We start from the raw sequence: 72,089 nt of genomic DNA on the forward strand, positions 1-72,089 counted from the left end.
TTGTAGGCTGTCCTATACACCCATAGTGCATCTCCTAACCGGAGGCTCCAATCCTTCCTTTGTGGATTGACCACTTTCTCCAAGATTCTCTTAATCTTGCGGTTGGACACTTCTGCTTGCCCGTTGGTCTGTGGGTGATAAGCAGTGGCAACTTTATGCAATACCCCATAGCGCTTGAGTAGTGCATCTACTTTCCTGTTACAAAAATGGGATCTTTGGTCGCTCACGATTGCTCGTGGCGACCCATAACGGCATACAATGTGGTTTCTAATAAAAGAAATGACAGTATTGGCGTCGTCAAGGCAGGTAGGTATTGCTTCTACCCACTTTGACACGTAGTCAACCGCTAACAGAATATATAGATACCCACTTGAGTTGGAAAATGGTCCCATAAAGTCAATGCCCCATACATCAAATATATCACAGAACAACATAGGTTGCTGAGGCATCTCATCCCTTTGGGACGTGTTTCCCAACTTCTGACACTGATGGCAAGACACACAGAACCAGTTAGCATCCTTGAATAAGGTTGGCCACTAGAATCCACAATCCAACATCTTTTTAGCTGTCCTTTGTTGGCCAAAGTGGCCACCATATTCAGACGAATGACAAGCTTCAAGAATGGGTTGAATTTCAGATTCTGGGACATATCTTCGAATTACTTGGTCCACGCTCCTCTTCCACAAGTGAGGGTCATCCCAAATGTAGTATTTGGAGTCACTCCTCAATTTGTCCCTTTGGTTTTTAGAAAAGTTGGGAGGGAAGATTGTCGCAACCAAGTAGTTCACCATTGGGGAAAACCAAGGAAAGCTATCCGACACAGCATGCAAACTATCCAATGGGAATGAGTCATTGATCAGAAATGGGTCAAATTTTAAATTCTCAAGGCGGCTTAAATGATCCACAACCAAGTTTTGAGACCCATTCCGGTCTCTAATCTCAATGTCAAATTCTTGCAAAAGCAAGATCCAACGTATGAGTCTAGGTTTTGTCTCATTCTTTGTCAATAAGTACTTTAAAGCTGCATGATCCGTGTATACCACTATCTTGGACCTTAGCAAATAAGATCTGAATTTATCTAAAGCATGAACAATAGCTAGGAGTTCCTTTTCTGTAGTGGTATAGTTGGATTGTGCTGCATCCAATGTTTTAAAAAAGTAAGCAATGACATAAGGGAGTTTACCATCGCGCTGTGCAAGCGTGGCACCTACAGCATGGTTTGACGTATCGCACATTATCTCGAATGGCAACGTCTAGTTGGGGCCTTGCACAATCAGTGCTGTGGTGAGAACTCTCCTTAACTCTTCAAATGCACTCACACATGCACTGTCAAACTCAAAGTCCACATCCTTTTGGAGTAGGCGCGACAATGGCAAAGCAATTTTGCTGAAATCTTTGATAAAGCGCCTGTAAAATCCTGCATGTCCTAAAAACGAGCGGATCTCCCTCACGGATGAAGGGTGAGGTAAAGTGGTGATAACATCGACATTGGCCGGGTCTACAGAAATCCCTTCATGAGATACTACATGCCCTAACACTATACCTTGCTTTACCATAAAGTGACATTTTTCAAAGTTTAAGGCAAGGTTAGTGTCAACACATCTAGCTAGGACCTTGGCCAAGTTCTCTAAGCAACAATCAAATGAAGTTCCATAAATACTGAAGTTATCCATAAAGACTTCCAGACAATTCTCCATTAGATCGGAAAAGACACTGGTTATACACCACTGAAAAGTAGCAAGTGCATTACATAGTCCAAATGGCATCCTTTTGTAGGCAAAGGTGCCAAAAGGGCAAGTGAATGTGGTCTTTTCCTGATCTTCAGGAGCAATGTGAATCTGGAAGTAACCGGTGAATCCATCAAGAAAGCAATAATGGAATTTACCCGCCAAACGGTCCAACATCTGATCGATAAAGGGCAAATGGTAGTGGTCCTTTTTTGTAGCGGCATTCAATCTTCTATAATCGATGCACACTCGCCATGCATTTTGTACTCTCTTGGTGACCACTTCACCATCATCCTTTTTAACCGCAGTGATGCCCGATTTCTTGGGAACAACTTGGACCGGGCTCACCCACTCACTATTAGAAATTGGGTATATGATACCCGCATCAAGTAGCCTAGTGACCTCCTTCTTTACCATATCAAGGATGGTCGGGTTGAGCCTCCTTTGCAGTTGCCTAACCGGCCTAGCTCCCTCTTGGAGAAATATACGATGCATGCACTTGTGAGGGTCAATCCCCACAATATCGGCTAGGCTCCAACCAATTGCCTTCTTGTACCTTCTTAGAACATCTAGGAGCTTTTCTTCTTCTTCACTAGAAAGCTCACTAGCAATAATGACCGAAAACTTTTGGTTGTCCTCTAAGAAAGCATACTTCAAATGAGATGGAAGAGGCTTCAGTTCACTATTTGCCTCAAGCTGAGGTTCCTTTTCATCAAGCTCACGGAGTTCATTCTCAACAACTTTCTCATGTTCACCTTCTTGGTCATCCTTCTCTTCAACAACATGGTAGCACAACTTGTTATGGTCTTCTTCTCGCACTTTCGCTACCCCTTCATCAATTACATCACATCGGAGAACGGAATTTTCTTTGGGAGGATGCTTCATGGCTTCTTCCAAGTTGAACTTGATAGTCTTGTCTCCAACCTCAAAGGAATATGTGTCGGTAAAGGCATCTAACTTGAATTTAGAGGTCTTAAGGAAGGGTCTACCAAGTAGAACGGAGGATGAGCTTCTATTTTCTGTTGGAGGTATTTCAAGGATGTAAAAGTCAACCGGAAAGACCAAGTCCTTGATTGCCACAAGTACATCTTCTGCTATTCCCATCACAGTGATCACACTCTTATTGACTAAGGCAAACTTCGCCGCCGACTTTTTAATGGAGCTAAATTCAATCGCACAAAGATAGAGAGTGGCATGATGCTTACGCAAGCTCCTAGATCACACATACAGTCATGAAAAGTGTTCCCACCAATACAACAAGACACCAAACAAGGTCCCGGGTCACCATATTTCTTTGGAATAGGTTCCATCAAGGAAGAAATTGAACTACCCAAGGATAATGTCTCCAACTCTCCTATCCTATCCTTGTATGTACACAAGTCTTTCAGAAATTTTGCATACTTCGAAATTTGTTGGATAGCATCAAGAAGTGGTATGGTTACCTCAAATTTCTTGAACACTTGAAGCATGTTCAAATCAAATTCCGGGGTCTTCTTTGCTTTCTTCACCAAGGAAGGGAATGGGATTGGAATGGACTCATCCACTATAGCTTTCCTCTTGGGTTCCTTAAGGCTTAATCCTTCTTCATCATGCTTTTTGTCTACCTCCTCCTCTTCATGTGGAGCTTCAACGACCACCTCTTCTTTATGAATATCTTTCATGACCCTAGGAGGTATCTTCTCCAATGTAGTCCCCGACCGTAGAGTGATGGCATTGAGACCGCCCTTGGGGTTTGGTTGGGGTTGGGAAGGAAAGCTAGAAGAGCTTGAGGGTTGGTTGGTGTTGTTGGAGGAGGACATGGACATCTTCGAAATCATGTCGGTAAGATTGGCCAATTGAGTGCCCATGGTATCGAATTGAGCCTTGTAGCTCTCGTTTCGTTTCTCCATAGCGGCTCTAAGCTCATCAAATTGATTGGTGGAAGATGAAGAGGATTGGTTGAATTATTGTCTATGGTGTAGTGCTTGGTATTTGGTGTAGTTATTTTGGTTTTGGTTGTGGTGATTTTGGTTGGCTTGGTGGTTGTTGTTGTTGTGGTGGTATTGAGATGAAGATTGGTTGTTGTTGTAATGAGAAGAAGAATTGTTCCATCTTTGGTTTTGATTGCTCCCTTGTGCATTATCCTTCCACCCTTGATTTTGATTACTACCATGAGAGTAGTTGTTTTGGCCTTGAGAAGGATAGGGCGGATGGTTGTTATAATTCACATTGGCCACGACAAGGGCATGCTCCTCTTGAATTTGATGGCATTGATCGGTGTAATGTGTGGTGCTAGAGCACAAACCACAAATTCTAGGAGGACCTTCAAGTTGAGCAACTTGAGGTGGGGCTTGGATGGCTTGGATGGAGTAGTATTCCTTTTGATCTTTTTGTATTTACGTGAGGATGGTGGTCATTTATCAATTTCCAAGCTTCTCCTTCCGTTTTGTTCTTTGAAAGGGAACTGCCACTAGAAGCAGTGAGCAATCTTCTATCTTCCGCACAAAGACCTCCGGTGAAGTAACTAATGAGCAAGTGAGTGTTCAATCCATGGTGTGGACAAGATTCCAATAGCCTCTTGAACCGAGTCCAATACTCATACAAACTCTCTTGGTCCTTTTATATTATACCCGAAATCTCCTTCCGGATGTAGTCGATCTTCTCCGGTGGGAAGAATTTATCTAGAAACTCTCTTCTCAAGAAATTCCAATTACTCACAATCTCATCCGGTTGTGAATAAAACCACATTTTTGCTTGCCCTTCAAGAGAGAAAGGGAAGGCAAAAACCATAATAGCCAACTCATCGGCTCGATGCCTTCGAGCCGTAGAACAAGCAACTTGAAAATCTCTTAGATGTCGGATGGGGTCTTGACCCGGTAACCCATGATACTTAGGAAGTAGATTTATCAAGCTACTCTTCAACTCAAAGTTTGGATCAAGGTTGGGATACCTTGCTTGTAAAGGTTGAAGTATGATATCCGGAGCTCCTTGCTCATGCAAAGTGATCTGTCGTGGCTCCGCCATGTATGGCTCACCTGTAGGATGCAAAGATGTATTAGTAGTGCCAATAGAAGAATAGGAAGTAGCGGACTCCAAGTCACTCTCGATACCGTCAAGTGATTCGGTATGTTCCTCAAGAGAGGCTGAAGTACTAGCCGTATAATCCAAGCGCCGTCTAGCTTGCCGAGTGTGTAACAAAGTTCTTTCAATCTCAGGGTCAAACTCGGCTAAGCTAGAATTCGGTTCAGACCGAGTCATCAAACTTGGGAGTCATAGCACACATACAAAGAAATCTAAACTATAGCTAAGTATTAAAAGAAAGTAAACTATCTGCAATATTCACATATTCACATAACCAATATCAAAGCATATGTTGCAACCATTCCCTAGCAACGGCGCCAAAAATTTGATAATGCCACGGATACCGTCGATAAGGAATTTCACAAGATTTTTCGCGTTGCAAGTATAGTCCTCAATCGACAAATAGTCCGCGAATCAAATTTAGAAGGAATTGGTTGTCACAAGTTCAACCCCAATAAAAGTAACCGAAGTATTCAAACATCGGGTCGTCTCACAAGGAATGGGCAAACATGTGCTTCAACATTGGTTAGAAATCCGAGGTTGCAAGTCATGAGCAAGAAATTAAACTAGGAATCCTAACAAGCAAGTAATCTTGAGATGCAAGAAACTAATTCAATTGACTAAAGCAAGATGTAATTAATTCCAAACTAATAAAATAACATCCAATGTAATTCTATTCTAAACTAAACAAGTAACTACAACTAAGACAAAGCAATCAAGATTTTTGGGTTTTCAAATAAGAATGATAAAAGCAACTCTTGGCTAGACATGGGAATTGGGGTCACTATCCTTGTCTAATAACCATATCTTGACAATTATGAGGAACCAAACTCATTAAGTCTACTTCTATACTTGAAGTATGTTAAATGGTTTGGTCAACATCAACCCATAAGGTCCAACCTAACTACTAATTAACTTAGTAATAGGCTAGTGTCAATGGCTATCAAATTGACCACTAAGGGTTCCCAAATTATTAAATCCATTAAACCCAATGACTCAAGTTTACCCAATTTCCTTAGCCTAGGCCAAGAGTAAAGAGAACTACTCCATAATCAAAGGAAACATTTCATCAAACACATGGTAAGCATTAATGAAAGACCTATTCAAATTGCAATTAAATTGGAACTAACAAGTACCCTCTAACAATTATCAACATATAATCACTCAAACAACACAATTAATCATGGAAATCATTAATACAACAATAACAAATCAAGATCCACAAGATTCATGAAATGGGTATAAAATGATAAACAACAAGGAACCATAAAACTAACACAAGATCCAAACAAAATTATACTAGAGAATTGAAATTAAATAATTAAAACTAGTAATTAACAAAATCTAATTCAGAATTTAACAAGAAAATATCAAATTAAAGCTAGATCTAGAGAGGAACAAGGGTTTTTCTCTCTAGAAGAACAAGAACCAAAAACTAGCTAAAAATTGTGTCTAAGTGTAAAATGATTGATCTCCCCCTTTCCGCCTAGCATCCTTGGGTCTTTTCCATGCAAAACCAGCTTGAATTTGAGCCTGATGAGCCTCAAAAATCGCCAGGCACGATTTTCTTTAATGAGGTCACGTGCAGCTTGCCGCGCGTGCGCGCCATGCGTGCGTGCGCGCCGATTGCTTTTGTGATCCAGGCGTGTGCGCCATGTGCGCGTGCGCGTCGGTGGAATTTCTCTGATCTGCGCAGATGCGTCCATCCTTGCGCGCCGCTTCCAGCTGTCTTCATCCACGCGTGCGCGTGCGCGCCCATGCTGAAGTTCCCAAAATCCAAATCTTCATGTTCCTTCCTCTTGTGCATGCTTTGTTTCTCTCTTCTAGGCCATTCTTGTCCTATAAATCCTGAAATCACTCAACAAATATATCACGGCATCGAATGGCAATAAAAGAGGATCAAAATATAGCAATTCTAAGGCAAAATAAGCATGTTTTTCATCATGAAGCAAAATTAGGAAGAGAACACAAAACTATGCAATTCTAGTGAATAAGTGTGAGAAATATTGACAAAACCCCCCAAATTCTACACAATATAAATCACAAAATTGGGGTTTATCAGCAACCCTCTTGGCAAGAACCTCCTCCATATTCTTATAGCTGCTATCCACCACTTGATGCATACCAATACCAATCAAACCCTCAACACTATGATCAACTTTACTCACAAGCCACATCACACTATTACCAAACACCTCTGCATGAACCTAACCTTTACCCATCATACCATCAACCTTATGTGCCTCATGAACAACCTTATGAACCACACTTAGAGCCACCACACACTACAAGATTAATATTTATTTGAGGAAGTATTTTGGTAAAGGTTTTTAAAAACCTCCACAATACATTTTATTTATGATAATTTAAAAAATTTCCACTAATAATTAATTAAAATTAAGTTTTGAAACAAAACCTAATTTTCCCAATTTTTCAAAATGGGACTGAGTTAGCTACTTAGCTGAGATTGAGTTAAGTGAGAGAAAACCCTTCTACCGCCATTTTCTCCATCAATTCTGCTGCCATTTCCGCCGGCGGCACCGTCACGACTGCCGTGTCCGTTGCAGTAGAGAGCTTCTCGATTGAGCCACCTCTTCTATCAACGCGTTTTCAGATCCGTTCTTCTATACGGTTGTTGCTGCCACAGTGGAGTTTCCACCGCCGTTGTTGCTGCCGCCATTTCTGTCACTGCTGCCATTGTTGTTGCTGTCGTCATTGCCGTGGTAGAACGCTTCTGGATCGAGTCACCTCCTCTGTCAACGCATTTTCAGATCTGTTCGGTCCAAGCTTCTTCTTCGACACAACCTTCTCTCCCTCCATATTTCTCCTTCGAGCTGCCGCAAGTACTTCTTCTTCGCTATTAATTTATTGATATCTCTTCTCTATTAACAAGCTCTAAATAAGAGTCTCTTATAGTTTTCTTTTCTTGTTCAAGATAGATTGTTCTATATCTCTTCAAAGCTAAAGCCTGTGAGTTATTTAGTCGCTTATAGAAAGCATGGAAGTACCTTTGTTTCTGATTCTCTTGTCTCAGTTTTGAATCTTTGCTGTGAATAGGGCCTATTGAGATGAACTTTAGTGTGTAAGCTTCCTCATTCAACTTGAATAGATGAGAAGGAACCTTGTAAATGCAACATTCATCAAACACCAATAGTTCAAAATGTTCTGGAATGTTAATTAATATTTCCTAAATCTTAGGTTTTGTTTCTCCTTCTAAAACATTATTGTTGTTAATGTTTGGAGAAGCCATTGCAACCTAACAGAATATTCAATAAATCACTTAGCTTCAAATATATATTAACATATATAATCTTGAAAGGGTAAAAAATTAAACTGAATCTGTTTTAATTTATACAAAACAGAGATATAAGAGAAATTCCCTAAATATATTTTACCAAATAGTAATGATTTTTTTTCTGTAAGAACTTGCAAATACCAATTAAAGTGCAAGAGCTAAATGATTAGTTGCTTTTCAGTTTCCATTATTCATATATTTTCCTTTATAAGGTTTGAAGCTGCCTTTTGATGTGTTTTTTGCTTTCATGTCTTGTAGTAATTAGTTTTGCTAAAGAGTTCAATGATACTGATTTATTATGCTTCATTTCAATTGAGTTAAAGTTGAAAATTACTTCAACAAAAACAGCTTTTTATTTCAAGCTCTTTTGTTTTTTATTTTTGGTTTATATGTCATGTCCCAACTGGATTATGTTTTCCACTCAATATGGACATCATCATTTGATTGATGCTGAATAGCATAGAAATTCTTAATTAAGTTTTTAAAAAATTATATTTTCATATCATCTACTTTAATTGGATTCTGTCACTTGTTCTATCTGCCTTAAAACTGAAAAGACTACTCTGTTATTCGCAGAATTCTTCTCAACCTCAAGAACAGGATCATAGACTTTATGTAAGTTACTATCTTATTAATTGCTTGTCAATTAATGCAATAAAATGAATTGTTTAACATATTAAGTTCAAAACTTTAAAGTTTTTAACATATTTACTTGTCACCTTTAATCTATATAGATATCTCTATCTAATTATATAACTATCTTTTGATCTCTACTTGTCGTATGGAATTTGTTTTTTCAAGTCCATGAACATATTTTTTATAGTACTAAAAAAGATATATTATCAAAGGAAAAAATAGTTAAATCACACTGAAAACCATTATCTCCATGTTAATTCCTTCCCCTTGTCTCATATATAGCATTTTTTGTTTGAAATACTTATTACTACATTTAGTTATTTTAATTAATTTCCAAATTTGTAGAGTATCTTTCAGTTCACTAATATATCATAATTACTTTGAGATCAAGCAAGGCCTATACACATAGTATTATTATATATTAAGATGCCTTAAGCATTTCTAGACCTTATCAATTGGGCAGCCCCTTTAAGCTAACTTGCAGTTGTTAGTTGTTATTACCAACCCCAGATTCCAATGTTGCTGCAGTTTACCCTTTTTTTTGTGTATCATCTTATTTTCTGCTTTAATTAAGCGTTTTTTATTCTTGGGTTATAGTTCACTATTCTTCAGAGTTCAGGCTGCTTATTGCTTCTGTACCACCTCTTGTCATTATTAGCTCAAACTGATTTATAGTGTTGCACCTTCCGAATTCATTATATTTCCTAAATAATCACAGGGAATGTATTGTGTATCAGGAGGGGAGAGCCCAACATCCAAAAGCAGTACTCATACTCATACTTGGATTCAATTTTCTAATAAGTGATACTTGCACCGTCCATAATACTACATTTTTTAGTGAGTTAAACAAATCTTTAGCAACCACAATTTTCATGGCTTGATAAGATACTGCATTTTTCAGTGAGAAACAAATCTCCCAAAGTTTAAAAAAAAATTGATTACTAAAAATATTAAATTGTTTTATTTATTTGTCCATTACTACAGCTCATAATGCTGGATTGCTGACCCCTGAAATTGTCCAAATTTTGGTTTAAGACCACACCATCACATATAGAATGGCAACGTGCAATTAGAGATTAGAGAGTGATAGCACTTTCCATTTAATAATAATAATAATAGTAATAATAATAATATAATAATAATGATAGCACTTTCCATTTAGCTGGATGCATGTCACCGTCACTTTTATTGTTTTTTGGCTCCTTTCTTTAATGAAATGTTAGTTATTTACTATTTACTAATTACTATTTAGTATTTACTAATCAAGTATATGGATCCTTTCTTTAATAAAATGTTACCTTTAGTGAAAGCTTCTTGCATAGTCTTACTGTCAAACAAAGAAAAGGAGAATCAATTTTTTATTAAATAAATAAAATATATATTTTTACTGAAATTACTAATAACATCTTATGTTTATATATAGACCAATGATGTTGAAAACGAGCCTACTATCCCCTTTGATGCTAGGAGATTAATTGGTGATAGCAACAGACATTCAAGGACAAATATTTAAGATTTTTATGTAATTAGATGATATTAAAATATTGAATATTTTTACTTTTAAAAAAAACAGTAATAGTTATGTAAAACAATACCATATGCAATTATGTTTGGAACTATTGATTTTGAGAATTTTTTTTATATATAGAGTTATATCTTATATTGAGGAATTGTGTTATAAAAAATTTAATTTTTAAATTTTGATATTAAAAAATAAATTTCTAATTTGAGAGTATATAAATGAGATGAGTTTAATGAATGATTTGAAATTAAAAATAAATAATTAATTATAGGATTTGTGGGGATTTGAAAATCTCACAAAATAGTTAATTCTTGCTAAATTGAAAAATTAATTTGTGGGATTTTAAACTGCCACAAAAGTAATTTAAAATCGCCACGAAAGTCCAATATAAAACCCCCCACTAAACACACACAAAACCCCACTGAATAGATTGTGGAGGTTTTTAAAAACCTGCACAAAAGACCTTGTGGAACCTCAAATTTTGGGGGTTTTGGAAACCTCCACAAACCATTTGGTGGAGATTATAAACCTCCACAAATAAAAAAAAAAAGCTGTCACAAATAAATAAATATCTTGTAGTGACAATTCTAACACCAATACCCCACACCACTTCAATACTCTCATCAATATCAACCACCTTCAACATATGAGGACTTTTTCCCAAATGAAGAACCTCTTCTTTCCCCACAACCTTCAATGGAGGAAGCATTCCAATTCTTCCTTTAAGAACAAGAAGAGTACCAAAAGAGGCAAGACAACATCATGGCTACCTTAGCCGGAGCCCTATCCTACTTAGCCTTACTACACTCTTCAAACAATTCAAACACTTCCATGGATGAAAGTAAAGAATCAAATTCAATTGAAGCTTGTGGAGTGAAAGAGAGCTTGGAAATTACAAGGAAAAGAAGAGGAATTAAATCATGAGTTGCAAGAGGAGGAGGTTGAGATCAAGGAACTAGAAGAAGTGGTTGAAGAATTTGAAGAGGTGGAGATCATACACGAAGAGAAAAAAGGCATTGGAACCCACATTACCAAAGCTATTTGAAATCCCTCCTCCTAAGTCACTATCTCTTCCTTCATTTAAGTGGGTAACATCCTTAACCCTGAGCTTCATTATTCCACACAATTGTATGAACACTCTTGTAAATTTTTATTTTATGAACACTATTGTAAATCTTAATTTCTATTAATGCAATTTAATATTTCTATACTTATTGTTATTTAATTGATGTTGTTATTATTATTTTCTTGCACTTGGTAGCTATCGATTTTATTTTGATTGCAATTTAATATGCTTTTATTTTCATACACACCAAGTATTTGATAAAAATGCTTGACTTAGTTCTTACATAGTTTTTCTTCACTCTTGGCTTGGACTTGTGGACTTTGGTGACCTTGAGTCATTGATGTCCATTCTTGATTCATATATTAGAGTAATTAGTTGATTTGATTTTCACTAACTCTAAGCCTTCCATTAATAGAGTTGAGAATTGAAATCAATTATGCCTATTTGACTTATCCTCGATGTTAGGGTTGACTAAGTAAGATTAACTCTTCATAATAATCATATGTTTGTGGTCAATGGCTAGAATAGGTAACCTTGACTCTCAATCCTTTCCAAGAGGTTTCTTAGCACTTGAATTTCCCTTTTCTTTGATTACTTGCCTTGAATTTAATTGCTTTGATATTTAGTTATTGCATGTTTATTTAATTTCTTATCATTTACATTTCTTGTCCCTTGCCATCAACCCCCATTCCCTCATAGCCAATAATTGAGCACCTCATTGCAACTCCTAGGGAAGACGACCCGGGAATTCAAACTCCCGGTTTATATTTGTTTTGGATTGTGACATCTTTATTCTAAACTTTGATTGAGAGGGTCCATTACTGGTTTGGACTATACTTGCAACGGAATTTAATTTGTGAATTCCGAACCGACTCAAATCCTCATCATCACACTTCTTACTTTAACTCTGAGTGGGATCATTCTCAGGGCAGTTGTCGACTTGCCATTGAATTCAATAACAGCCAAATTTGTCTTAATCAAAGCTTCAACTATTTTTTGGAATAGTGGGAGGATGCTCTCAAGCAGCAAGTTAAGTACTACTCTACCATCGACCAAGATGCGATTGATTACCATTCCTTCCACCTTGGCTTTAATATGTCAAGGTCGAAGGTGACCCTTGGTTATCTCATCAGGCTTTTCAAATAACCCCTCTTTGATCAACCCTTTTTTGACAAACCTGCACTCATCCCCTAGGATGATATCATCTCAATGTCCTTCGAGAAAACCCCAAGGTCTTTCATAGTCACCCTGAAAGTCGATAGGGAGTACCAATATTGTGGCTACATAACCAAAACCAGTCTCACCATACATGACATCCAAGTCATCTTCAAATCCAGAGTCGAACATTCCTGTTAATGCTTCTTCATCTTCTTTTGACTTGGACATTAGCTTGGTCATGGATGTTTCTTTCGACACACTCTTTGGTTCTTGGATTTGGGTAGAGGATGTTTTATCTTCCTTATATTCTTCCTTATTCGGTGACTCAGTGTCTTTACCCAATTCAAGATATGGACCTTCTGTGTTGACATATGCCCTTTGTGCCTGAGTCACAACTCGTGGAATGAAGGGAGCTCTGTCTTAAAAGTTGCATCGAGGTCTAGCTTGACCGCCTCCTCTTCTGCTTTTCCCTCATCGAGAAGCACCTCTTTTTTTGTTTCTAGTCTAATTTCCAAAACCTCCTCTAGGAACGTTAAAATTATAATTCCTTGAGTAGTTTGGAGCATTGTTCTGTACCCTTCGACACATTAGAGGGAGGAACTCTAGTCTGATTTGACACCCCATGGGGTTTCTGATCGACTGTGACGATAGTGCGCATCTGTTGTTTGATAGGAGCACTTGAGAAATCTCGACTTTTACCTCGCTATTTTAGTTGGGCTTGCCTCAACTCTTATTGGTAAATCTGCTATCTACTCTTTTTGTAGGAGTCGAAAGTCAAAGCAACTGAGGTGTCAAACAAAGCACTACATCATGGACAAATAGCAACATTTCCTTCCTCTTCTCTTTGCCTTAGCAAAACATCCAATAGGTCCTCTCCTACCTTTGGATAGATGGGCCTTTTTTATTTAAACATGTCAAGTTTGACCTGATTATTTTTTCCTACAGGCTCGACAGGTATCATTAATCGAAAAAGTCAAATTCTTTGTTTTTGCAAACTTTGATGTGACCTGCAAAGGATCAAAATCCACTTTCATCTCTGGTTTCGCTGCGAACTTTAGTCAATCAGCTTCAATAGCCATCGGTATCAGGTCCCTAAAACAAACACAATTATTAGTAAAATGACTAGAGGATTGATGAAATTTACAAAAAAATTTATTTCTAATTTCAGAAATAGATGCCATTCTTTTCTCTTCAGGAGTACAAGTTCTTTATCTTTTAATAACATGTCAAAACTTTGTTCTGCTTTTTTTCAAGCAAAACAATAACTTCATCTTCCTATCAAAAGAGTTTTGTCTTTTGCTAGATTAAGAGATCGACACACATATGGGGTCCATCTTTAATTCTGCAGCAAAGGTAGACTCATTGTTCGACTCTTCTTCACGAATACAGCCAACATAATTTACTATTTTATTAAAGAAAGGTTTTCTGTTGCTCGACTCAAGTTATTCTTTCTTTATTTAACTTTTCAATTTGTTGAACTTTGTCAACTACCTGAGCCAAGTCAAGGAATTGCTGGTTCACTAATTTCTTTTGAATATTGAAGTCGAGACCATTGGTGACCATTTTGACTACTTCAGATTCTAGAGAAGGAGTAAAATATATGTTTCTCATATTTTTGAATCGAATCAAATAGTCGTCGATTGGCTCAAAATTTTCCCTTCTGACTGTGAATAAATCAGATAGAGTTACTTTCATTTCACCTATAAATAATTGATCATGAAAATTTCTTTCTAAATGAATCCAGATCTAGATTGAGTTAGGTTGAAAATTTGAAAATCATGGGAATGCATTCTTTGTCAAAGAAGAGGAAAAATATCTCATTTTCAAATATTCTTTACCAGCTAACTCACCAATTTTGACTATATAGTGAGCTATATGCTCGACCGTCAATTCTCCACTCTCACCTGCAAACATAGTGAGGGATTTGGGAGTTTTGACTCTCTTAAGAATTTTAGCTTGCAAGACATAATCTGAAAAGGGAGAATTGAAATAGGGTTGATTTGTTACTTCAATATTTAACCCTACTCGATTCAAAATCTGTTTGACAGCTTGGGTTATATTCTGACCATAAACTTGAACAGTATTATTTGGATCATTTTCTCTATTTAACATCAGGAGAGGATTATTACCCTATATTCCACCTATTGGTGGTACGAACGGTCAATTGACTACTCCTGCAAAATCATTGACAAGCTGAGCTATTTGCTCTATCCTTGTATTATTATTTCCCATTATAGGATTTAAAACTGTAGCCATCTGCTATGTAAGCATGTTGACTAAATCTGTTGTATAAACACAGCTAGAGATTTGATCATGTTAGGAGACGTTGTTCCCATAAGAACTTGTCTCGACATCTCTGGAAATATAGAAGCACGTCCTCTGCCAACTTTACTGGGGTTGCCCCTATGCCTTGTGTCAGATTGACATTTGGCATCACTACATTAGGTTGCATGGACATGGACACCGACCCTAAATATGGGGATTATTCATCAAATATTGGCTGGCATACCCATTGGAAGATGTCTTATAGAAGGTGTATGATTATACAGGGGTTATTTCTTGTCGTAGTTATACCTTTTATATATCCCATGTTGGGATTTTCCAATGCTGGAGAGTAATTTGGAGGCAACCCATATGAAGGCCACGTAGTGGGCATAGTGGATAGAATTTCCTCTGGGTCAGTCTCTGCCTCTGGGCCTCTTGTATTTTTATTAGTGTCATTATTCGATACATCAATCGAAGTAGAGGCACTATCAGTCATTATTAACTTGCCACTGTGTATTTGCATGCAAGATTTGACACATTACTTAACCTAGTGTCCCACTGGGTGGTAATTTGTTTCACTTGATTTTTGGTAACCTCGATAGGGTGTCGAATCATGTTTGTATCATAATCTTAGTTCAAGGAGCAGATAAGACTCTTCTGAAAAAGAATGGGATCGGCCCAGTGATAAACCCCTATTTTATGATGAATTTTGGGTTGAAAAGAGTAGAATTTATCAACTTATCTTGCATTTATTCATTGAAAGTGCATGTTTTTGTGAATTTTTTCCAATTGTACTTAATTGTGAAAAAATGCTTTTTATGCTTTAAAATTTTTAAATTTAATTTACTTTTATCTCATTCAATGTCTTGATATGATTGTTTAAATGATTTAAGGTTTAGAAGGCAAATATGACTTGAAAAAATGGAGAAAAAAGCATGCAAAAGTGAAAAATCATGAAGAAATGGAGTTTTGAAAATTTGCCTAGTTGTGCATATGCATGACAGATGCGTAGCATGAGTAGCAGCACGTGATTTACTTAAGTGAACATGTGGATCACGATTTCAAGCCAAATTTTGGACCAATCCAACTCATTTCTGAAGCATTCGAGGCAAGAATGCGAAGGGGATCAACCAGGTAGTGTAGAAAAGAGTGTAGGAGTACTGTAAAATGATGTTTTAGGTAAAAATTCTAGAGAGATAAGCTAGAAATTTAGAGTTTTTTAGGTTAAATTCTCCTTATCTTTAGGTTTTAATCTTGTTCTAGTTTAGTTTTTTTTTTGCATTTTCTTGTTCTAGTTTAGTTTTCTTTGCATTTTCTTGTTCTAGTATCTTAATTCCCTTAGTTTTACTTGTTAGCTTCTCAATTTTTGTCAATTTTAGTTTATGAACACTTGTTTGAATTCTAATTTTTCTTTAATACAATTTCATATTTTCATATTTATTGTTGCTTCTTTTAATTGTTTTTATTGCCTTTTTTGAATTTGGTAGCTATAGTTTTTATTAGTTCTTACAATTTATGATGTTTTCATTTTATGCCTTTCAAGTGTTTGTTAAAATATTTTTCTTAGTTTTAGAGTAGAATTTTACATTCTTGACTTGGAATTGAGAACTTAGGTGACTTTGAGTCATTGATGTCCAATATTGATTGGAGATTTAGGAGTAGGAGTAAAATATTTGTTTCTCATATTTTTTAATCGAATCAAATAGTCGTCGATCGGATAAGATTTTTCCCATCTGACTGTGAATAAATCAGATAAAGTTACTTTCATTTCACCTTTAAAGAATTGATCATGAAAACTTTTTTCTAACTGAACCCAGCTTTGGATTGAGTTAGATTGGAAATTTCAAAATCATGTGAATGCATTCTTTGTAAAAGAAGAGAAAAAATATCTCATTTTTAAATATTCATTACCAGCAACTCACCAATTTCGACTATATAGTGAGCTATATGCTCGACCGTCGATTCTTCACTCTCACCTGCAAACATAGTGAGGGATTTGGGAGTTTTGACTCCCCTAGAAAGTTCGGCTTGCAAGACATAATCTAAAAGGGAGAAATAAAATAGGGTTGATTTATTACCCCAATATTTAACCCTACTCGATTCAAAATCAGTTTGACAGCTTGGGTAATATTCTGACCATAAGTTTGAGCAGCATTATTTGGATCATTTCCTCTATTTAACATTAGGGGAGGATTATTACCCTATATTCCACCTATTGGTGGTACGAACAGTCGATTGACTGCTCTTACAAAATCATCGACATGTCGAGCCATTTGCTCTATCCTTGCATTAATATTTGCCATTATAGGATTTAAAACTGTAGCCATCTGCTATGTAAGCATATTGACTAAATTATGATGGCTATCCTCAATTTATTGTATAAACCCAGTAAGAGATTCAATCGTGTTAGGAGATGTTGTTCCTACAAGAACTTGTCTTGACATCTCTGGAAATATAGAGGCACGTCCTCTGCCAACTTTACTGGGGTTGTCCCTATGCCTTGTGTTAGATTGACATTTGGTATCACTACATTAGGTTGCAAGGACATGGACACCGATCCTAAATATGGGGATTATTCATCAAGTACTGGTTGGCATACCCATTGGAGGATATCTTATAGGAGGTATAGGAATATACAGGGGTTGTTTCTTGTCGTAGTTGTACCTCTTATATGTCCCATGTTGGGATTCTCCAATAGTGGAGAGTAATTTGGAGGCAACCCATATGAGGGCCACGTAGTGGGCTGATGACGGATCATCTTATACCCTTTTTCATTGCATTTTTAATGTGTTTTCAGTTATATTTTATTAAGTTTTATTAAGTTTTAGTATGTTTTAATGCAAAATTCACATTTTGAATGCTACTTTGAGTTTTGTATTTTTCTTATGATTTCAGGTGATTTTTGGGTGAAATTGGCAAGTTTTGGCAAAGTCTGATTCAGAGGCAAAGAAAGGATAGCAGATGTTGTCAAATTTTGACCTTTGTGCATTCCAACGAGCATATCATGAGTTACAGTGGTCCAATTTATGCGCTCTCAATGGTGTTGGAAATATAATTTCCAGGCTTTCCAACAATATATAATAGTCTATACTTTTCTTTTGAAATGACTGACCAAAATGGCGTTCAACGCCCAAGAAGGACCAAGGCTAGCGTTGAACGCCCAAAACTTGCATTCAACACTGCCAAGGGAGCACAAGGCAGCGTGGACACAATGCCCACTCATCCAAGTTGAACACCAAGCTCAACCCAAACACTCAACCAAAGTGGGCCTAGAAGTGGATTTTCGCACCTTTAGCTTAGTCTATCTCATTTTTGTAATTTTTAATTATTATTAATATCTTTTTAGGTTTAATTATTAGTATAAATAGAAGGAAGATCACCCTTGTTAAGGATCTTCGAACCTATCATACATTTTTCTCTATTTTTCTGTAAATTATGAGCATCTAAACCTCCTGAGTTAAGGATAGGAGCTATGCTTATTCCTATGGATTAATATCATTATTTTTCTACATTAATACATATTTGATTCCATTCTATGATGTATTGTCATTCTTCATCTTTATGAATATGGGGTGTTATGAGAGTTTGACCCCTTATTCTACATGAGCTCTTGCTAAGCCTTAGCCGGATAATATTGAGCTACAACTTGAGAATACATCACAGGTTCCAATAGAGTATATGGGCTAATTGGGATATGTGAGATGAAATTTCGTTAGCCATGGGTAATTGAGGTCTCTGTGGCATTAAGGCTAGAATATAGAGCATCATTCTCTGATTCGAAAGATCTGACCTTGTCTGTGGCATTTTGAGTAGAATCACCAGAGATTGAATTGCGTGAGCTTTACCTTCGTTCAGATTGGATGACCATTAGCACCGACGTATAATCTGGATCAGAAGAGATTAATGACCACTAGCCCCGGCTTTAATCACATACAACCTTGCCATTGAATGAATCACTCATTGTTAAAGTAGTCAGTAAGAAGTATTAATCCGGAAGAACAAGCATCTCCAAGGCCTTAACTGATTTCTCATTATTGTTTATACACCAGTTCGGTATTGCTTCTTTATTGTTTTGTTTATGCACCTACACCAACAATAATTATCTTTCTATTCGCCTGACTAAGATCTGCAAGATAACCACAAGTTGCTCAATCCAACAATCCTCGTAGGATCGACCCTCACTCACCTGAGGTATTACTTGGACAACCCGGTGTACTTGCCGATTTAGTTGTGCGAGTTACAATTTCGCGCACCAAGTTTTTGGCAGCCATTGCCGGGGATTGTTCGAGATTGATGATGCGTGAGCATCTTTCCTATCTTTTCCTGGTAAATTTGCATTTGAATTGTTAAATTTAATCAAGATTTAAATACTTTTTAGCCACTATGAATGCTACTTTGAGTTGTGTGCAATTCTGTTTATTTCAGGTAGTATTCAGATCGATTTGAAGGAGTTTTATAGAAGAAGAGGAAGAAAGTGAATGATGCTATCAATCCTGACCTCCTTGCACTCTAACGGACATAACTTGAGCTACAAAGGTCCAATTGATGTGATTTCAGCGACATTGGAAAGCTAACTTCCAGAGCTTTCTAGATATATATATATATATATATATATTAGTACACTATTTTCCTCTATTTTGTTCGGCCTCAATGGCGCCAAACTTGGGATTCTCCAAGTTTGGCGCCACACTCACCTACCTCCAGGAATGTATGGCGTGGAATTGAAGCCAAACTTGAGAAGTTTGGAGTTTGGCGCCAGTGCTGAATAATCAAGAAGAGTGTGTGCATTGAAGTAAAGTCAAACTTGGAATTTTCCAAGTTTGAATTCATGATCGCCGTAATTGCTAGATTTTATACGGGTATGATTGCGCCAAACTTGGCTCAGCCCAAGTTTAGCGCCACCCTTAGTGAATTTGGTGGTCCCCATCCGTCCAAGGAGCCAGCATGAAGATTTTATTAATTTTTTATTAAACTTTATTTTATTTTAAAATAGGAAAACATATTATTTAGTTTAAGAAAATATATTTTATATTAATTAGGATTAGACATAAAAGGGAAAAGATTTTGCCCTTCGGGCTCTTTTCCTCTCTTTCACCTCATTCCGCAGTTGAAAGTTTTTCAGAATCCTTGTTTTCTCTCTGAACCATGAGCAACTAAACCTCCACTGTTAATGTTAGGAGCTCTGTTTATTCTATGGATTAATACTATTACTTTTCTATTTTAATTCATGTATTAATTTTAAATTCAAGAATTATTTTCGTTCTTCATCTTATGAATATGGGTGGAACGAAAGTATGACTCTTATTCTAATTGAGTTCTTGTGAAACTTGGAAAAGCTATTTACTTGAACAACAGCTTGAAAATAATTTCTCCTAAATTTCTAACTATTTGGACTTAACGAGATACGTGACATATAATCCTCTTATATTTGGGTAATTAGGGTTTCTGTGGCATATAAACTGGAATTGAACTTAACCCTCTAATTGGAATCAAGTGACCAAGGAATTGGCGGTTGATGAAGGTTAGAGGAAAGCGCTCTTAGTGGTCGCACCACCATCTATCTGACTGCCTCAACGCAGCAGATGAACACACAAATATCTCTGGAGTTGCTTTAATGCAACAAATGACCTTTCAACAGGCCCTCTGCTTATTTTCTAATCTCTTTATTATATTACTCTTTTTTCTTTGTCTCTTTACTCTTCTCTGATTACTCTTTTCTCTTTGAATTCTTAACATTTTTCCTTAAACCTTATCTTAATTTTCTCAGGCATTTGTTCATAAAAATCTTAACCAACAAATCATTTCATAATCTATACTTTAGCAATTTTAACTCAAACTAAATTTAAAACTATTTTTCAATTTAATTCTCTTCAAAAGACTTAAGAAAATCATATATTCTAAATTCACCAAATATTTTTCAAAATATAATCCTCTCATTAAAATTAATCGAATAAAACTCTTTTCCAAGTTTACTAACTTCCCAAAAACTTAAAAATCATCTCTCTTTACCATTCAAATTCAAATATTATAAATTCATCAAACTTTTAAAAAAGTAATCCTTTATTTTCAAGCCCAAAACATAATTCTTTTCATATTAAATCAATCTCAAAACATAATTTCTTTCTTAAATAATTCAATTTGGAAACATAAACATTTCCTTGGTAAATCGAATTTAAAATAGAATAATTCTTTTCTTAACTAAGTAAAACTCAAATAATATAATTTTCCAAATTCAAATCTTTTTAAATAACATTTCAACAAAGCCTTAAGATTTTATAAAATTTTGGCAGCACCTCCCCTAAAATTCAAACTTAACCACCCTTACGGGTTTCCTCTATTTCAATAATTCACCAGCCCTTTTCTAACAATTATCAAACAGACGTTTCTCAATCAATCAGACATTCACAATTCATAATAATTAACAAATCAATCATACTCCACAATTCCCATGTAATCCATTAATCCAACTCCAATCTCATCAATTCATAATTACTTTCCGCATATCATAGAATCCTTTCCAAAATTTGACTCAATCAACTAGTAATCCCAGAAATCAATCTTCCATAGTTCTAGTTATTTTAAAGTCATTTACTCTTTAGCAAAGTTACTATTTTGTTTTAAAAGTCAGATTTCAAGAAACAATTTAATAATTAAACTTCAATCTTTTAACAGTTCTTATACTTAATTCTAATTATTCATGAATTAACAATAACAACCATCAAAACTAAATCCAACCAGTCGCAAGTTAGTTAGTTCCACGGACACTCCAATACATCAAATAACTAAAATCAACAGCAAACACTTATTCTCAATAATCAAAATACAACCACAACCAACTAATTCAGCATAATCACATAAATTAGAATTTTAAACAATTTCATCAAAATTAGAAAACCAACATCAGTCACAGCCTTAATTCAACCAGTTGCAATTTAATTTTACAACTGGTCACATCAATTAATCAATTCTTAATCATTATTAACTATTCGCAATTATCCAATTAAATTTATAGGCATTCTAAATTAAAAACGTCTAACTTTAAAAATAAATCCCCTACCTCAATGTCGAACCCATCGAATTTAAATGCGACGATCCCCTTCTTTTTCCAGCACCTATTTTCGTGATAGCGACAGGGGAAAACGGCCACCTCTCCTTTCCGGTTCGTGATTCCAGTGGTAGCAGCAATCTCCAAACAGAGCTAACTTGAATTCATATCGGATAAAAGTAACAATTCTGGAAATTCAAGGCTAACTTGAATTGAAACAAGAGCAAGAATGCGTTACAACAATTAGAAAGTAATAACAAAACGAAGAAGCGGCAGCAGTAGTACAGGCAATTGCAGCAGCAAACTTGGATGGTGGCACAACAACTTCTTCCTCCATCACGTGACAGCGACGGCGACAACCAGGGTGACAGCGGCGATGGCAGCAACGCTATTTTCCTCTCTGGCTATCGCGTTCTCTCTGCGGGCTTCCTCTCACTCTTCGGGTTCTTCCCAAGTGACGGTGGTGGCTTCTCTTGACAGCGCCAGGCCATGACGGCAACAGTGACATGACCAGGGTATGACGGTGCACACGACGCGAGCTCACAGCAGTGGCTCCCCCGACGGCCAGCCCGCAATGACTCTCCTTCTCCATTCTCGCGCAATACTCTTCTTCAAAGCCCGTTTTGATCTCTCTCTCATCTCTGTTCCACAGCAGCGGCCTCAACTGGCGCTAGTGGCGAACTTCACCCACGGCAATGGCGACGGCTCGGACAGCAACGATGGCATATGACGGCACGCGACAATAGCTACGAGTCCATCTCTGCGCGATGTTGACTCCACTCCTCCCTCTTTCTTCGACTCGGATCTGATAGCGGACTCCAAGGCGGCGGTAGGAAGCTCAACGGTGTTCGGTCTCCACAGCGACGGTAGTGAGACACCAGTGATGGCGAGTCGGACAGCGACTGGACGGCGATGTGGCGCAACTCCCTCTCTTCCTCTTTGTGGCTGGTGTGGGTGTGTTGTGCGTTGAGTAGGTGATGGAGAAAGGGGGTGAAAGCTGCATGTTTCAGTCTCTTTGGGGAAAGGGAAAAATTAGGGTTAGGGTTTTCAATTTGGGAAGTAGGTTTCTGATTTAATTTTGGGAATTAAGGTTAGAAATTAGAGATTTTATAAAGGAATATGGATAGATATGAATAGATATTTTGATAAAATTGAAGGGTAGAATAATTTTAAAATCGAATGTACTCTATTAAAAATATTTAAGAATATTGTTTATCAACATATTGCTAAGTTCAATTAATTATTTCTAATTTAAAATATAAAATAAACATATTAGTCACATTTTTATAAAATATAGTTTAAATTCAATATTAATTATTCAGATTAAATGATATAAAAGTCACCAAAAAAAATTAAATGATATAATTTTTCATTATTTTTCTATCACTGGAACATTAATTTCAAATTATAAAATAACTAATCATAATAAAAATTGTACATAAAAATTATTTAACATAAACTTAAAGTATTTATAAAAATTAATCTAATAATTTCTAATAAATTAATTTCTAGGAGTTCAAATTAATAACAAAATTCATTCAAAATAGAATTTTTTGAATTAAATTATACAATTCTTTCTTATTTTTTAATTACCAAATTTATAATTTCAATTATACTAAATATCCAATAAAAATTATATAAAAATTTTAATCAATTTAAACTCTATTTATTATAAAAATTACATATAACTCCTAATTATTTTTAAATTCAAAGTATCATAAAGCTTTATTTAATTACCTTCAGTAAAATAATTTTCTTAAAATAAAATTCTCAACAAATATAATAAATTTAATTATCAAAAAACTTGGGATGTTACACATAACCTTTGTAAGAAATCCTTGTCTTACAAGCACAGCCCTTTTAGTGCTCATGTATTCCTGTCATAAACCTTTATAAGTGAATTTTGAATCACAAAAGTAGCACTCGAGGTACTCATGTATGTTTGGAAAAGCAATGTAACCTACAGGAGTCCCCACATTACGTTTCGCACTAAAGCCCAAACAAAGCTGCATCTGCTCTCATGTGGTAGACAGTCTTTTAAAGTCTTTTTATCTTTTGTCCTTTGCTCTTCTGTGGCAGAGATCTGCTCTCCTGTGACAGATATCCCTTTAATTAATATATTTTTTTCTGTGTTTTGCTCTCCTGTGGCAGAGATTCGTTAGATTCTTTTAGTCTTTGCTCTCTGTTCTCCTGTGGCAAAGATCCCTTTAATTAATACATTCTTTTCTTCATTCTTTTACTTTCTTACTTTCGATATCTCAAATTATTTTCACATTCTTCTCTCTTCTTTCCCTAAATATCTTATGAAAGGAGAATCATAGGATCTTAACTTAACTTTGTCTTTCTAAAGCTTTTAGGAATTATAACTATTTTACTTCTCTTTCTATAACATAATATCTTTAATAAAAAGAATAATAATTAAATTAGTATGAATACAATAATAATACAAGAGTATTAATATTAATATTTTTATTTTGATAACAAAAACTAATTTGTAGGGCTTTATTCTTAATTTTTAGAAAATTGCGTTTTAAATCTCAAGCTTTTTAAATATTTTTACGTTTATCCCAACACTTCCATAAATTACTAAAATAACCTGATATAATTTATGATTTCCAAAAGTATCCTTGTATTTTCATGAAATATTAATTTTACCCTTGTACTTTTACTAAATACTCAAAATACCTTTAAAACTTGTTTAATTACTATTTTTAATTCTGATCTTTTATAAAAATATATTTTCATCCTCAAAATAAAATTAGTGTTGGTGACATAACTTCTTCTCAAAAACCGAAACCTTTACTTGGAAGTTCAACGGTACCATGGTTTCATTCTTCTCCCACTCAAGATCTCTCTTTTGTTCCAAAAAAGTTTGGTCATGGATGAGAGAATGATGATTAATGGTGCTAAATGAGGATTACATATCAAAAGGGGGTCTGTGTCATGTATTAGGACTATTGAGTCGGCCAGTTCAAGTTATAAGTATTTTAAATGGACTATAAATGTTGGATGATTGAAACACAAGTAATATATATATATATATATATATATATATATATATATGAGTTACTAATATAAATGACATTAATAACATGATAATTATAAGAACAGAAGATATATGATGAAGTATCAACAGAACTAAATTCGTCGAAAAGTATCGTCGAAAAGTATCGATATTTATTCATACCAGCAGATTTTAAACTTGAAATATTAATTACCAAAATTAAATTGTAAATTTTTATTATTAATAGATTACTAAAATTATAATTTTAATTATATAAAATATCTTATTATAATAAAATTATATAATAATCTTAATTACTATAAACTCAAGGTATCATAAAAATTAATTTAAAAACCATTAATAAGATAGTTTCTAAAAATAAAAACTCCGATAGAATAAGTCATAAATTAGCCATAATTAACAATTTAAAATATGATTTTTAGCAAAATATTAATCACTTAGTTTAAATTATCTAATTTTCGTCATTCATAAATTACTGAAATTTTAGTTTCAATTGTACAAAATATCACATTTAACAAAATTATATATAATAATTCTAGTCAATTTAAACTTCAATAATTATAAAATCAATTTGATTATATCTAATAAAATAATTTTTAAATAAATAGTTCAATTTAATAGAATAGGTCATAAATAATTTATTAGAGAAGTTTCAAAATACGAGTTATTATATTAATGTAATATCTCGTATTTTTTAAAATATAAATATAAATAAATTATGATTTATTTTACTAAATTTGAATTTTATATTTATAGAAAATATTTTATTAAAAAAGTAATTACATTAATTTTGATTATTGAAGTTTGAATTAATTATGATTTATTTTATTAGTTTGAACTATTTATTAGAAACTATTTTAATAGATAAAATTAAATTAATTTTTATAATTATTATCATTTGAGTGTAGATCAATTAATATTATTATATAATTTTGCTATAATAAGATATTTTACATAATTGATTTTATGATAACTAGAGTTTAAATTAATTAAAATTTTTATATAATTTTAATTATAATGATATATTTTGAGAAAAAATAAAATTAATAATATTATTATTACTATTGTTATTACTATATTGATATTTATTTTTATCCACTTTAATTAAAATAAGGATTTGTTTAGTAATATTATTATCGAGTTCAAAATCTGTCAGTATCACTAAATATTAGTATTTTTTGGTGAACTTAGCTTTGCTAATATTTCATCATATATCTTCTATTCTTATAATCACTATGATACTAATGTAATTTATATTAGTAACTCATATATATTCATCCCTATATATATTATTACTTATGTTTTAATATATCCAATTTTCATAGTTATCTGTTTAAGATGTTAATAACTTGAATCGTTGACTTAGTAGCTTATATGAGTGACACCTAACCCCCTCTTAAGACACCTCATCATCATAATCATTAATCATCATCCCATTTTCTTTGTTTTCACCGCCAAAGAAAAAACAAAGAAAGAGAGAGGACTGAGAGTGAAAAACCATGAAAGTCATGATCTTCAAGCTTTGAATTTTTGAGACTCGTAACTCCAATAAAAAATTTAATCCAATTAAAGTGTTCTTCTCTTCTTCCCTTTCACGTTGACGTCACTTTTGTTGGGGAGAAATCAATGGTGGCGTTGCTGATCTTTTATGCATGGTTCGGCTAAGTGGGAGACTCGAAGGTGAAGTAGCCGATTAATTTGATGTTTTCTTTGATTTCTCTTTCAGAAAGCTTCCTTGGTGTTTCATTTTGGTAGCTGTCATACAAAGGTAGGATTCTGTAATTTTGTAATAATTAAATGTGTTCTTGATGTGTGATTGTTGATTGGATGTTTGTGACTTGAAATTGAATAATTTTGCATTTGAATTTGATGAAATATTGTTGATTTAATGGTTTATGTTTTGGTTTTGATGGGCTGCCAAAACCAATCTGTTGTGGCCTGATTTGAGGGATGTTGTTAATATTGAGAAGATTGATGAGATTTGATGGTTGAAAGATTAAATTAAAAGTTGTGAAAAATCGGTAATCGAAAAGCTTGAAAATAGACTTAAAATCAAGTATATATTTTGAAAGATCACAAGAGAAAATTTTGGTTTTGAAAAGAGTGTTTGTCACCAACACAAATATTATTTTTTAATATGAAAATGTAGTTTGATAAAAGATCGGGGTTAAAAATAGTAATTATATAAGTTTTTAGGGATATTTTGAGTAAAAAATAAAAGTTTCAGGGTAAACTGGATATTTTATAAAAGTTCAGAGTTATTTTCAAAAATATAAAATTAAATTAGTAATTTTATAAATATGAAGCTAAATTAGTAATTTTATAAAATATTGAGTTAAAAAGTAGAATATTTAAAAAGTTTGAGATTTAAACAGAATTTCTAAAAATTAAGAATAAAGCCTTACAAACTAGTTTTTGATATCGAAATAAAAATATTAATATTAAAACTCGTGTATTATTATTATATTCATACAAATTTAATTATTATTCATTTTATTAAAGGTATTATATTATAGAAAGAGAGGTAAAATAATCATAATTCCTAAAAGTTTTAGAAAGACAAGGTTAAGTTAAGAACCTTATGATTCTCATTTCATAAGACATTTAGGAAAAGATGAGAGAAAAGAGTGAAAATAATTTGAAATATTGAAAGTAAAAAAAAAAAGAATAAAAAAAAAAAGAATGTACTAGCTAAAGGGATCTCTGTCATAGGAGAACAGAGAGCAAAGACTAAAAGCATCTAACGAATCTCTGCCACTGAACTATCCTTGTATTTTCATATAAGGATAGTTATAATCCAAACAAGAAAGTAAAAGAATTAATAAAAGAAAAAAATATTAAAGGGATCTCTACCACAGGAAAGTGGTGCGGAATTTGAATGTCCACAACTGAACCGGCAAGTGCAATGAGTGGTACCAAGTAATACCTCAGGTGAGTGAGGGTCGATCCCACGAGAATTGATGGACCAAACAACAATAGTTGAATGATTCACTTAGTCAGACAATCAAAAAATGGTGTTTTGAGGGTTGTACATTGCATTAAATAGTAAATTCAGGAAATTGAAGGCAAACATTGAAATTGGTATGAAGAATATATGAGAAAATAGTTAAGGTATCAGAGTTGTTTATTTTTCGGATTTCTATTTCTTACCAACTACTTTAATCATGTAAGATTCAATCCATGGCAAATTGTAATTGACTAAACCTAATTCCTTAGTAATTTAGTCTCCTTTAACCTAGTTAACCGCCAATTCCTTGGTCACTTAGTTTCAATTAGAGGTTAAAGTCCAGTTCTAGTTTATTAGCCACAAAAACTCTAATTACCCGAATATAAGAGGAATATATGTCACGTATCCTGTTAAATCGAAGTAAATAGTGTTTAGGAGGAATTGTTATCAAACTGTTGTTTAAGTAAATTACTTTTCCAAGATTTAACAAGAATTCAAATAGAACAATGGTTATTCTTCTGACATACTGATGAGCGGATATTTTATACGCTTTTTGGCATCATTTTCATATTGTTTTAGTTATGTTTTATTTAAGTTTCATTACATTTTCATAGGTTTTAGTGCGAAATTCATATTTTTGGATTCTACTTTGAGTTGTTGTATTTTCTGATGATTTCAGATAATTTCTGGATGAAATTGAGCAGTTTTGGCAAAGTCCGATTCAGAGGCAAGGAAAGTGTAGCTAGATGCTGTCAAATTCTGACCTCCATACACTCAAAAGAGATTTTCTGGAGCTACAGCGGTCCAAATGACGCACTCTTAATGGTGTTGGAAAGCTAACTTCTAGCGCTTTCTAACAATATATAATGGTTTATACTTTTTTTCGAAGGAGCCTGCCCATATTGGGCATTGAACGCCCAAGAACTACCCCCTTTTTGGCGTTCAATGCCCCAAAGGAACTCAAGCCAGCGTTTAACGCCTAAACACCCCCTTTGGGGCATTGAACACCCCCGAAGAGGCATAAGGCAGTGTGGATCAACCCCCTAATGGGCGTTCAATGCCCATCCCTCAAGTTGGACGCCAAGCTCAGCCCAAATACTCAACCAAAGTGGGCCTAAGAGTGGACTTTCACACCTTTAGTATAGTCTATCATACTTTTGTACTTCTTAGTTATTAGGTTATTATATATAGAACAAAGATCACCACTGTTAGGGATCTTTGCCCCTTTGCACGTTTTACTATTACTTTTTGTAAGCTTTGAGCTACTAAACCTCCTAAGTTATGGTTAAGAGCTCTGCTGATTCTCATGGATTAATAATATTATTGTTTCTATTTGAATATGTTAGATTCTATTCTCTTATGCATTCTCGTTTGATGAGCGAATATTTTATACGCTTTTTGGCATCATTTTCATCTAGTTTTTAGTATGTTTTGTTTAAGTTTTATTATGTTTCCATAGGTTTTAGTGCAAAATTCACATTTTTGGATTTTACTCTAAGTTTGTGTATTTTATGGTGATTTCAGGTATTTTCTGGCTGAAATTGAGGAGTTTGAGCAAAAGTCTGATTCAGAAACAGAGAAAAAACTGCAGATACTGTCAGGATCTGACCTCCATGCACTCGAAAGTATTTTTCTAGAGCTACAGAAGTCCAAATTGTGCGCTTTGAATTGATTTGGAAATTTAACATCCAGGGCTTTCCAGAAATATATAATAGCCTATACTTTACTTCGGAAATGAAGGCCCAAAACTGGTGTTCAACGCCAGCCTCCGGCCCCATCTCTAGCGTTCAACACCCAAAGGGGAGTAGCTGGCATTGAAACGCCCAAAAGGGAGCCCAGAGGTGGCGTTCAATGCCCCTAAGGAGTACTAGCTCATGGGAGACACTCAATCTCAGTCCAAACACTCACCAAGTGGGCTCCCGGAGTGGATTTTCTCACTGCAAGACTAGTTTATCTTATTTTCTGTAATCCTTAGTTACTAGACTAGTATAAATATAACAAAGATCACCATTGTTAAGGACTTTTAAACCTTTTGATCTTTGCTCATTCGAACCTTTTATTATTATTTTCTGTACAGTATGAGTCACTAACCTCCTAAGGTTAAGGTTAGAAGCTCTGCTGAATTTTATGGATCAATAATATTACTGTTTTCATTCAATATGTCTGATTTTGTTCTCTTATGCAACCTCGTTCTTCATCTTATGAATTGAGGGTGACCCGTGACAATCACCCTTGTTCTACATGGTTTCTGTGCGATTCCTAACCCAGATAGAGTTGAACCAAAGCTAGAGATTGCATTGCGGATTCCAATAGAGCAACTGAGCAACTTTGGATATGTGACATATAATCCCGTTGACTATGGGTGCGTGAAGTCTCTGTGGTGTTAAGGCTAGAGTCAGAAAAGCAGCACTTTCTGATCTAGAAGATCTGCCTTGTCTGTGGCACCTTGAGTAGGATCGTGAAGGGGAGTGGATTGCTTAGAGCTTCATCTTCTGCTATAGTGAGAAACCTAGAGGTGGCTTGATGATAGGACATGAGTCATCTCAATGTGGTGGATTGCTACAGTAGAGGAGGTTAACTTGATGAGAGGACATGAGTTAATCACTTACGACTACCATTGAAGGAATCAGAAGGTTATTGAAGAAGACAGTAAGAAAAGTTAATCCGGAAAGTTAAAGCATCTCCGAAGCCTCAACCATTCTATCACCATTGAATTCTCGTCTTATTAGTAAACTTTTATTTATATAATTTGTTTTATGATTTTTCCGTGATAACTTATAATTTTCTATCCGCCTAATTAAGATCTACAAGGTGTCCACTGCTTGCTCAAACCAACAATCTCTATGGGATCGACCCTCACTCACCTGAGGTATTACTTGGATGACCCGGTATACTTGCCAGTCTATCTGTACAAATTATGCGAAGCCAGTTTCGTGCACCAGGTTTTTGGCGCCGTTGCCGGGGATTGTTCGGATTTGACAAACTACCGGATTATCTTGTTACTTAGATTAGGTACTTTTTACTATTTTGTTTGAGTCTTTTATTTTCTTTTTCAAAAAAATAAAAAAATATTCAAAAATCTTTGCTTTTCTTTTTTATCTTTATCTTTTTGTTTGAATCTTTGTTCTTGTTCTTGTTCAAGTTTCGAACTTTCTTGCTTTCTTTTCAAAAAATTTTTCAAAAATAGTGTCTTTTGTTTGAGTCTAGTGTCAATTCTTAAGTTTAGTGTCCTTTGTGTGTTCTTTATTTTCTTCAAATTTTCGAATTTGTTCTTTGTGTTCTTTCTTGGTATTCAAGTTGTTCTTGTTTCTTTTCTTGTTTTGATCTTAAAATTTTTATGTTTGGTGTCTTTTGATGTTTTTCTTTTTGAATTTTCGAAAACTTAGTGTTTTAGATCTAAAAATTTTTTAAGTTTGGTGTCTTTTGGTTGTTTTTCTCATTCTTCATTAATTCAAAAAATAAAAAATATCTTTTTTATCTTTATTTCAAAATTTTTTTCGAAAATTTCAACAAAAATTTCAAATATGAATTTCAAATTGCTATCTTATCTTATCTTAGTTTCAATTTTCAAATTTCAAATCTTATCTTTTCAAATCTTTATCTTATCTTTTTTATCTTTCTTTAAATTTCAAAAAAAATCTTATCTTATCTTATTTCAAATTCAAATTTTAAAACTCAATTTCAAAATTTAAAATTTTAAATTTCAAATTTCAAATTTCAAAAGTAAATCTTTTTCAAAAATCAAATTTCAAATCTTATCTTTCCAAATCTTTTTCAAATCTTCATCATATCTTATCTTTTTCAACTTATTTTCAAATCTTTATCTCATATTTTTTCAAAATCAAATTTCAAAATCAAATCTTTTTTAAATCTTATCTTACTTTCAAATCTTTCTTAATTAGTTACTTGTTTTCTCTTTCTTCTTTTTCAAAACTTCCTAACTAATTTCTCTCTCTTCTTTTTCAAAAATCATCATTTATTTTTCAAATCTTTTTAATTAAGTAGTTTTTATTTTCTAATTTAATTAATAAATAAAATAAAATAAAAACAAAAATATTTTAATTTTAGTTTCTCTTTTTACTTTTTAATATCCAATCTCTCCTACCTTTCTTCACCATGAAACCAAATGGGAATGAACAGTTCAGAAGAACTTTGGGGTCCTACATGGCCCCCACTTCTGACCTCTATGGTAGAAGTATCTCTATACCTGCCATTAGAGCTAATAACTTTGAGGTTATGCCTGTCTCTCTAATGCAACAGAATTGCAAGTTCCATGGACTTCCATTGGAAGATTCACATTAGTTCTTATCTGAATTCTTGCAAATCTGTGACACTGTTAGGACCAATAGAAATGATCATGAGGTCTACAGACTTATGCTTTTCCTTTTTGCTGTTAAAGACAGAGCTAGGATATGGTTGGATTCTCAACCTAAGGAAAGCCTAGACTCTTGGAAAAAGTTGGTCAATGCTTTCTTGGCCAAGTTCTTTCCACCTCAAAAGATGAGCAAGCTCAGGGTTGAAGTTCAAACCTTCAGTAAAAAAGAGGGTGAATCCCTCTATAAAGCTTGGAAAAGATACAAGCAACTAATCAGGAGGTGTCCTCTTGACATGCTCTCAGAATGGTCTATCCTAGGTATTTTCTACGATGGTCTACTTGAGATTTTCAAGATGTCCTTGGATCATTCCGCTGGTGGATCACTCCACTGGAAAAAAAAAACGCTTGAAGAGGCACATGAACTCATTGAAATAGTTGCAAACAACCAATTCATGTATACTTCTGAGAGAAACCCTGTTAACAATGGGGTAACTTAGAAGAACGGAGTCCTGGAAGTTGACACTCCGAATGTCATATTGGCTCAGAACAGGATCTTGACCCAGCAGGTCAATATGATCCCCAGCACTTGATTGGAGTGCAAGCTGCAGCTAGCAGCACTCAAGACACCTCCTATGATGGAGATGCCTATGATCCAGATCAACCCATGATGGCAGAGGTGAAGTACATGGGAGAACCCTATGGAAACACCTACAACCGCTCATGGAGGAATCATCCTAACCTCTCATGGAAGGATCAATAGAAGCCTCAGCAAGGCTTCAACAACAATCAAGGTGGAAGAACCTAGAATAGGTTCAACAACAGACCACCATTCCCATCTTCTCAGCAACAGATGGAGACTTTTAAGCAGACCCTTTCTGACTTAGCAAGCATAGTCTCTGAACTTTCTAAGACCACTCACAGTTTCATAACAAAAACTAGGTCCTCCATTGGAAATCTGGAGTTAACACTCTTCCTAGTAACACTGAAGTGAACCCAAGAGAAGAGTACAAGGCCATCACAGTAGACATTGAGGCCGAATCTGAAGGAGATGATTTGGCATTGAACGCCATTAAGGAACTCCCTACTGGGCATTCAACGCCCAACAAGGAGCCATTCTTGGTGTTGAACGCCAGTAAGGAACCCTTTAATGGGCGTTCGACACCCACAAGGGCACCTGATGCGGTATTTTACAACCACACTTACTAACCGGCAAGTGCACCGGGTCGTACCAAGTAATACCTTACGTAAGTAAGGGTTGATCCCACAAGGATTGATGGACTAAGCAACAATAGTGTTTGATAGGCTTAGTTAGAAAAACAAAAATTGCTGTTGAGATGCAGTATAAAAGAGATTAAACAATATAAAAAATATTGAAGAAGGGCAAGTGATTAAGTTGGGAATAATATATGGAGAAAGCAGTTAAGGCTTCAGAGTTATCTATTTTCTGGATTGACTTTTTTTTATTAACTGTTTTAATTATGCAAGATTTAATTCATGGCAAACTATTTATGACTAGACCCTAATTCCTTAGACCTTCCTAGTCTCCTCTAAAATTCATCAACTGCCAATTCCTTGGTCAATTAATTCCAATTAGAGGGTGATGATCGAATCCTAGTTATATGCCACAAGAATCCTAATTATTCAAAGATAAAGGGATTATATGTCACGTATCCCGTTAAATACAAACAATTAGAAATTCAGGATAATATGTTTGCAAGCTATTGTTCAAGTAAAGAGCTTTTCCAAGTTTTACAAGAACTCAAATAGAACATGGGTCATACTTCCGTTCCACCCAAATTCATAAAATAAGGAACGAAAACAATTATTGAAATATAAATCAAAACATGAATTAAAATAGAAAAATAATATTATCAATCCATACAATAGACAGAGCTCCTAACCTTAACAGTGGAGGTTTAGTTACTCATGAAAAAGAGAAAATAAGGATTCAGGTAAAAATGTACCGAGTTCTAATCTGATGGCATCAGATCCCTTTTTATAACTAATCCTAATAAATTTAAAATCTAATATTTAAAATTAAACTCAAAATAATATCTTTTCCTAATTTAAGATTTGAATTTAAATTCAAATTAATTAACAAGTCTTCAACTGATGGGTGGAGACCACTTTATTTGTCCATTCTGCAGCTTTTAATCTGTGATTTCTGGGCTAAGAACTGGGTCAAAATGGCCCAGAAATCGCCCCCAGCGTTTTCTATATTTTCTGCACGTGGCGCATGTGACGCGTCCGCGTTGTCCACGCGTTCGCGTCGTTTGTGCAGATTCCAGTCCACGCGATCGCGTCAGGCACGCGATCGCGTCATTGTGATTTCCTCCATTCCGCGCGGTCACGTGAGCCATGCGTCCGCGTCGGTACTCGCTGGTCATCTCCTTGGCTTCTTCTCTTTCTCTGCAGAAACTCCATCAAATTCCGCCAAATGCTACCTAAAATAAATAGTATTGTAGAAAACTCAAAATAGCATCCATAGTGGCTAAAATATAATTAATTCTTAATTAAATTCAACAATTTAGATGCAAATTCACTAGGAAAAGATAGACAAGATGCTCACGCATCACAACACCAAACTTAAACTGTTGCTTGTCCTCAAGCAACCAAAACTAATATAAGCTTAGGATGTGAATTTGCATGAGAATGAGAGTTCGATTAAGCCCATGTCTTCTCTTATAGTGGGGTTTACAACTACAATCCTGAACAGTTTTGGCATCTCACTTTATCCTTTGAAGTTCAGAATGATTGGCATCCATAGGAACTCAGAATTCAGATAGTGTTATTGAATCTCTTAGTTCAGTATGTTGATTCTTGAACACAGCTACTTTATGAGTCTTGGATGTGACCCTAAGTATTTTGTTTTCCAGTATTACCACCGGATACATAAATGCCACAGACACATAACTGGGTGAACCTTTTCAGATTGTGACTCAGCTTTGCTAGAGTCCCCAGTTAGAGGTGCCCAGAGTTCTTAAGCACACTCTTTTTGCTTTGGATCACGACTTTAACCGTTCAGTCTCAAGCTTTTCACTTGACACATTCACGCCACAAGCACATGGTTAGGGACAGCTTGATTTAGCCGCTTAGGCCAGGATTTTATTCCTTAGGGCCCTCCTATCCATTAATGCTCAAAGTCTTGGATCCTTTTTACCCTTTGCCTTTTAGTTTAAAGGGTTATTGGCTTTTTCTGCTTGCTTTTTCTTTTTCTTGTTTTTTTTTTTGCAGGCCTTGTGTTTTCACTGCTTTTTCTTGCTTCAAGAATCAATTTTATGATTTTTCATATTATTAATAACATTCAACACCAAACTTAAACTGTTGCTTGTCCTCAAGCAACCAAAACTAATATAAGCTTAGGATGTGAATTTGCATGAGAATGAGAGTTCGATTAAGCCCATGTCTTCTCTTATAGTGGGGTTTACAACTGCAATCCTGAACAGTTTTGGCATCTCACTTTATCCTTTGAAGTTCAGAATGATTGGCATCCATAGGAACTCAGAATTCAGATAGTGTTATTGATTCTCTTAGTTCAGTATGTTGATTCTTGAACACAGCTACTTTATGAGTCTTGGCTGTGACCCTAAGCATTTTGTTTTCCAGTATTACCACCGGATACATAAATGCCACAGACACATAACTGGATGAACCTTTTCAGATTGTGACTCAGCTTTGCTAGAGTCCCCAGTTAGAGGTGCTCAGAGTTCTTAAGCACACTCTTTTTGCTTTGGATCACGACTTTAACCGTTCAGTCTCAAGCTTTTCACTTGACACCTTCACGCCACAAGCACATGGTTAGGGACAGCTTGATTTAGCCGCTTAGGCCAGGATTTTATTCCTTAGGGCCCTCCTATCCATTAATGCTCAAAGTCTTGGATCCTTTTTACCCTTTTCCTTTTAGTTTAAAGGGTTATTGGCTTTTTCTGCTTGCTTTTTCTTTTTCTTGTTTTGTTTTTTTTTTCTTTTTTTTTCCGCAGGCCTTGTGTTTTCACTGCTTTTTCTTGCTTCAAGAATCTATTTTATGATTTTTCATATTATCAATAACATTTTTCTTTTTCATCATTCTTTCAAGAGCCAACAATTTTAATATTCATAAGCTTCACTATCAAAATTATGCAATGTTCAAGCATGCGTTCAAAATCACAGAAAATACCACCATATTTAAGTAAATAAGACTATTATTCAATATAGACCCACTTTCTCATGCAATATATCACTTTTATAAATTTTTTTTTATTTAAGCTCAGTGAGTAATACATGAGACATCTTTTCAGAATTAAAGCAATAGAAAAACTAAACTAGTCCTAGGATTCTAACTAATAAAGGATCATGCAACAATCAAAGCAAAATAACAGGAAACCGGAACATAACATAGAAAAAGAGGGGAGGAATAAAAAATGAAAGGAACTCAACCACCTTAATTATCCTAGCGGTTGCTTTATTCTTTAGGTTGTGCTCCTTCACGAAGATGATTCGCCTCCCTTTTGTACTAGAAAACCTGTAAGCGCAGCGTCAACACCAAACTTAAGGGTTTGCCTGTCCTCAAGCAAAGAAGAACTGAAAATAGAAAAGACAAATATTAAAATGAAAGAAAAATAAAAGGATAAGAGAATAAGAGAGAAGTAGGATTGGGAGAGAGAGAGAAAGAAAACTGGGCGGCGCAAGCGACGCGGTCGCGTGGGGCACACGGTCGCGCGCATTACTCTTATACGGATTGACGCGATCGCGTCGGTCACGCGGTCGCGTGACCCAGTTTGTGCTTTTGGCGCGAGTGCAGCCTCGTGCCAGCACAACTCTCTGTTCAAATTGATATAATTGCCAAAATTGGTAAGAACTCAATAAAAACAAAATAACTAAGAAAAACTACTACGAAAAATGGCGAAGGATACGAAATTATCGGGTTGCCTCCCGACAAGCGCTTCTTTAGCGTCACTAGCTTGACGGTCAGTTCTGCTAATTCAGCAGATGAGTGGACCTCTGGCGATCAATCTCGCCTCCAAGATAGTGCTTCAACCTCTGGCCATTCACTGTAAATTTCCTGTCAGAATTCTCTTCCTAGATTTCCACATGACCATATGGGGAAGCTCTGGTAACCACAAATGGTCCTGACCACCGGGATTTCAGCTTCCCGGGAAAGAATTTGAGCCTTGAATTATATAGAAGCACTCTCTGTCCTGGCTCAAAGACTCTGATGGCAATCTTCTTATCATGCAGTAGCTTGGTTCTCTCCTTATAGAGCTTGGTATTCTCATAGGCTGAATATCTGAATTCATCAAGCTCATTCAACTGAAGCATCCGCTTAATTCCTGTAGCTTCTGAATCAAGATTCAGGTACCTGATTGCCCAATAAGCCTTGTGCTCCAGCTCCACTGGCAAGTGACAGGCTTTGCCATAGACCAACTGATATGGGGACACGCCAATTGGAGTCTTGTATGCTGTCCGGTATGCCCAGAGAGCATCATCAAGCTTCCTAGACCAGTCCTTTCTTGAAACACTGACGGTCTTCTCCAGAATCCTCTTAAGCTCCCTGTTGGAAACTTCAACCTGTCCACTTGTCTGAGGGTGATAGGGGGTTGTCACCTTATGACGGACTCCATATCTATGCAGAAGAGAGTCCAACTGTCAGTTACAGAAGTGACTTCCTCCATCACTAATGAGTGTCCTTGGGATGCCAAACCGGCTAAAGATATACCTCTGAAGAAAGCTCATTACCACCTTGGCATCATTGGTGGGCAAAGCCACAGCTTCCACCCATTTGGACACATAGTCGACTGCCACTAGGATATAGTTGTTTGAATGTGAGGGTGGGAAAGGTCCCATGAAATCAATACCCCACACATCAAACAACTCAACCTCAAGAAGTCCCTGCTGTGGCATTTCATGGTTAGCAGGGAGATTTGCAGCTTTTTCACATCTACCACAGTGCTTTACGAAAGTTCTTGAGTCCCTGAAGAGAGTCGGCCAATAAAACCCGCTCTGAAGGACTTTTGTAGCTGTCCTCTCACCACCAAAGTGGCCTCCATACTCAGAACCATGACAGTGCCAGAGAATCTGCTATTTTTCTTCATCTGGGACACACCTCCGGATAATTCCATCCGAACACCTTTTAAAAAGGTATGGTTCCTCCCAAATATAGTACTTTGCATCAGTCAATAGCTTCTTCACTTGTTGCCTACTGTACTCTCTTGGGATAAAATTCATGGCCTTATAATTTGCAATGTCTACAAACCATGGAGCCTGCTGAATGAGGAACAATTGCTCATCCGGAAATGTCTCAGTTACTGCTGTGGGTGGTTACATTCCTGCTTCAGGTTCAATTCTGGAGAGATGGTCAGCTACTTGATTTTCTGACCCTTTCCTGTCTTTTATTTCAATATCAAACTCCTGAAGGAGCAACACCCATCTGATTAATCTTGGTTTAGAATCCTGTTTGGTTAGAAGGTACTTCAAAGCAGCATGGTCAGTATAAACAATAACCTTAGAACCAAGTAAATAGGACCTAAACTTATCAACAGCATACACAACAGCTAATAATTCCTTTTCTGTAGTTATGTAATTCTTTTGAGCATCATTTAACACACGACTGGCATAATAAATGACATGTACAAGCTTACCATGCCTCTGTCCTAAAATAGCTCCTATAGCAAAATCATTAGCATCACACATTAATTCAAATGGTAAATCCCAGTCAGGGGGAGCTATAATGGGAGCAGAGGTAAGGTTTGCCTTCAGAGTTTCAAAAGCATGCAGACAATCAGAATAAAAAACAAAAGGAACATCAACAACCAACAGGTTGCTCAATGGTTTAGCAATTTTAGAAAAATCCTTTATAAATCTTCTATAAAATCCTGCATGACCCAAGAAACTCCTAATTGCCTTAACATTAGTTGGTGGTGGTAATTTTTCAATTACCTCCACCTTTGCTTTGTCAACCTCAATTCCCTTACTTGAAATTCGATGTCCAAGAACTATGCCTTCTGTAACCATAAAATGGCATTTTTCCCAATTTAAAACAAGGTTTGATTCTTGACACCGTTTCAAGACAAGAGATAAATGTTTAAGGTAGGATTCAAAAGAATTACCAAAAATAGAAAAGTCATCCATAAATAGCTCAATAAACTTTTCAACCATATCAGAAAAAATTGAAACCATACACCTCTGAAAAGTTGCTGGAGCATTGCAAAGACCAAATGGCATTCTCCTGTAAGCAAATACTCCAAAGGGGCATGTGAATGCTGTCTTCTCTTGATCTTGAGGGTCCACTGCAATTTGATTATATCCAGAATATCCATCTAGAAAATAATAAAAAGCATGACCAGCTAACCTCTCAAGCATCTGATCAATGAAGGGGAGGGGAAAATGATCCTTCCTTGTAGCAGTGTTGAGCCTCCTGTAATCTATGCACATTCTCCATCCTGTGACTGTTCTTGTAGGAATAAGCTCATTCTTTTCATTCTTGATCACTGTCATCCCTCCTTTCTTGGGAACTACCTGCACAGGACTTACCCAAGGGCTGTCAGAAATAGGGTAAATAATACCTGCTTCCCATAATTTCATTACCTCTTTTTGGACCACCTTTTTCATAGTTGGATTGAGTCTCCTTTGTGGTTGCACAACTGGTTTAGCATCATCTTCAAGAAGGATCTTGTGCATACACCTGGTTGGACTAATCCCCTTTAAGTCACTAATGGTCCACCCAAGAGCTGTTTTATGGCTTCTAAGCACTGAAATAAGCGCCTCCTCTTCTTCAGGCTTCAGAGAAGAGCTAATAATCACTGGATATGAATCATTTTCACCCAAAAACACATATTTCAGAGAAGGGGGTAAGGGTTTAAGCTCAAGCTTGGGGGCTTCCTCCTCCTTAATTGGCGTGTTCATCAGCTCCTTTTGGGGTGGTGAATCATCAACTTCAACTAATTCACACTCAGAAATAGGATATAGAACATCATCAAGTACCTCAGTTTCCAGTACTTCTTGAACAAGTGGTTCAATAACATCTATTTTCATACACCCCTCAGAATCATTGGGGTGTTTGAGGGCTTCAAAAATATTTAGGACCACCTGTTCTTCATTGACCCTCAGGGTTAATTCACCCTTTTGCACATCAATCAGAGCTCTACCTGTAGCTAAAAAGGGTCTACCAAGTATAATAGATGGTTTTACCTCCTCTTCCATGTCTAATATAACAAAATCAACAGGAAAGATAAATGGTCCTACTTTCACAAGTAAATCTTCAACAACACCCATAGGTAATTTGATAGAAAGATCAGCAAGTTGAAGAGAAATACGAGTGGGTTTTACCTCCTCAATTTGAAGCTTTTTCATCACTGAAAGTGGCATGAGGTTGATGCTAGCTCCAAGATCACATAAAGCTCTCTGAATGCCGACTTCTCCAATGGTGCAAGGAATAACAAAGCTTCCTGGGTCTGGCATCTTCTCAGGAAGGGTGTGTTGAATAATAGCACTGCATTCCTTGGTTAACACCACAGTTTCTTGCTCCTTCCAATTCCTCTTGTGTGTCAACAACTCTTTCATAAATTTAGCATAGAGAGGCATTTGCTCCAGAGCCTCTGCAAAAGGGATGTTGATCTGCAGCTTCTTGAAGACATCTAAAAATTTAGAGAATTGCTTTTCTTTGGATGCCTTCTGAAGCCTCTGAGGATATGGCATTTTTGGCTTGTATTTAGGGGACTTTGGTAAGGTGGGATAAGTGTCAAGAGAGTCAGGAAATGGGTTGTCTGCACGTTTAGGAGGGGCGTGCTCTGCTTCTTCCTTCTTCTCCTCTGGAGCTTCCTTTTCAACTAGATCTTAATTGACCTTAGTCTCAGAACCAGCTACCTTACCACTTCTCAATTGAATGGCCTTGCAATCTTCTCTTGGGTTCACCACTGTATCACCAGGGAATGTATTTTGAGACCTTTCAGGTAATTGCTTGCTCATTTGACCCATTTGCATCTCCAAGTTTCTAATAGAGGCTTTGGTTTCTTGCATGAAACTCATCATCATCTCCCATTTAAAATCTTCTTGGAATTTAGAATTTGTCTGCTGAGGTGGTTGTTGTTGCTGAGACTGAAATTGGCGGTTATTATGGTTGTTCTGTTGAAAACCACCATGAGAATTATTGTTGAAGTTCTGAGGTTTCTGAGGTTGATCTCTCCACCCAAAATTTGGGTGATTCCTCCATCCCTGATTGTATGTCTTAGAATATGGATCATTGTTGGGATTTCTAGGACCACTCCCCATGTAATTCACCTGTTCAGAAGAGGGTTGAGTATAATCATAATTATCATTTTGCATAAAGTTACCTGTCATGTCATAGGAGGTATCTTGGGGTGGATTTTGAGTGTTGATAGCTGAGACTTGCATGCCACCCATCTGTTGAGTAAGTAGATTTATCTACTGAGACATAAGCTTGTTCTGAGCAAGAAGAGCATTAACAGCTTCTACTTCCAACACGCCTCTCTTCTGAGCGGCCTCAGAGTTCACAGGATTCCTGTTAGATGTGTATAAATATTGGTTGCTTGCAACCAATTCAATCAGCTCAATAGTCTCCTCTGGTGTCTTCTTCTTGTGCAATGAACCACCTGCAGAAGTGTCTAGGCTCATCTTTGACATCTCTCCTAAGCCTTCATAAAAGATATCCAGTTGGGTCCATTTGGAGAACATGTCCGGAGGGCATTGCCTAGTCAGTAGCTTGTATCTCTCCCATGCTTCATAAAGAGTTTCACCATCCTTTTGCTTGAAAGTCTGAACCTCCAACCTCAGCTTAGTCAGCTTCTTTGGTGGGAAAAATTTAGTGAGAAACTCCGTGACAACCTTTTGCCACGTATTCAGACTCTCCTTCGGTCGGGAATCTAGCCATAGCTTTGCTTTATCCCTCAGAGCAAATGGGAAAAGCATGAGTTTGTACACCTCTGGGTTCACTCCATTTGTCTTCACAGTATCACATATCTGCAAAAAATCAGATATGAACTGATTTGGATCTTCATGAGGAAGTCCATGATACTGGCAGTTTTGCTGCACCAGGGTGACCAGTTGTGGCTTCAACTCAAAGTTGTTTGCAGTTATAGGAGACACCACAATACTTTTTCCATAAAGATCCGCAGTAGGGGCAGAATAAGAGCCAAGCACTCTTCTCTTCTGATCATCCCCATTCGGATTTACCACATTGGCATTAGCATTATTATTTGCCATAGTGAATTCTGTAGCCTTGCAAAATCTTGCTTGTTGTAAACGTCGCCTGAAAGTTCTTTCAGGTTCAGGATCAAAGTCTAAGAGATGTTCTTTGTCTCTATTCCTGCGCATACACAAGCAGAAAATAAGAAAAAATGGGACTCTCTACGTCAGAGTGCAGAGAAGTCCCTGTGAGGTAACCTGTGTAAAATAATAAAATAAAAATGCTAAGTAAATAAATAAAAATTCAAAAATTTTAAAAATAAAAATAAACAGAAAAAATTAAAATAAAAATAAAAATAAATAGAAAACACCAAACTTAATTTCAGAAATTAAGAATAAAAATAATGGTTTAAAATATTTTTATTTTTATTTTTATTTTTATTTTTTATTTTTTTATTTTTTATTTTTTTTATTTTTAGATAAAAATAAAATAAAACTAATAGAATATAAAAAGTAAATATATAAAAAAAATAAACAAAGTAAAACGAAGAAAGAAAAAGAAAAAAAATGAAAATGAAAAGAGAAATAAAATAAAACCAAAAAAATTCGACGTGATTTTTTAAAAAAAATTTTTTAACGGAAGTAAACAAAATTAATAAAACGGGGCAGGAGAGTTTGCTAACGGAAAAACAAGGAAAATTTTAATTTTTTTTTTTGAAATAATAATAAAATAATATTTAAATAGAATTAAAATTAAAACGCCTAATCTAAACAATCAAACAATTAATAGTTGTTGATCACAATCAATCCCCGGCAACGGCGCCAAAAACTTGATGCGGTATTTTACAACCACACTTACTAACCGGCAAGTGCACCGGGTCGTACCAAGTAATACTTTACGTAAGTAAGGGTCGATCTCACGAGAATTGATGGACTAAGCAACAATAGTGTTTGATAGGCTTAGTTAGACAAACAAAAATTGGTGTTGAGATGCAGTATAAAAGAGATTAAACAATATAAAAAATATTGAAGAAGGGCAAGTAATTAAGTTGGGAATAATATATGGAGAAAGCAGTTAAGGTTTCAGAGTTATCTATTTTCTGGATTGACTTTTTTTTATTAACTGTTTTAATTATGCAAGATTTAATTCATGGAAAACTATTTATGACTAGACCCTAATTCCTTAGACCTTCCTAGTCTCCTCTAAAATTCATCAACTGCCAATTCCTTGGTCAATTAATTCCAATTAGAGTGTGATGATCGAATCCTAGTTTATATGCCACAAGAATCCTAATTATTCAAAGATAAAGGGATTATATGTCACGTATCCCGTTAAATACAAACAATTAGGAATTCAGGATAATATGTTTTCAAGCTATTGTTCAAGTAAAGAGCTTTTCCAAGTTTTACAAGAACTCAAATAGAACATGGGTCATACTTCCGTTCCACCCAAATTCATAAAATAAGGAACGAAAACAATTATTGAAATATAAATCAAAACATGAATTAAAATAGAAAAATAATATTATCAATCCATACAATAGACAGAGCTCCTAACCTTAACAGTGGAGGTTTAGTTGCTCATGGAAAAGAGAAAATAAGGATTCAGGTAAAAATGTACCGAGTTCCAATCTGATGGCATCAGATCCCTTTTTATAACTAATCCTAATAAATTTAAAATCTAATATTTAAAATTAAACTCAAAATAATATCTTTTCCTAATTTAAGATTTGAATTTAAATTCGAATTAATTAACAAGTCTTCAACTGATGGGTGGGGACCACTTTATTTGTCCATTCTACAGCTTCTAATCTGTGATTTCTGGGCTAAGAACTGGGTCAAAACGGCCCAGAAATCGCCCCCAGCATTTTTCTATATTTTCTGCACGAGGCGCATGTGACGCGTCCGTGTCGTCCACGCATTCGCGTCATTTGTGCAGATTCCAGTCCACGCGATCGCGTCAGGCACGCGATCGCGTCAGGCACGCGATCGCGTCATTGTGATTTCCTCCATTCCGCGCGGTCGCGTGAGCCATGCGTCCGCGTCGGTATTCGCTGGTCATCTCCTTGGCTTCTTCTCTTTCTCTGCAGAAACTCCATCAAATTCCGCCAAATGCTACCTAAAATAAATAGTATTGTACAAAACTCAAAATAGCATCTATAGTGGCTAAAATATAATTAATTCTTAATTAAATTCAACAATTTAGATGCAAATCATGGAATATGAGGATCACTCCTCCTCTGATGAGGAAGAGGAAACTAAGGAAGAGCAAGTTGCTTGTTACCTAGAAGCCCTCATGAAGCTGAATGCCAATCTGTTTGGCACAAAGCCATTGAAGGAAGAACCTCTAGTGCTCACCAAGGACCTCAATGCCTTGGCTCAACAGAAACTACCTCAGAAGCTACCGGATCCCAGATGCTTCCTGATTCCCTCCACCATAGGCACCATTACCTTTGATAAGGCTCTGTGTGACCTAGGGTCACGCATAAACATTATGCCACTCTCCATAATGGAGAATTTGGGAATCTTTGAGGTACAAGCTGTAAGAATCTCACTAGAGATGGCAGACAAGTCCATGAAAAAGGCTTATGGACTGGTAGAGGATGTCTTAGTAAAGATTGAAGACCTTTAAATCCCTGCTGATTTCATAATCCTGGATACTGCAGAGGAAGAGGATGAATCCATCATCCTTGGAAGACCCTTCCTAACCACTGCCAATGCCGTCATTGATGTGGCAAAGGGAGAGCTAATTCTACAATTATGGGAGGACTACATCTTGTTCAAGATCCCTAGCCCTAACTCTCCCCTTGACAAAAGAGAAACAGTTGTGCAACACCTAGTGTTCCAACCTTCTCTTTCAGTGCAAAGTTATACAGAGCCCCCAGACACCAACTCTAGGTTTGGTGTTGGACAGTGATGCACCACTATTTTGTGGTACATTTTGTACTTAATTGAGTTGATTTTATCCACTAAACTCACACTTATTCATATAATTTGCATGTTTTATATTTTCCTTCCTAATTCTGTGCTATGATTGAAAACATGCTTCTTTGGCCTTAAATTACTAATTTTAATCCTCTCTTATTACCATTCGATGCCTTGATATGTGTGTTAAGTGATTTCAGGGTTTATAGGGTAGGAATGACTTAGAGGATGGAAAGGAAGCATGCAAAAGTGGAAGGAATACAAGAAATCGAAGGATTGCTAAGCTGTCAAGTCTGACTTCTTCATACTAAATCGATCATAACTTGAGCTACATAGATCCAAATGAGGCGGTTCTAGTTGCGTTGGAAAGCTAACAACCGGGACTTCAAAATGATATGCAATTTACCATAGTTGCCATGCAGTTAGACAACACGCACACGTGAAGCACGCACACACGTGACCTTGCAAAAGTTCATCGATGCGTACGCGTGACAGAGCCACGTGCTGGACGTATCAGAAATCGCTGGGGATGATTTCTGAGTTGTTTTTGGCCCATTTCCAAGCCCAAAAAATACAGATTAGAGGCTGTAAAGTGGGAAAATCAATCATTCATTCTCTTCTCATTCATTCACTTTACACATTAGTTAGATTTTAGATGTAGTTTTTTGCAAGTGTAGGTTTTAGGGTTCTTAGGTTTAATTCTTCCCAATTTCAGATTTCTATCTTAGTTTAATTAGTTTCTCTTCTACTTTTATTTATTTTAGCATTCTAGTCTATTTAATTCCCTTGTTGATTACTTTATGTTGCCAATTTAGTTTATGAATTCTCATGTTAGATTTGATTTTCTATTTAATGCAATTTGAGGTATTTCATATTTATTGCTTTTTCTATTATTTGTTAGTCATTAATGTTTACATTTGGTTGTTTGGATTTAATATTCCTTGCTAGTTTTCTATGTTTTTATGTTATGCCTCCCAAATGTTTGATAAAATGCTTAATTGGATTTTAGTGTAGATTTCTCTCCTCTTGGCTTTGGTTGAGTAATTGGAGACTTTTGAGTTATCAAACTCCTTTGTTGATTGATAATTGAAAGTTGCTAGTCGATTTGGATCCCTCTAAAGCTAGTCTTTCCTTAGGAGTTGATTAGGACTTGAGGAATCAAATTGATTCATCCACTTGACTTTCCTTCATAGTTAGAGGTTAACTAAGTGGGAGCAATGGACAATTGATGTCACAATTGATAAGGATAGCTAGGATAGGACTTCTAATTCTCATACCTTGCCAAGAGCTTTCTTAGCTATTAGTTTACTTTCTTGTCATTTAAATTTCTTGTTCAACCTTTCAAAAATCCAAAAAGATACTTTTCCATAACCAATAATAGATACACCTCCTTGCAATTCCTTGAGAGACAACCCAAGGTTTGAATACTTCGGTTATTATTTTTATTTGGGTTTGTTACTTGTGACAAACAATTAATTTTTGTATGAAAGGATTCTTTGTTGGTTTAGAAACTATACTAGCAATGAGAATTTATTGTGAAATTCTTTACTAGCAAAAATCCGTTCATCAAAATGGCGCCGTTGCCGGGAAAATTGCAAACGTGTGCCTTATTATTTGTTATTGTGAATATTATGAATAATTTTGCTTCTTCGTTTCTTTGTTAGTGTTTCTAGTTTTAGGAGTTTATTTTCATTAATTTTTATTAGTTTTTGTTTTTACTTGCTACTATGAATTCTCACCCCTTTGGCTATGAGTTTGGTTCAAATTATGTAGTAGGGAATGGAAGCTATAATGAGAACATGCATCAAGGTTGGGACAATCAGAGATAGGAGGAGCCACACGGATTTGAACCACCCTCTTGGCAACAACCTCCTCCAACTTACTATGAGCAAGAGCCATTCTAAGGTGCATACCAAGATAATGGATATGGTGGACCCCCTTGTAGTTACCAACAAGCCCCAACATATGCCTATGAATCCCTCCTCAACATAGTTTTGAACCATCATACTCACAAGCCCCTTTCCACCATTCCCTTCCATACCCCAGTCCATATCCACCTAACCAACCCCCATATGAATCATATAAACCATACATAGACCCACCCCAATTCCAACACAATTACCCCCAAGAACCACTACCTCAATATTCACCATCTCCATATCCTTACCAAGAAGAACCACCTTCCCATTATGAGCCTTTTCTCCCAACAAATGAACCCTCTTATCCACCCCAAGCTCCCATAGATGATACCTTTAGGGTGTGTGGTTCAAGGATTAATTTTTATGCCTAGGAATATCATTACTAGGAATATGATTCCTTAGAATAATATTACCAAGTATATAGTATTCCTATGTTTGGTTTGTAAAAATAAAATCTATGGAATATTAATAATATGCCTAGGAATGTTTTAGTTTTTGTTTGGTTCATATTTAATATATTTGGGAATTATCAATACTTTGTCCAAAATACCCTTATAATTTTTAATTAGAATATTAATGATTAAATTTAGTAACTATATATAATAAAATATAAATATAATAAAATAAAATATTTTTAATTAAGTTTTTTAGACTATAATTTTTAAATAAATATAAATATAATAAAATATTATTTTTAATTTATTTTTAAATTTACTAAAATAACCCTAATATCAAATATCTTTAATTAAAATTATTATTGATTCTAATTTTTTTAAAATTTACTAAAATACCCCTAATATCAAATATCTTTAATTAAAATTATTATTGATTCTAATTTTTTTTAAAAATTTACTAAAATATCCCTAATAACAAATATCTTTAGTTAAATTATTATTGACTCTAAATTTTTTTAAATTTACTAAAATACTCCTAATATCAAATATCTTTAATTAAAATTATTATTGATTCTAAATTTTTTTTAATTTACTAAAATATCCCTAAGAACAAATATCTTTAGTTAAATTATTATTGTCTCTAAATTTTTTAAATTTACTTAAATATTCCTAATATTAAATATGTTTAATTAAAATTAATACAAAATACGTATCTAAATTTTCAAAAATTTCATAATTCATAATTCGTCTCCTAATCCATAATTGAACTTATATAAAATAAAGCTCAACGATTCTAACCACATATGTATTAAAAAGCTTTACTATTATCCAAATTAAAGTTACAAAGAAGTCTCAAAAGTTAAAATTTACTAGCAGACGTACAACTCTTGTACAAGAACGCAACCACATCAATAAAATGAAATCAATGTTATAATAGACAACCTTATACATAGAAAAATGAACACAATTATCGTATATGATGTCTTCTCCTCTATTTGGTTCCACATTTCTTGTGCAAGTTGATCCCTTCATCTACCCCAAGCATCGCTCGTCTCAATATGGTGGATCGTCCCCCCATCTACTCCAAGCATATTTTGATCTACTATCTCATCAATAGGATCCACAACCATCACTCTTCTAATGTGATTATGCAAAAGGCAATATGCAGTTATAATTCTTCCTTGAGTTTTAATAGGATAAAATGACCTTCCTCTTAAAATTCTCCATCTTGCTTTCAATACTCCAAATGCCCTTTCAATGACATTTCTAGCTTGTGAGTGTTTCATATTAAAAAGTTCTTGGGCTGTACTAGGTTGATTATGTGGATTAAACTCACTCAAATGATACTTTTGTCCTCTATAAGGTGCCAAAAATCCTTCACAGTTCATGTATCCAGCATCACATAAGTAATAATGACCTAGTGTGACATACACAATTGAACAAAACTAATGAAAGCTCAAATGGTTACTTTGATAACATATTAAAGTCTCAATAAAATACCTTGGGGAACACTAAACCCATTGCGAAATAGTGCATCTCGCAATACCCTAGAATTCGCAGCTGAACCCTCCCAACCCGCCAGTACGTAGATAAATTGCATATCGGGAGCAACCACTCCAAGCACATTGGTTGTTATGTCACCTTTTTTGTTTCGATATCTAGGCTTATCAGCCTCAAGGACATTGACTTTGATATGAGTACCATCTAAGGCTCTTAGGCAATCCTAAAATCCAAAACAAAGATCAATTAACTCAATCCTAAAGAACACCAACCATATGAGATTTAATAACATTAGCAAAATAAATTACCTTAAACCATTTCCATCGTTCATCTATTTTATCCTGGCCAAATGGTTGAGGTTTCTTCAGTAAGAGATTATGACATCTCAAAATAGCAAGCAATACATCATTAAACCGCCTACTAATTGTTTCTTCAGATCTCACAAATTGTCTCTTTATTACTCTAATTTTGACGTCATGTGCTATAATATGTAAAAACATGGCAACCATTTCTTCCACACCCATATTCCTACTTGGTTCTAACCTTCTAACCCTTTTAAGCATGTTACACAATGCATGAAAGGCACATCTATTCATTCTTGTGTTTTCTATACATGCTAGATCACTAAAATAAATAATCCTATCAACACTAACATCTCTTATTACTTGCCTACTATAACTATCATTCCATTTTATTTTCTTTTCTTTTCAATTGCAATATAATCAAAACACAGCAAATCATCAACAACTTAACTATAAGGTCATTCATTAATTTGAAATATAAAATCAAACAGGCAATAACTTTCATCTTCTGTTTGGGATCCATTCTGCAAAAAAATCAAGCAGGGCCAGTTTAGGAATATAAATAACTTTTCTTTTCTTTTCTTTCTGGTAGCAATGTCAATGCAGTGGGAAACAACCAGAAAAGACAAGTTTAGGAATATATATATATATATATATATATAATATAAGAATATGATATATATAAATATTTTTTATTTCAAAGTTTAATTTTGTCCAAATGGATGGTGCACACAAGCTACATAAGAAAACCATGCTCAATTTAAGTGAGTAATAAAGAAGTACCAGCAACTCTTGTAGTAAAATACAAAAAGATAAATATCTTACTTATTACATTGATACAAAAAAGAGAACCCGTTCTTAACTTTCTATGGCCTTAAAAAAAATTTTCCATCTAATGACTTGAGAGAAAGAGCAGAGAGATTATAACTGCATTCATTATAGATAACTGGGTTTACAATCTGTTCTTCAAGCTTCTTGTATTGTTCGTTGTATTATTCTTAGCTAACTTTTGGCACAACGATATGGATAAATGCATTCAAACCATATCATAGGATATAATGGTCCAGATTTACATCCTTTTTTATTTTATTTTTCAGTAGAGCATGACAACAAAATGCTGCCGACTAAGTATATAGATACAAGATTTGCTGATAATTCAGATAAAGGCTATATGATTCTACTTTGATTAGGTAGGATCATTGTATTTTTATAGTAGTGCAATAGATGTTAACATAACTCTATCTTATATATATAAAGGAAAAAAAGGTATATTAATTATTAAAAAAGATTGTATGCTGACTGCTCCAGTGAATCAAAATTAAGGTCTTAATCTGTTTTCAGACAGAGACAAGATCAATATGATACTGAGTAGTATTGTTATGAAGGGATTGGCAATAAGGACATTGTACAAATATGAAGAGGAAAATGCAATGGCAACACTCATGTTGGAATATGTCACACCCCACAGGAAACATATGATTAGTAAAACTAGGTTAGAGTTTTCTTAGTAAAAAGAAGAGAGGCACTGGGTACATGGGAATAGGTCTAAAACAGTATCTGCAACCCTCTTTCTCACCAAAAGTTACTGCTTACTAAAATAAAAAACACAGGATACATGAGACAAAGCACTAACTTAGTAAGTGCAAACTCTCTATTCACCAAAAGTTACTACTTACTACTACCTGATAATTATATTTCTTCTTTTAGCTATGCTGCAACTTGGACAAATAACAAATATTATGTAAGATTCAAAGAAAGAAACATTAACAAATTCAAATCCACTAGTTTCTCACTTGTATATCTTTAGCTTCCTTGGCTTTCTCACTAGTGTGCTCAATGAGGTTTGGATGTCTAAGAGTAGATGATAGTATATGTAGCAGATCTGTTCAGCAAAAGAGAGGAAATAAATTGAACCTATCAATGAACTAGTAGCAAATTCAAATAGCAAGGGTAGATTTTGATTTTCAACTTTTCACCAGTTAATACATAGTTTAAAAGATGAAAAGTAACAGTTAAGAAGTCAAGCAAGTAAACATACGCTTACCTAAGCTCTGGATTTTTCCGCAGCATACTCTTGATAAGCCCTCAACTTGAAGAAGAAATATACATTGTCATTGTAAGTGAAATTCTATATCATCATTTAATTTTAATGAAAGGTAATATCCAATAAATTGAATGCTGCAGACATGCTTTATACAAATTAGAGAACTTCAATTCTAATCCAAAACAGCTTGAAGTTTGATTGTAGGATATCAGCAAAAGAGAATCAAAAGCATCATAGTTAAATAGAACACAAGTAAAAGAATGCAAAAGCATAATAGTTAAATTGAGTTGATTAAATTCAAGTTCAGCTAACAAAATTGTAATGAAACAAAATTATCTTTTTTTAGCTTTCAGTGACATAATTGCAAATATCTGGCAGAGTAAAAGAATTGCAAGCAATTTTAGTTCTTGAAAAACAATGAAAAACAGTAAACACATGACTAGGTTATGTACTCCAAAACTCAATCACCAATTCACCATCTAACCTTCATTTTCTCTCCTTAAATTTCAAACACCACAAAATCAAAAGCACTCACTGTGGAAAACAACTTTTCAACTTGTGACCTTATGCAAACTTAATAACGATGTTAACTACCTCAGATAAGTGTCATCATCAAATCATCAGAAATTTGGTGTCAAAAACATCATAATCATCAACTTACATACCTTATTCGGAGGGTAGCCCCTGTTTCCAGTATCAATAGCAAACAATTTGCTCTTATTTAGTATCTCCTACAACCAACAGAAGAAAGTGAGAGAGGGCAAGAGAGAGAGAGAGATCGAAAGTGAAAGAAAGACAGAGGGAGAGAGAGAACCGTATGCGAAGCACTGGAGAAACGGTGGCAAAGCTTCCTCGTCGACGGCGAACTCGACGCCAAGCAAGAGAGTGACAGAGGAGAGAGACCAAACGCGAGCACGCGACGCGGAGGATCCGACTAAAGGCGCGGCAGCGACGACGGCAAGCATACAGTGGCGGTGAACCGACGTGAACTGCGATGATGGAACACGAATGCAAACGAAGGATTGAAGTGAATTTCCTTCTAGAATAAGGTGAGGGGTGGTCGTGCAAACTCAAATCGGCGGCGAGACGGTGCTGACGCCGGTGGAACCTCCATGAATTTGGGGAAGAAGCTCGGCTAGGTTTTAGTTTCGATGGGATTGGGGCTCTGCTAGGGTTTGGGTTTCTGATCAAATGAGGAGTAAAAATATGAAAAGAAGGGTTGGAGTGAAATTGACAAGGGTTATTTTGGTCTTTTCACTTTATTATACACATTCCATTCCCATTGGAATGAAAGATAACCAGGGGGGAGATGGAAATGAAATGGGTTGGATTTTAATTCCAAGGAATAAAACATACCCAGGAATAATTTTTTATATCTTGAACCAAACATGGGAATAAAATATTCCTATCTCAAAATTCCTGGGAATATACTTGTATTCCCTCCAACCACACACACCCTTAGTGTTATTCGTCAAGGGCAACAGGAGCTTTAAACCACACTCATCTCTACTTTCACCGATCTCACTTCTACTCTCCAAGCTCTTATCTTTCGTATGGATCCATCCTTTACCCCCAATAATCAGCCCTCAAACTCTGGTGTACTTACTTTTCACCCATATCTATCAATCTAAGAGCCACATGATCCCAATTATGCTATTGACATGGAACAAGAGAGAAGGGATCGTCTTAGGGACGTAATGGATCGGGTTCATGCATACATACTTCAAGAGAAACAAGAGGAGGCCCAAAAAGTGGGGGTAGGAGAGACCCTTGAAGATGAAGAAGTAGTTGAAGAATCAGGGGGAATTGAAGAAAGTTGTCAAGAGGTGGAAGTTATCAAGGAGGAGTTAGATTTTGTACTAGAGCAAGTGGAGAAAACCGAAATTATCGAAGAAGAGGAAGTGGTTGAGGACTTAGTAGATGCGAAACCTCTATGGGAAACTCAAGTCATAGAGCCTCCTTCCAAGACGTTTGAATTTGATGTTGAGGAGGGTGTACAACCTCCAAGGCATATCATGGTTGAAGATTTTGAGGAGGTTAATCATGAGATGGGTTCAATAATTAATGAGTTTTTACCTACAATTGAACCCTCTCCCATTGAACTAGAGGAATAAGTTAATGTTGCAGAAGCTTGTCAAGTGGTGGAGATCATCAAAGAGAAGCCCAAGAGAGTGAAGTATACATTGGCAAGGCTGCCACTGGAGATACCTCCCCCCAAGCCATTACCATCCAACACAACATTCAAATGGGTAAAATTCTTATCCTTAAACTGTACCTTCCCACTTGAATATGGTCTGCTTGAAACGGATGGACAACTTAGAGCTATCTGCGGTTTTAAGAGTTAAAGGGAGATGGTTAGCGGTTGGCAATAGCATCCTAGGTTCGTTACGGTTGGAAGCTCAAGGCCTAATTGCAAGGGTTGGTATATTTCTCAATTGATTAGGTCTAGCAGGATGTTTGGGTGCTTAAATGAGAATTTCAAGGCTAAACCACTCGGATGGAATCATGATGATCAACTTAAAGACGGGTGTAGAAATAATATTTGGGATCCGGGCATACAAGAGGATCAACTTTGGGAGCTCAAAGCTTGTGGAGAACTTCATCAAGGCTTGGCGAAGTTATTTGGAGATGTTGAAGTTTATTGGAAGTCCAAGCATTGGTGGAAGTTTCAAGATGAGTTCAAGCACAAGCCACCATGACAAGGAGTTCACTAAATATACAACTTAAGGATAATAACTAAAAGTGCTAGGTGGGAGACAACCTACCATGGTATGATCCTCCTTTTTATTAGTTTTAATTTATTTCTGTCAGTCTTAATTTCCGATTCTGCATATTTACTTTTATTTTGCAAAAAAAAAATAGAGAAAACGCATTCGAAGCGCAAGCGTCTAGGACGCGCACGCTTCATATGTGAATGCGAAAAACATTAACTTTGAACAGAGAGTTATGCGGGCGTGGAGCAGGAAGCGTGCTCTGCGCACAAGCAAGCCCACGCGTACACGTACATCACGCCTGCGCGTCACTTGCAACCTTGGCAATCCACGCGTACGCGTCACGCACGCGCACGCGTGAATATGGCAATCGGCATAAATAGCGTGCTGAACAGAGAGTTGTGATAGTCTGGGGCTGGCACTGTGCTAGAGGCACAAAAAATTACTCACGCGTACGCGTCCCTGACGCGTGCGCATCCTTTCGCTCTCAGACCACCCACACGTACGCGTGCTAGACGCTTACGCGTCGCCTTAACTTTGGCGCAACCCACGCGTACGCGTGGGGTACGCGTGCACGTCGCATGGCCGTTTCAGTTTTCACGAGCATGAGTGAAGCACGCGCGCGTCGCGCCCTGTTTTTCATTTCTTACTCCTTTCTTCTATCCTTTCTCCTTCTTTCTTCATCCTTTCTTACTTTCTTCATCTACATTTCTTTAAATTCTCATCCATATTCTCTTTCAATTTTTTTTACTTATTGCATTTGCATACTTTTCTTCCTTGCATTTTAATTTTGTTCATGTTTTTATTTTCTTTTCTAAGTCTATTATTTTTTTATTGGTGTTAAATGTCCTTATTCAACTGTCGCATCTTTTCTTGCATTACTCTAGTGCTTCATAACTTGTTTTATTCTGATTCGGTAATATTATTTAAGTCAATGCTAATCTTTTATAATACTTGTATTCCTTTTGCATTGACATAAATTTATATTGTCTTTTATTACCTACTATCTCTTCCCCATTATTGCAATTTTTGCACTATTGATATGCCATTTGCTTCTACTGTTTTCTCACTTGCATGTTGTAACTACCATGTACTTGAAATCCTCATTATTTGGCATTAACCCAACCATATTTTAATTATTTTCTATCTTTGTTTCTGGGTTACTCTTCTTCCCTTTTCTCTTCTTTCAGGATGGCCATCAAGAAGGGAAACGGAAAACTTTTACATGGGGCGATAGACAAGTCCATCTGCCCAATCTTTAGAGAAAAGCATCAGTTGTAGCAACCCGTCCACCTGTACATCTCAGCATGCACCGAGGACGGTGCAATCTTTAAGTGTGGGGAGGTCGATACCGACTTTCGTGGGCTAGTTATTTTCTTCTCAACACCAATGTTTAATCCTCTTTGTTAATTAGTTGTCACATTTTCATGTTCGATTGCATGATTGCTTGATTTTGTGCATGTTCTTCTACCACTACTTGGTTGGAGTGATAAGTTCCTTTTCAAGACCTTTTTTTTATAGCATTTCACAAATTTAAATTAAAACTTTTTTGTTAAACTTGTTTGAAGATTGTAATTTGGAACATGATTTATAGCTAAGAACACACAACCTGTGAGATTTTGAGCTTAATTATATGGTTACATTATTTAACCATGATTTTTTATTCTTGTGTGTTTTCTTCTCTATGATTGCAATCTATAGTTTGTTCCATTCTATATGTCCATTGTCTAGTGTATTTGCATGCATACATATGATTGAGGCCATCAATTGTTATTAGCTCACTTATCCCAAATAGCCTACCATCCCATTTACCTTTGTTTGCCACTTTGAGCCTTCTTAGCCCCTATTTGTTCTTTATTTTACCACATCACTAGCCTTAAGCAGAAAAATAATTAATTATGCCATTTGAATCTTTGGTTAGCTTAAGATAGAGAGTGTGTGTCAACTAAGTGTGGGGAAATATGGAAACTTGGGTTGATGAGAATGTGTTGTGTTTTTACTGACAAATATTAGAAATTTGGGTGCCTACCCATGTGTAATCAGAAAAACCATATGCAATGATATATTATGTTTTTATTTGTGATAAATTTAAAAAAGAGAAAAAAAAAAGAGAAAAGAAAAGAAATAAATGAATAGGGGATAAAATCACCCCAATGCTATGTTCAATAAAAAGATCAATGCACATGTGATGGAATTAAAAATTGATGCATGAGTATGTGAAATATACAAAAGTGAGATTTTGGGTAGCTAGGCATGAATTTAGAATTATATAGAGTATGTGTATGTGTTAGGTGAGAATTTAGGTTAGTCAAAGATTCAAAGTATAACTCACTTGGCCATTGATAAACCACTATTTTATGGTTTATCTTATACTCAATTGAGTGGTTTTTTATTAACTCTTTACCCACTTATTCATACTATTTGCATGGTTTTATATTTCCTTCCTAATTATGTGTTTTGATTGAAAACATGCTTCTTTGATCTTATATTTGCTTATTATTAATCCTCTCTTATTATCATTAGATGCCTTGATATGTATGTTAAGTGTTTTCAGATATTATAAGGCAGGAATGGCTCAGAGGATAAAAAGGGAGCATGCAAAAGTGGAAGGAATACAAGAAGTTAGAGAAATTGCTAAGCTGTCCAGCCTGACCTCTTCGCACTCAAATGGCTATAACTTTAGCTACAGAGGTCCAAATGACGCAGTTCCAGTTGCGTTGGAAAGCTAACGTCTGGGGCTTCGATTTGATATATAATATGTTATAGTTTTCTGATGCTAGGCGATGCAACCGCGTGATCTATGCGGCCGCGTCGCAGTGACGGAAATCCAGCGTGGCAAAATTCGAAACCAGCGAATTCTGGACTGTTTCTGACCCAGTTTGCGGCCCAGAAAATACAGATTAGAGGCTATAAAGTGGGGGACTACATCTATTCACAAAAGAGGCTCTCACATTCACAATTTTTAGGAGTAGATGTAGTTTTTAGAGAGAGAGGTTCTCTCCTCTCTCTTAGGATTAGGATTTAGGATTTCTCTTAGTTTTAGGAGTGACTCTCAATCCCAGGTTTAACATTCTTTTACTTTATATTTATCTCTTACGTTCAGATACTTTAATGCTTATATTAGTTATGTTGCCTATTTTGGCTTATGCTACATTCATGTTATGATTTTCTTAATTAATATTATTTGAGGTATTTTCAGATTTAAGATTGCTTTGCTTATATTGATGCTTTTAATTTAATTTAGATATTTTTCTCCTTTTTGGCTTTGGTTAAGTGATTGGTAGTACTTGAGTTATCAAACTCAGCAAGTGATTGAAATTGGCAGATTTTGCTTTAGCTAGGATTGCTCTAACACTAGTCTCTCCACAGGAGTTGACTAGGACTTGAGAATCAAGCTAATCAGTCCACTTAACCTTCTTTTGTTTAATAAAGGCTGACCAAGTGGGAATAAAATCCAATTCTCTTCACACTTGATAAGGATAACTAGGATAGGAATTCCAATTCTTATACTTTGCCAAGAGATTTTATTATTATTATTTTATTTTACTTGTCATATAACATATTCCCACCTTACTTCCAAAACCCCCAATTTACAATCTTCATAACCAATAATAAGAACATACTTCCCTGCAATTCCTTGAGAAGACGACCCGAGGTTTAAATACTCGGTTATCAATTTTAAAAGAGGTTTGTTACTTGTGACAACCAAAACGTTTGTATGAAAGGACTTTTGAAGGTTTAGAAACTATACTTGCAACGAGGATTTATCCGCAAATTTCTAGACCACGCAAAAGTTCTCTCATCAAAATGGCGCCGTTGCCGGGGAATTGCAAACGTGTGCCTTATTATTGGTTATTGTAAATATTTGCTTTTTGCTTGTTTATTTGTTTTTATTTTTATTTTTATTTTTGCTTTTCCATAAATTAAGAGGTTATTTATTTTTATTTAGTTATTAAAAAAAATTTTCAAAAATTTGTTCTTAGTGTTCATCTTGATCTTCAAGTTGTTCTTCACGTTCATCTTGACCTTCAAGCTGTTCTTAGTTGTTTTCTTCGTTTTGATCTAAAAATTTGAAATTTGGTGTCATTTTATTGTTTTAAAATATTTTTAATTAATTTTTTCGAAAAAAAAATTTCAGATTTTTATTTTTAAAATTTTTATCTTATCTTATCTTATTTCAAAAATCAAATTTCAAAATTCATATTTAAAAATTTTCAAAATTTAAATTAAAAAATTTTCAAATTTCAAATTTCAAAATTCAAAAATTCAAATATCAAAAATTTAAAATTCAAATTTCAAAATTCAAATTCCAAAATTTCAAATTTCAAATTTCAAAATTTAATTTTCAAATTCAAAATTTAAATAACCTTTTAATTTAAATTTGTTTTTATTTTCATTTTTAATTTTTATTTTGCTACTATGAACTCTCACCCCTTTAGCTATGAGTCTGGTTACAATTATGTTGCAGGAAGAAGAAATTACAATGAGAACAGGCATCAAGGTTGGAACAATCAAAGATGGGAGGAGCCACAAGGATTTGATCAACCCTCATGGCAACAACCACCTCCAATGGACTATCAACAACCACCACCATATGCCTATGAACCCTTTCCTCAACATAACTTTGAACTACCACACTCACAAGCCAACTACCACCATTCACCTCCATATAACCCCAATCCTCAACCACCATACCAACCACCTTATGAGCCATATGAACCATATATAGAACCACCCCAATTCCAACCCAATTACTCCCAATCACCACCACTTTTCTTTGTATCATGTCCAAGTCCAGCAACCCGAGAAGCAGAGGTTCGCCTAACGGAAACAGTAAATAAATTTCAAACAACCATTCGACAACTGGAGCAAGTATTAATTCAATGGGCTTCTAAACGCTCAAATATACAAGGGTCAACCACAGCCCCATGTGGACAATTTCATGAAGGGCGTAGCATGAAGGAGATACTAGAGGCCCCAGTGGACAAGACAGAGAATGAATTCGTACTAGAACAAGTAGAACAAGCTGTCATTGTTCAAGAAGAAGAAGAAGTGGTTGAAGACTTAGGAGATGCAGAACCTCCATGGGAAAGTCCAGTCATAGAACCCTCTTCCAAGACGTTTGAAATTGATGCTAAGGAGGGTGTACAACCTCCAAGGCATATCACAGTTAAAGACTTGGAAGAGGTTGTTCAAGAGATGGAGATTCAAGAAGAAGAAGCACAACCTCCCATGCCTTGGAAAGCAATGAAGAGAAGATTGAATTGGAAGAAAGCTACCAAGAGGAAGAGGTTGAAATTGAAGAAGCTTGCAAAGAGGTGGTAATTATCAGAAAAGAGCACAAGGGAGTGGAGCTTGCAATTTCATTAAAAATGCCTCCCCTAAGTTGCCATCATCCTTCACAACATTCAAGTGGGTAAAATTCATATCCCTTAGCTTTCTAATTCCACTTGAATATGGGCTACTGGAGACGGATGGTCAACTTAGAGCTCTTTGTGACATTAAGAGTAAGAGAAAGATGGCCAGTGGTAAGAATTGTCCTGCAAGGTTCATTATGGTTGGAAGCTTTAAGTTTAAACGCAAAGGTTGGTGTAGAGCTCAATTGAATGGGTCTAGGAAGCTGTTTGGTAGCTGCAGTGAGAATTCAAATTACTTATTACCCGGCTGGAAAAATACAGATCCCGACAAAAATGGGTGTAAAAGCAAGGTTTGGGATCCTGGAATCTGTTCTAACATCCAACACCCCGGGAGCCTAAGAATCTTTTTGAATCTGCTCAAGGGTTTTACATGGCTAGTTTGGGACCCCAGAGGTTACTGGAATCACAAACACTGGTGAAGATTCCTGGATGAGTTCAAGCATAAGCCACCATAACAGGAAGCTCATCAAATGTCCAACTTAAGGACTTTAACTAAAAGTGCTAGGTGGGAGACAACCCACCATGGTATGATCGTTCATTTTGCAATTTTAATTTTATTTAGTTTTGTTTGTTTTTGAGATTTATTTTATTTTATTGAACCTGGAGTTTTGCATCACATTCATATTAACACTGCATTCTGCATATTTTTTTTCAGATTATCAAAAAAAAAAAGTGCCACGCGACGCGACCGCATCAGCGACGCGTCTGCGTCGCAAGGAGAGAAGAGAAAATAAAAACGAACAGAGAGTCACGCTGGAGCGAGGCTGGAGGCGTGCCAGTGGCACAATTCATCCCACACGACCGCGTCGCTGACGCGTCCGCGTCGCAGGGGAATAATGGCCTCCCACGCGACCGCGTGCCCCACGCGGTCGCGTGACCTGGATTTCGACGTCAAAGGGTGCACGGCCGAAAGTTGAGCTAGAGTTGGGTTGGACTCGTGCTGGAAGCCTAAGCCTCACGATGCGAACGCGTGCCCCATGCGTCCGCGTCGTTTTTTTTTAAAAGACGGCCATTCACGCGATCGCATGCCCCACGCGATCGCGTCACCCAGATTTTTGGCAAAAAGAGTTTCAAACAGAGAGTTGCGCGACCGCGAGGCTGCACTCGCGCCAATCGCACAAAACAGGCCACGCGATCGCATGACCCATGCGTTCGCGTCATCTGACCTTGTCACGCACCGCGCGACCGCGTCACTCACGCGTCCGCGTCACAAGCGGCGCACAGAATATCCAGATCAGCCAATTTTTCTTATCTTTTCTTTTCTAATCCTTATTTTTCTTATCTTTTCTTATTTCTTTCTTCTTCCTTTCTTATTTTCTTTCACCTCCATTCTATTTTATTTTATTTACATATTTTTATTCATTGCATTTTAAATTTGTGCATATTTTTATTTTCTTTTCTGAATTTTTTATTTTTCTATTGGTGTTAAAAAATTTTTTTTCAACTGTTGCATCTTTTTTTGAATTTATTTTGGTAACTTGTTTTACACTGTGGGCTGATATTAATTATCTGCCAATGCTAATCTTTTATGATACTTGCACTCCATTTGCATTGACATGAGCTTGTATTGATACTTCCATTACCCACACTCCTCCCCTATGTTACAAATTTTGTATCACTGGCATGCCATGGCTTCTATTGTTTTCTCTCTTGCATGTTGTAGCTACCATGTAATTGAGACCCTTATCATTTGGCATTAACCCAAACATCATTTATTTTCTTATCTCTATTATTGGGTTACCTTTCTTCCCTTTTTCTTTCAGGATGGCCACCAGGAAGAGAACCGGAAGACGCTTAAAAGGGAAGACAAACAAGTCCATCTGCACAATCCTTAGAGAAAAGCAACAGTTGAAGCAACCCGTCCACCTGCACATCTTAGCATGCACCGAGGACGGTGCAATCTTTAAGTGTGGGGAGGTCGATACCGATCTCCATGGGTTAGTTACCTTCTTCTCAACGCCATTGTTTTATTTTCTTTGTTTGTTCATTGTTACATTTGCATGATTGATTGCATATTTGTTTGATTTTTGCATATTTTACCACTTGGTTAAAGTAATATTTTTTTTTTCAAGAAACCTTTTAGAAAATTTCACTAATTTGAATAAAATTTAATGTTACACTTGTTTGAAGAAATATTATACTGGAACATGGTTTAGAGCTCGAACACACAAAACCTGTGAGATTTTGAGCCTATTTGAATTAGTTGCATTTTTCAACCAATATTTTATTTTTGATGTGTGTTTTTTCTCTCTAAAATTGTGATCTTTGTCTTGCTTAATTCTACATTTCCATGGTTTGATGTATGCATGCACCTATATGATTGAGGCCTTTGTTTCACTGAGTTTACATACCCATATGGCCTTAACCCTTCATTATCCCTTGCAAACCAATTTGAGCCTATTATACCCCTTTGTTCTTTACTTTAGCACATCATTAACTCTAAGCGGAAAATAATAATGTCCTTAATTTGAATCCTTGGTTAGCTTAGACTAGTGAGAGTGCTCATGAATTAAGTGTGGGGAAAAGTGGGTTTGGAAACATTTGGTTTGAGAATTGAGTATGTTAGAATTTTCTGAAAATAAAAAAAAATGTTGAGAATATGTTCATGCATTCAATACTTTAATCATATGCATTAAAAAAAATAAAGGAGAAAAAGAAAAGAAAAAAAAGCAATTAAGCAAAAAGGGGACAAAATGCCCCAAAGTAAGTGGTGAAAGCAATGCATATGAGTTGTACTTGAAATTATAATGCATGAATATGTGAAAAACATGGTTAATGGATGGTTAGATGTTGTATTATGATTACATGGATTGTTTAAGTTAGGTGGGAAAAGTTTAAGTTAATTAAGGATTCAAATTTTAGTCCACTTGGCCAAATACAATCCTACCTTGACCTTAACCCCATTACAACCCTTAAAAGACCTCTTGATATGTGTATCTGTGCATTAAATTTGTGTTGATTGTTAGATGAAAAGCAAGCCTTAGAAAGCAAGGTTAGTAGAAGAATTGAGAGAATCGAACCTTAAACACCTGAGTGATTAGAGTGTATACACTACTAGTAAGGGTTCGATGCTCAAATCCTTGTTCCCTGCTTTCATAAGCTATTTTCTTCTTGCAAGTCTATTTGTACTTCATTTTCATGATTTGAATTAGTATTTGTTCTTAAAAGATTTGTTTACTTTTAACCAATTAGGTAGAAACATTTTGCATGTAGTTGCATTCATATAGATAGGTTGCATTTCATACATTCTACCATTCCTCTTCATCTTTATAGTTTCTCTTGAGCTTAGCATGAGGACATGCTAGTGTTTAAGTGTGGGGAGGTTGATAAACCACTATTTTATGGTTTATCTTGTACTCAATTGAGTGGTTTTTTATTAACTCTTTACCCACTTATTCATACTATTTGCATGGTTTTATATTTCCTTCCTAATTATGTGTTTTGATTGAAAACATGCTTCTTTGATCTTATATTTGCTTATTATTAATCCTCTCTTATTACCATTAGATACCTTGATATGTATGTTAAGTGTTTTCAGATATTATAAGGCAGGAATGGCTCAGAGGATAAAAAGGGAGCATGCAAAAGTGGATGGAATACAAGAAGTTAGAGAAATTGCTAAGCTGTCCAGCCTGACCTCTTCGCACTCAAACGGCTATAACTTTAGCTATAGAGGTCCAAATGACGCGGTTTCAGTTGCGTTGGAAAGCTAACGTCCGGGGCTTCAATTTGATATATAATATGTTATAGTTTCTCTGACGCTAGGTGACGCGACCACGTGATCCATGCGGCCGCGTCGCAGTGACGGAAATCCAGCGTGGCAAAATTCGAAACCAGCGAATTCTAGACTATTTCTGACCCGGTTTGCGGCCCAGAAAATACATATTAGAGGCTATAAAGTGAGGGACTACATCCATTCACAAAAGAGGCTCTTACATTCACAATTTTTAGGAGTAGATGTAGTTTTTAGAGAGAGAGAGAGGTTCTCTCCTTTCTCTTAGGATTAGGATTTAGGATTTCTCTTAGTTTTAGTAGCGACTCTCAATCCCAGGTTCAACGTTCTTTTACTTTATATTTATCTCTTACGTTCAGATACTTTAATGCTTATATTAGTTATGTTGCCTATTTTGGCTTATGCTACATTCATGTTATGATTTTCTTAATTAATATTATTTGAGGTATTTTCAGATTTAAGATTGCTTTGCTTATATTGATGCTTTTAATTTAATTTAGATATTTTTCTCCTTTTTGGCTTTGGTCAAGTGATTGGTAGTACTTGAGTTATCAAACTCAGCAAGTGATTGAAATTGGCAGATTTTGCTTTAGCTAGGATTGTTCTAACACTAGTCTCTCCACAGGAGTTGACTAGGACTTGAGAATCAAGCTAATCAGTCCACTTAACCTTCCTTTGTTTAATAAAGGCTGACCAAGTGGGAATAAAATCCAATTCTCTTCACACTTGATAAGGATAACTAGGATAGAAATTCCAATTCTTATACCTTGCCAAGTGATTTTATTATTATTATTTTATTTTACTTGTCATATAACATATTCCCACCTTACTTCCAAAAACCCCCAATTTACAATCTTCATAACCAATAATAAGAACATACTTCCCTGCAATTCCTTGAGAAGACGACCCGAGGTTTAAATAATCAGTTATCAATTTTAAAAGGGATTTGTTACTTGTGACAACCAAAACGTTTGCACGAAGGGATTTCTGTCGGTTTAGAGACTATATCTACAACGCGACTGTTTTTATGACATTCTTTACTTGCAAAAATCCTAACGTCAGCCATACATGTATCCTCACCCTTACCTTAGCCCCATTACAACCTTAAATAGCCCTCATGATGTTTGCATTTGTACACTAAATATTTGCTGATTGGTTAGATGAAGAACAAAATTTTAGAAAGCATGACTAGAGAAGAGTAGAGTGGATTAACCCTAGACACTTGAGCGATTAGAGTGTATATACACTTCCAGTGAGGGTTCAATACTTGATTCTATGTTCCCGGCTTTCATGAGCTATCTTCTTACAAGTTTACTTGTCTCTTATTGTGTGATTTGAATTAGTGGAATCTAAGTAATGTTTGTCTTGGAGAATTTGTTTACTTTTAACCAAGTAGGTAGAAGTATTTTTGCATGTAGTTGCATTTATATAGATAGGTCGCATTTCATAAATTCCACCATTTCCTCTTCACTGCTTTGTAGCTTCTCCTGAGCTTAGCATGAGGACATGCTAATGTTTAAGTATGGGGAGATTTGATGCACCACTATTTCGTGGTACATTTTGTACTTAATTGAGTGGATTTTATCCACTAAACTCATACTTATTCATATAATTTGCAACGTTTTACATTTTCCTTCCTAATTATGTGCTATGATTGAAAACATACTTCTTTGGCCTTAAATTACTAATTTTAATCCTCTCTTATTACCATTCGATGCCTTGATATGTGTGTTAAGTGATTTCAGGATTTATAGGACAGGAATGGCTTAGAGGATGGAAAGGAAGCATGCAAAAGTGGAAGGAATACAAGAAATCGAAGGAATTGCTAAGCTGTCAAGCCTGACCTCTTCATACTAAATCGATCATAACTTGAGCTACAGAGATCCAAATGAGGCGGTTCTAGTTGCGTTGGAAAGCAAACATCTGGGGCTTCAAAATGATATGCAATTTGCCATAGTTTCCATGCAGTTAGATGACGCGCACGCGTGAAGTACGTGTACATGTGACCTTGCCAAAGTTCATCGACGCGTACACGTAGCCACGTGCTGGACGTATCAGAAATTACTGGGGGCGATTTCTGGGCTGTTTTGGCTCATTTCCAAGCCCGAAAAATAAAGATTAGAGGCTGTAGAGTGGAGGAATCAATCATTCATTCATTCTCTTCTCATTCATTCACTTTACACATTTGTTAGGTTTTAGATGTAGTTTTCTGCAAGTGTAGGTTTTAGGGTTCTTAGGTTTAATTCTTCCTAATTTCAAATTTCTATCTTAATTTAATTAGTTTCTCTTCTACTTTTATTTGTCTTAGCATTCTAGTCTATTTAATTCCCTTGTTGATTACTTTATGTTGCCAATTTAGTTTACGAATTCTCATGTTAGATTTGATTTTCTATTTAATGTAATTTGAGGTATTTCATATTTATTGCTTCTTCTATTTTTTGTTAGTCATTGATGTTTGTAATTGGTTGTTTGGATTTAATATTCCTTGCTAGTTTTCTATGTTTTTATGTTATGCCTCCCAAATATTTGATAAAATGCTTAATTGGATTTTAGTGTAGATTTCTCTCCTCTTGGCTTTGGTTGAGTAATTGGAGACTCTTGAGTTATCAAACTCCTTTGTTGATTGATAATTGAAAGTTGCTAGTTGATTTGGATCCCTCTAAAGCTAGTCTTTCCTTAAGAGTTGACTAGGACTTGAGGAATCAAATTGATTTATCCACTTGACTTTTCTTCACAGTTAGAGGTTAACTAAGTAGGAGCAATGGACAATTGATGTCACAATTGATAAGGATAGCTAGGATAGACTTCTAATTCTCATACCTTGCCAAGAACTTTCTTAGCTATTAGTTTACTTTCTTGTCATTTAAATTCCTTGTTCAACCTTTCAAAAATCCAAAAAGATACTTTTCCATAACCAATAATAGATACACCTCCCTGCAATTCCTTGAAAGACGACCCGAGGTTTAAATACTTCGGTTATTATTTTTATTTGTGTTTGTTACTTGTGACAAACAATTAATTTTTGTATGAAAGGATTTTTTGTTGGTTTAGAAACTATACTAGCAACGAGAATTTATTGTGAAATTTTTTACTAGCAAAAATCCGTTCATTAAAATGCTCTATCATCAGTGAAAGGAGCTCAGTGGAAGAGGGATGCTCAAGGCAAGCCTATCCAACTGAGAAGGCTTGACCTCAAGCCAGTAGCTAGAGGATGGTTGGAATTTATCCAATACTCTATCATCCCTACTAGCAATTGGTCAGAAGTGACCATTGACAGAGCCATCATGTTTCATTGCATCATGATTGGAAATTAGGTGGAGGTACATGAGGTAATAGCTCAAGAGTTGTACAAGAAAGCTGAAAAGCCTTCCCTCTTAGTAAGGTTGGCCTTCCCCTACCTTATCTGTCACTTATGTAATTCAGCTGGAGTTATCATAGAAGGAAACATTCCTATTGAGGAGGACAAGCCCATCACCAAGAGGAGGATGGAGCAAACTAGAGAGTTAGCACATGGACCATAGCAAGATCACGTGGAGCTACCTCAACAAGAAATCCCTGAGATGCTTCAAAGGATGTATTTTCCTCTCTAAGGCTATTGGGACCAATTGCACACTTCTCTAGGAGAATTGAGCTCCAGTATGGATCAACTAAGGATGAGACATCAAGAGCATTCCACCATCCTCCATGACATAAGAGAAGATCGAAGAGCCATGAGGGAAGAACAAAGAGTTATGAGGGAAGAACAACAGACGCAAGGGCGTGACAGAGAGGAAATCAAGCACTCTATTGGATCCTCCAGAAGGAGTAATGACCGCCATCACTAAGGTGGATTCGTTCCCTTTACTCCCCTGTTGCCTATGTTAATTTTTTTTCTGTTTTTCATGTATTTTGTTTTATTATCTGTTTCTAGTGCATGATCATCTTTCTTTATGTCTTAAAGCTATGAATAATCCATGTATCTCTCACCTTGCTTAAAAGAAAAATTATTTCAATTGTAAAAGAAAAGTAAGATGCATGAATTTCATTGTAAAAGAAAAATTATTTTAATTGAAAAAGAAAAAGAAAATTATATATTAAGAATAGTTCAATTATTTGATGTGGTGGCATTTCTTTTGCTTTCTGAATGTATGAATGAATAGTGCATATTTGATGTTGGAGTTAAGAATGTTGGCTCTTAAAAGAATGATGATAAAAGTAAGTGAAGTATTATTGGTAATCTGAAAAATCCAAAAATTGATTATGGAAGCAAGAAAAAGCAACATAAAGTAATAAAAGAAAAAAAAATGTATATTCGAAAAAAAAAGAGCAAGTAGAAAAAGAAAGAAACAGAAAAAGCCAATAGCTCTTTAAACCAAGAGGCAAGAGCAAGGATCCAAGGCTTTGAGCATCAATGGTTAGGAGGGCCTAAATGAAGAAAGATCTTGGCCTAAACAGTTCAAAAGAGCTGCTTCCCTAACTATATGCTTGTGGTGTGAAGGTGTCAAGTTAAAAGCTTGAGACTGAGCAGTTAAAGTCATGATCGAAAGCAAAGAGTGTGCTTAAGAACTTTGGATACCACTGCCTGGGGATTCTAGCAAAGCTAAATCACAATCTAAAAGGGTTCACCCAGTTAAAGTGTCTGTGGCATTTATGTATCCGGTGGTAATACTGGAAAACAAAGTTCTTAGGGTCACGGCCAAGACCCTAAAGAATCTGTGTTCAAGAATAAAAAAGAACTTAACTAAGAGAATCAATAATATCATCTGGATTCTAATTTCCTAAAGGTACCAATCATTTTGAGCTTCAATGAAAAGTGAGATACCAAAACTATTCAGAAGCAAAAAGCTACTAGTCCCGCTCATCTAATTGAATCTGAGCTTCATTGAGAACTCTAAGATTTATTGTATCCTTCTCTCCTTTTTATCCTACTTTATTTTTGGTTGCTTGCGGACAAGCAACAGTTTAAGTTTGGTGTTCTGAGGAGCGAATATTTTATACGCTTTTTGGCATCATTTTCATATAGTTTTTAGTATGTTTTGTTTAAGTTTTATTATGTTTTCATAGGTTTTAGTGCAAAATTAACATTTTTGGATTCTACTTTGAGTTTTTGTATTTTATGGTGATTTCAGGTATTTTCTGGCTGAAATTGAGGAGCTTGAGCAAAAGTCTGATTCAGAAGCAGAGAAAGGACTGCAGATGCTATTAAGATCTGACCTCTGTACACTCAAAAGAGCTTTTCTAGAGCTACATAAGTCCAAATGGAACGCTCTTAACAGATATGGAAATCTAACATCCAGGGCTTTTCAGAAATATATAATATTCTATACTTTGCTTCGAAAATGAGGGCCCAAAATTGGCGTTCAACACCAGCCTCCAGCCCCATCTCTGGCGTTCAATGCCTAAAGGGGAGTAGCTGGCATTGAAACACCCTAAAGGGAGCCCAGAGGTGGCATTCAATGCCCCTAAGGAGTACTAGCTCATGGGAGATACTCAATCTCAGTCCAAACACTCACCAAGTGGGCTCCCGGAGTAGATTTTCTCACTACAAGACTAGTTTATCTTATTTTCTGTAATCCTTAGTTACTAGACTAGTATAAATATAACAAAGATCACCATTGTTAAGGACTTTTAAACCTTTTGATCTTTGCTCATTCGAACCTTTTATTATTATTTTCTGTACAGTATGAGTCACTAACCTCCTAAGGTTAAGGTTAAGAGCTCTGCTGAGTTTCATGGATCAATAATATTACTGTTTTCATTCAATATGTCTGATTTTGTTCTCTTATGCAACCTCGTTCTTCATCTTATGAATTGAGGGTGACCCGTGACAATTAGCCTTGTTCTACATTGTTTCTGTGTGATTCCTGACCTGGATAGCATTGAACTAAAGCTAGAGATTGCATTGCGAATTCCAATAGAGCATCTTAGCAACTTTGGATATGTGACATATAATCCTGTTGACTATGGATGTGTGAAGTCTCTGTGGCCTTAAGGCTAGAGTCAGAGAAGCAGCACTTTCTGATCCAGAAGATCTGCCTTGTCTGTCACACCTTGAGTAGGATCGTGAAGGGGAGTGGACTGCTTAGAGCTTCATCTTCTTCTACAGTGAGAAACCTAGAGGTGGCTTGATGATAGGACATGAGTCATCTCAACGTGGTGGATTACTACAGTAGAGGAGGTTAACTTGATGAGAGGACATGGGTTAATCATTTATGGCTACCATTGAAGGAATCAGAAGGTTATTAAAGAAGACAGTAAGAAAAGTTAATCCGGAAAGACAAAGCATCTCCAAAGCCTCAACCATTGTATTACCATTGAATTCTCGTCTCATTAGTAAAATTTTATTTATTTAATTTGTTTTATGCTTTTTCCTTGACAACTTATAATTTTCTATCCGCCTAACTAAGATCTGCAAGGTGTCCACTGCTTGCTCAAACCAACAATCTCCATGGGATCGACCCTCACTCACTTGAGGTATTACTTGGATGACCCAGTATACTTGCTGGTCTATCTGTGTGAATTCTCTGAGGTAGTTTCGTGCACCATCATTCTTCATCTCATGAATTGAGGATGAACCGTGACATTCATCCTTGTTCTACTTGGGTTCCATGCGAGTCCTGACCCGGAAAGCATTGAGCAAAAGCTGGACATTACATTGCAGATTCCAAGAGCGTACTTGGGAAACTTTGGATATGGGACATAAAATCCCATTGACCATGGGTTATTGAGGTCTCTGTGGGGTTAAGGCTAGAGTCAGAGAAGCAGCGTTCCCTGATCCGGAAGATCCGACCTTGTCTGTGGCGTTTTGAGTAGGATCGCGAAGGGGAGTGGATTGCTTAGGGCTTCACCTTCGGCCATAGTGGGAAGCCATGAGTTAACTTGATGAGAGGACATGAGTTGCTCAGATATGGTGGACTGCTATGGTTTAGAAGAGATTAATTTGAATAGATGACATGAGTTAATCACGTACAGCTGCCATTGAAGGAATCATTCGTTATTGATGTAAACAATAAGAAAATTTAATCTGGAAAGAATCCGGATCTCTGAAGCCTTAACTGAATATCGATCATTGTTTTCACACCAGCCTGGTATTTCATTCTTTACTATTTTATTTATGCTTTCAAACAAACAACCATCTTTTCTAATCGTCTGACTAAGATCTACAAGATAGCCATTGCTTGCTCAATCTGACAATCTCCATGGGATTCGGCCCACACTTACCTGAGGTATTACTTGGACGACCCGGTGCACTTACCGGTTCATCTGTGTGAAACGTGCAAGTTCAATTTCAAGCACCACATACCCAGATCCCTAAGATGAAGAAGAAAACAAATCCTTGAAATTGAAATCAATACGTTATCAAAATAAATTAGAAATAGTATTAATCCATGGAATAAATAGAGCTCCTAACCTTAACCAATGAGGTTTAGTGGCTCATGACTCAGAGAGAAAACTAGGGTTCTAAAAAGTGTAAACTGTAGAATGAAATCCGTAAGTGAGAGAAGATTCCCGAAGAGCTAAATATTTTCTCTTTTATATCTAACCTAACTTGATTTTAAACTAAAATAAAACAATAAATTCTAAACTTAAAAGATTTTGTTTGTAAATAAAAATAGCTAAAACAAAATAAAATATAACAATTAAAAGCCAAATCCAACTAAAGATGCTCCTCCTTTGATTCTGTCTTCCTGGCGCTAAATGCCAGCCTTGGCGTTTAGCGCCCTAATGGGCAGAGAGCTTCCTTTTGCTACTGACTTGCTTCCGCTAAACGCCAGGCTTGGCACGTTTTACAAGGCTTCTGGTACTAAATGCCCAGGTCCGCTGGTGCACGAAATTGTGATCATCAACAATGGCGCCAAAGGACTTGGAGCTCTCAAATGTGAATCACACTTTGTCACAATTCCGCACAACTAACCAGCAAGTGCACTGGGTCGTCCAAGTAATACCTTACGTGAGTAAGGGTCGATCCCACAGAGACTGTCGGCTTGAAGCAAGCTATGGTCACCTTGTAAATCTCAGTCAGGCGAATTCAGATGGTGATGGAGAATTGATAATTAAAAGATAAATAAAACATAAAATAAAGATAGAGATACTTATGTAATTCTTTGGTTGGAATTTCAAATAAGCATATGAAGATGCTTTGTTCCTCCTGAACCTCTGCTTTCCTATTGCCTTCTTCCAATCATTCATACTCCTTTCCATGGCAAGCTTTATGTTGGGCATCACCGTTATTAATGGTTACTTCCCGTCCTCTCAGTGAAAATGTTCTACGCACGCTGTCACCGCACGGCTAATTATCTGTCGGTTCTCGATCATGTTGGAGTAGGATACATTGATCCTTTTGCGTTTGTCATACGCCCAACAATCGCGAGTTTGAAGCTCGTCACAGTCATCCCTTCCCAGATCCTACTCAGAATACCACAGACAAGGTTTAGATGTTCCAGATCTTAGGAATGGCCGCCAATAATTCTAGCCTATACCATGAAGGTTCTAATCTTAGATTAGAAACCCAAGAGATACACATTCAAGCTTGTTTGCATGTAGAACGGAAGTGGTTGTCAGTCACACGTTCATAGGTGAGAATGGTGATGAGTGTCACATAATCATCACATTCATCATGTTCTTGGGTGCGAATGAATATCTTGGAGAAGAAATATACTTGAGTTGATTAGAAAAACAATAGTACTTTGCATTAATTCATGAAGAACAGCAGAGCTCCACACCTTAATCTATGGTGTGTAGAAACTCCACCGTTGAAAATACAAAAGTGATAATGGTGTAAGCATGGCCGAATGGCCAGCCTCCAAGGTCTAGGGACTAAACGTCCAAAGATGTGTGTCAAATACAATAGTAAAAGGTCCTATTTATAGAGAACTAGTAGCCTAGGGTTACAGAAATAAGTAATTAATGCATAAATCTTCTTCCGGGCCCACTTGGTGTGTGCTTGGGCTGAGCATTGATGCTTCCATGTGTAGAGACTTTTC

The 72,089-nt window shown here is 35.8% G+C and overlaps 1 protein-coding gene and 1 non-coding gene across 2 annotated transcripts; one reads left to right on the top strand and one right to left on the bottom strand.

The window, feature by feature from the left end:
* Positions 1 to 22,520: 22,520 nt before the first annotated feature.
* On the bottom strand, positions 22,521 to 44,478 carry LOC148547879 (uncharacterized). The gene is made up of 5 exons (XM_088495562.1): positions 44,465 to 44,478; positions 41,470 to 42,148; positions 40,882 to 41,127; positions 40,126 to 40,695; positions 22,521 to 22,841 (listed from the first exon to the last, which is right to left on the bottom strand). Exons 1-5 carry the CDS (start codon positions 44,476 to 44,478, stop codon positions 22,521 to 22,523), a joined length of 1,830 nt encoding a protein of 609 aa, XP_088351688.1.
* Positions 41,729 to 41,832, top strand: LOC148547880 (small nucleolar RNA R71). The gene has a single exon (XR_015898356.1). It is a non-coding gene; the product is annotated as a small nucleolar RNA R71 (small nucleolar RNA).
* Positions 44,479 to 72,089: the final 27,611 nt, after the last annotated feature.

Source organism: Arachis ipaensis, chromosome B8 (genome assembly GCF_059453495.1).
Source record: "Arachis ipaensis isolate K30076 ecotype BB chromosome B8, ASM5945349v1, whole genome shotgun sequence".
NCBI lineage: Eukaryota > Viridiplantae > Streptophyta > Magnoliopsida > Fabales > Fabaceae > Arachis > Arachis ipaensis.

Coding starts and splice junctions, on each gene's coding strand:
- LOC148547879 (XM_088495562.1), bottom strand. Junction 41,128..41,469: donor TTGCTCAGAACAAGCTTATG/TCTCAGTAGATA, acceptor TTTCAGTCTCAG/CAACAACAACCACCTCAGCA. Junction 40,696..40,881: donor TAGCTGGTTCTGAGACTAAG/GTCAATTAAGAT, acceptor GCATCCAAAGAA/AAGCAATTCTCTAAATTTTT.